Source organism: Pongo abelii, chromosome 10, assembly GCF_028885655.2.
Source record: "Pongo abelii isolate AG06213 chromosome 10, NHGRI_mPonAbe1-v2.0_pri, whole genome shotgun sequence".
Lineage (NCBI taxonomy): Eukaryota > Metazoa > Chordata > Mammalia > Primates > Hominidae > Pongo > Pongo abelii.
The window spans coordinates 50,710,001-50,770,948 of NC_071995.2; the positions used below are offsets into that span (position 1 = coordinate 50,710,001).

At 49.4% G+C, this 60,948-nt stretch overlaps 1 protein-coding gene and 1 long non-coding RNA gene across 3 annotated transcripts; one reads left to right on the forward strand and one right to left on the reverse strand.

Moving 5' to 3' along the window:
- The first annotated feature begins 31,995 nt into the window (after positions 1-31,995).
- On the forward strand, positions 31,996-36,103 carry KRT18 (keratin 18). Of its 2 annotated transcripts, XM_024256480.2 has the most exons (8): positions 31,996-32,133; positions 32,368-32,789; positions 33,528-33,610; positions 33,950-34,106; positions 34,681-34,845; positions 34,933-35,058; positions 35,321-35,544; positions 35,924-36,103. In XM_024256480.2, the coding sequence occupies exons 2-8, from the start codon at positions 32,373-32,375 to the stop codon at positions 36,042-36,044; spliced, it is 1,293 nt and encodes a 430-aa protein (XP_024112248.1). In that variant the 5' UTR covers positions 31,996-32,133; positions 32,368-32,372; the 3' UTR covers positions 36,045-36,103. The 2 variants fall into 2 exon arrangements, with proteins under 2 accessions (XP_024112248.1, XP_002823344.1); XM_002823298.6 differs by lacking the exon at positions 31,996-32,133 and having other exon boundaries at positions 32,219-32,789.
- Positions 36,104-55,014: 18,911 nt separating this feature from the next.
- On the reverse strand, positions 55,015-60,296 carry LOC134759503 (uncharacterized). The gene is made up of 3 exons (XR_010135770.1): positions 60,150-60,296; positions 59,894-60,052; positions 55,015-55,089 (listed from the first exon to the last, which is right to left on the reverse strand). It is a non-coding gene; the product is annotated as an uncharacterized LOC134759503 (long non-coding RNA).
- Positions 60,297-60,948: the final 652 nt, after the last annotated feature.

The window sequence follows — 60,948 nt, forward strand, 5'->3', positions numbered from 1 at the left end:
GCTGGGAGTGCCAGCCCTGGAGAAGAGGTTCCCAATGTGTATAGAACCTCAGGACTGCCTGGAGGAAGAGGGGACATTCATCGGTGTGGCCCAAGGGATATAACCAGCACCAATAGGAAGGATTCCCCCAGAGAGAGACTTCTGCTCCCTGTAATCAAGGACTTCCCAAAAGTTGGAGCTTAGTGAAAAGAGTCTGCGGCCAGGCATAGTGGCTCATGCCTGTAATCCCAGCACTTTGGGAGGCTGAGGCAGGTGGATCACTTGAGGTCAGGCTTTCAAGACCAGCCTGACCAACATGGTGAAACCCAGTCTCTAGTAAAAAAAAAAAAAATACAAAATTAGCCAGGTGTGGTGGTGGTGCACACCTGTAATCTCAGCTACTTGGGAGGCTGAGGCAGGAGAATTACTTGAACCCAGGAGATGGAGGTTGCAGTGAGCCAAGATCACACCATTGCACTCCAACCTGGGCAACAAGAGTGAAACTCCATCTCAAAAAAAAAAAAAGAAAAGAAAAGAAAAGAAAACAAAAGACCGAGTATGGTGGCTCACACCTGTAATTCCAGCACTCTGGGAGGCCGAGGGGGGCGGATCACCTGAGGTCAGGAGTTCAAGACCAGCCTGGCCAATATGGCGAAACCCTGTCTCTACTAAAAGTATAAAAAATTAGCTGGGCATGGTGGCACACGCCTGTAATCCCAGCTACTTGGGAGGCTGAGGCAGGAGAATTGCTTGAACTCGGGAGGTGAAGGTTGCAGTGAGACAAGATTGTGCCATTGCACTCCAGCCTGGGTGATAGGGCGAGACTCTGTCTCAAAAAAAAAAAAAAAAATTAGCCGGGCGTTGCGGCAGGCACCTGTAGTCCCAGCTACTCAGGAGGCGGAGGCAGGGAGAATTGCTTGAACCTGGGAGGCATAGGTTGCAGTGAGCCGAGATCGCGCCACTGTACTCAGCCTGGATGACAAAGCAAGACTTCATCTCAAAAGAAGAAGAAGAAGGAGAAGGAGGAGGAGGAGAAGGAGAAGGAGAAGAAGAGGAAGAAGAGGAAGAGGAAGAGGAAGAAGAAGAAGAAGAGGAAGAAGAGGAAGAAGAGGAAGAAGAGGAAGAGGAAGAGGAAGAGGAGGAAGAGGAAGAAGAGGAAGAAGAAGAAGAAGAAGAAGAGGAAGAAGAAAATAGAGTCTGCGTCAACTGGGAAGTTCATGAGGTGGGTTCAGGCAGAAGGTCAAGGGGCCTCTACTGTATCAGCTGGGTTGTTGGAGCCTCAGAAACAGGCGGGCCTACTGTATGCGCTGCATGCATCACCTCACTTAAATTCATAAAGACCCCGCCAGGCTGAGATGGAAAAGTGCCTACATTCACACAGCTGTGAAGGGAAGAACTGGCATCTGAGCCCTGCCAGACACCGCGCAGGTGGAGCTGCCCCAAGCCTGCCCATGCACGTTCTGCTGCCCCACAGCCATGTGTGACCAAAACCCAAAGGACAGAGGGTGCAACCAAAAGAATTTCGCAGCCACTTCCTAATGGTGTAAAGAGTTACTTCACCAGCTGAAAATGCAGATAGTAACAACTACTTCAGAAGACTGATATGATCATCAGGTAAGGAACAGTGCCTAAAATAGCAGGTTTTCAAGACATGTTAGTTTGACTCTCACCAACCCTCCCTGCTTGTCCCCCAGCCTTTCCCAAAGCCTTTCTCCACACAATTTTCCCCATTCCCTCACCACCTTCAGCCCACCCTCCCCCATGGAACTTGTGTTCACATCACTTTGATACATTTGCCTTGTGAGAGTTTAAGCCTTGTGTTTCCCTGCATGAAATAACCTCCTTGCAGAACAGAATAGTGTCTGATGCCTCTTCCCAGGGTAGGTGGTCAGGTGGGAGAAAGTGCTAGCTCAGCAGGGTGGAGGATAACTAAGAGGTGGCAGTTGGGTCTATAAGGAGGAGCTTATAGGATAGTAATAAAGAAATGGCACGTAAAAATCCGCCATTATGCAAAACAGAAGCTTGCAAATCCAATTCCCAGGGAGCTAGCCATGCAAACAGAGCCCTGCCTACTGACGCCCACTTGCTTTCCCCAACTCTCAACCCAGGGCTCCTTTCCCTGCCAATGATGGTGGCAGTGGTAGTGATTAGGGTTGGAAACCATGGTGATCATGATGGCTTTCTTTTTTTTTTTTTTTTTTTTTTTTTGGAGACAGAGTCTCACTCTGTCACCCAGTCTGGAGTGCATGTAGTGGCACTACCTCAGCTCACTGCAACCTTTGCCTCCCGGGTTCAAGCAATTCTCCTGCCTCAGCCTCCCAAGTAGCTGGGACTACAGGCATGTACCACCACTCTCTGCTAAGTTTTTGTATTTTTAGTAGAGACAGGGTTTCACCATGTTGACCAGGCTGGTCTCAAACTGCTGGCCTCAAGTGATCTGCCTGCCTCAGCCTCTCAAAGTGCTGGGATTAAAGGCGTGAGCCACCGCGCTCAGCCATGGCTTTCATTTTCAGGGTTCCTACCAAGTGTCAAAGTGTCAGATCTCTTACATATATTATATTATGTTTTATTTTATTTTATTTTATTTTGAGACAGAGTCTTGCTCTGTTGCCCAGGTTAGAGTGCAGTGGCACGATCTTGGCTCACCGCAACCTCCACCTCCTGGGTTCTCAAGCTATTCTCCTGTCTCAGCCTCCCAAGCAGCTGGGACTACAGACCTGCACCACCATGCCCGGCTAATTTTAGTATTTTTAGTAGAGACAGGGTTTCACCATGTTGGCCAGGCTAGTCTCGAACTCCTGACCTCAGGGGATCTGCCTGCCTTGGCCTCCCAAGGTGCTGGGATTACAGGCGTGAGCCACCACATCTATTATTTATAATCCTAAACTAATCCATGAGGAAGGTAACATTGTTCCCATTTTACAGACAAGGAAACTAAAGCCCAAGGTCCTTTGGTTAGTGTGACAGAGACAGGAATTGAACCCAAGTCTGGAGTAATTTTAGAGCTTGAACATTCTCTTTTCAATTATGCTGTTTTATAATCAGGATCCAATTTTCTCCATTAAGAGATGCAATAATGTCAATAACTCAAAAGGGAGGATTCAAAACATGTTTATTATTTTATTTAGCAATCCAAAAGAGCTATATTACATTTATTTATTGAGCATCTGTACTACCTCTCCTACAGTAGGGATTCTGGCAGACTTGGGGGACCTCTCCCAATCAAAATGGACAGCCCCAGCCCAGGCACAGTGGCTCACGCCTGTAATCCCAGCACTTTGGGAGGCCAAGGCAGGTAGATCACCTGAGGTCGAGAGTTCGAGACCAGCCTGACCAACATGGAGAAACCCTATCTCTACTAAAAATACAAAATTAGCCGGGCGTGGTGGCGCATGCCTGTAATCCCAGCTACTTAAGAGGCTGAGGCAGGCGAATTGCTTGAACTCAGGGGGCAGAGGTTGGGGTGAGCTGAGATCGTGCCATTGCACTCCAGCCTGGGCAACAAGAGCGAAACTCCACCTGAAAAAAAATTAAAAATGGACAGCCCCATGAGGGCAGAGACCTTGACTATGTTGTTGGCCGTCACATCCACAGCATTAGAAAGACATCTAACAGGCACTCCACCAATATATAATGAACGAATTCACAAATGGCTGAACCAGCCTGCCACGTCAGCTTGTGCCCAGCCAGGCACAGTGGCTCACACCTGTAATCCCAGTACTTTGGAAGGCCAAGGGAGGATCACTTGAGGCCAGGAGTTCAAGACCAGCCTGGACAACCAGCGATGTAGCAAGACCCTGCATGTGTGCATATATATGTCTGTAAGAGAAAAAAATGAGACAGAGAGACTCTAGAGAGCACGCAGCTCAGCTAAAGGAAAGACCTGCTACCCACCGCTCTATAACCAACCTGCCCCCACCCCATTCCCTGGTCTCTAAGGACTAAGATAACCCCAACCCAGATACAATGACCCATTCATAGGCCTTAAGGAAAATCTGTTGACCTGGATGGTGGGAATGGGCTAAGCCCGGGCTAGCCCAGGCCAGTTTACCCTCAGGGACCTGTTAGTCAAGCTCCCATGGCAACACAACTAATTGTGTGTTTATGCATTCCCATACAGAACTCCAGGCAGAGGCCATCTATTCCCCAAGGCCACATTCTACCTTCTCTCTCCTTCCTTGCCTCCCCAAGTTTCCTGGGTGACCATCCAGGGAACATTAAGAGAAGCTTAAGTAGCAAAAGCAGCCTCCAGAACATGGAAGGCAAAGGAGGGAAAGCCTCTCTGAGGGAGAGGACCAGTACTTCTTGCTCACAATTGTCCAGCTGCAAAAGTCAAACTCCCTAGTCTTCCTCCTGGACCCACAGTTCTATGGCTTCGATGGCTCCTCCATGTCACCACACTAACCCTCCACCCCCAGGCCCCCATGGCCTGACCCTATCCTACTTGACTGCCAGCTCCTGCACAAACTCCCTCTTCACTTATGCAATTCACAGGCCCAGGGCCCCTCCTTCCTCTCTCTTTGTGTCCCTCTAGCCTGGCTCTACCCCCAAAGACTTCCTTCAGGAAGCCCTCCCAGATGGACTATTCCTCCCAGGCTTCTCTCTCCAGCCCTCCAGCCTGGAGCCTCTGATTGTGCATCCCCAGCTCTGGCCTGATCTCCCAGAGCTGGGCATGGATTCAGCTATTCCCCCATGGCCTAGGAGTTTCCTTAAGGTGGTAAAGCTTTTAATTCTTACAGAAACTATAAAATAAGCATTATCTGCATTTTAGAGTGGAGAACACTGAGCCTCAGGATTAAAAGCAATGTGTGCTGCTTGGCACAGTGGCTCACACCTATAATCCCAACACTTTGGAAGGCCAAAGTGGGAGGATGGCTTGAGGCTAGGAGTTCAAGACCAGCCTGGACAACACAGCAAGACCCTGTCTATACCCCCCTCCCCCTCAAAAAAATTGTTCTAATTATCCAGGCAGAGTGGTGCACACCTGTATTTCCAGCTACTTGGGAGACTAAGCGGGAGGATAACTGGAGCCCAAGAGTTTGAGGCTGTAGTGTACCATAATTGCACCTGTGAGTAACAATGGCACTGGGTGACAGAGTAAGACCCTATCTCTAAAAAAAAAAAAAAAAATGTAGCAAATGGGAGAGCCAGAACTGGACCCTGTCTGCCTCCAAAGCCATGTCTCTCCTCCCCACCTTATATCTCCCTCTCTCCCTGAAGACAGTACCATATGCCAGGCACTCCCTGTACCATAGGTTTTTATAACCGCATTTATTCCTCGCAATTAAATCTATGAGGAGGTCCAGCACGGTAGCTCACGCCTGTAATCCTAACACTTTAGGAGGCTGAGGTGGGTGGATCACTTGAGCTCAGAAGTTCAAGGCCAGTCTGGCCAACATGGCTAAACCCCGTCTCTACTAAAAATACAAAAATTAGCCAGGCGTGGTAGCACATGCCTGTAATTCCAGCTACTCGGGAGGCTGAGGAAGGAGAATCGCTTGAACCCAGGAGGCAGACTTTTCAGTGAGCCGAATTTGCGTCACTGCACTCCAGCCTGGGCGACAGAGCAAGACTGTCTCAAAATAAATAAATAAACAAACCTATAAGTACAAATAGCCTCATTTTACAGACGAGGAGATGAAAGTTCAGAAGCTTTCCATCCACTTCCTAAGTCATGTAGCGTCTAAGTGCTAGGGTCAGAATTCAACCCAGCTCTTCTGGCTCCAAAACCCAAAGTTTAGCTTCCCAGTCCCCTGGATCTAGGCAGACAGTCTGGGAGATGCAGGAGGCAGGAAGGCAGATTCTGCAGCCAGCATGAGAGCTTGAACTGATCGGCCAGCACCTCCAATAAAGGAAGGTGCCTTCCAGAAGACCTCCAGGAGCTTCCCCGCTGATCTGGGGAGGCTCAGGAAGCCCAGGACAGTTGAGTGAGGGTTCAGTAGCCAGGCTCCCAGCTCTCTGCCCTCCCACTCATCCTGTGAACTGACCCCCCCTCACATCACTGCACTTCTGCAAATTCCTACCACTACCTCCAAAGTGCTCTAGGATGTGTGATTAAAATCAAAGTGTTCTAAGGTTTATGATGAAAATTAAATGAAATTAAGTTAAATTTTCGTTTTGAGAATTGTTTTAGACTATTCCTAGAACAATGCGCAGTAGCAGGAAAACATAAGTTTGGAAATCAAATAGCCTGTGTTCTAGTCTCAACTCGGTCTCTAAATTGCTGTGTGACATTGGACAAGTTACTGCTCCTCTCTGAGCTACAGTTGCCTCATCTATATAATGAAGGGGCAGGACCATTTATTTCTAAATTATTTTGTTTTGTTTTGTTTTGTTTTGTTTTGTTTTTGAGATGGAGTCTCGCTCTGTTGCCCAGGCTGGAGTGCAGTGGCTTAATCTCTGCTCACTGCAAGCTCTGCCTCCTGGGTTCACGCCATTCTCCTGACTCAGCCTCCCGAGTAGCTGGGACTACAGGCGCCCACCACCAGGCCTGGCTAATTTTTGTATTTTTAGTAGAGACGGAATTTCACCTTGTTAGCCAGGACGGTCTCAATCTCCTGACCTCGTGATCCACCCGCCTCGGCCTCCCAAAGTGCTGGGGTTACAGGCGTAAGCCACTGCGCCCGGCTCTAAATTATTTTTATTATTAACTATTAATTTTTGAAATTATTAAAATTACCTGTATTATTACATTTAAATTAATATGGATTTTAGAGCTTTGAATTGCCTAAAGTGCTTGCAGTGTAGTGAGATAAGCATTATACTTTTTTTTTTCTTTTGAGACGGAGCTTCGCTCTCACCCAGTCTGGAGTGCAGTGGCATGATCACTGTTCGCTGCAACCTCCGCCTCCCAGGTTCAAGCGATTCTCCTGCCTCAGCCTCCTGAGTAGCTGGGATTACGGGCGCCTGTCACCACGCCTGGCTAATTTTTGTATTTTTTCAGTAGAGACGGGGTTTTACCATGTTGGCCAGGCTGGCCTCAAACTCCTGACCTCAGTTGATCTGCCTGCCTCAGCATGAGCCGAGTTGTGAGCCACCCACCACACCCGGCCAAAAGCATTATACTTAAAATCATACTTTAGGCCAGGCACAGTGGCTCATGCCTATAATCCCAGCACTTTGGGAGGCTGAGGCGGACAGATCAGAAGGTCAGGAAATCGAGACCATCCTGGCTAACACGGTGAAACCCCGTCTCTACTAAAAATACAAAAAAATTAGCCGGGCGTGGTGGCGGGCGCCTGTAGTTCTAGCTACTCGGGAGGCTGAGGCAGGAGAATGGCGTGAACCCGGGAGGTGGAGCTTGCAGTGAGCTGAGATCGCGCCACTGCACTCCAGCCTGGGCGACAGAGGGAGACTCCATCTCAAAAAAAAAAAAAAAAAATCATACTTGATTTGGCCTCTCAGCTTTTGTTCTCTTATATGTAAAATAAATCAGATTGAGGCTGCAGTGAACTATGACAGGCCATTGCATTCCAGCTTGGGCAACAGAGCCAGACCCTGTCTCAAAAAAATAAATAAATGAAAATTTAAAAATAAAATAAATTATATGATGATAATGTTTGTAAAGATAATTGCTTGTATAGGACACTACTGTGATGGGAAAAGACCATGCACTCTTCTCTAAGAATTCACCGTTCCTTCTGTCTTTTGCCTTCCTCCCCTCAGCTAAAGGGCTCCTGGAGTGAAGCGGACCCTCAGCTGTACTCTGTAGTCTGCGGCAACAGCCAACGCACAGAGGAGCATCCTCTCCTTAACTAAGCACCAAAAGGGAGTGAAAGGGTAGACTGAATGAAGGACTTACTAATTCAAGGAGTCATTGGAGCAGAAATGAGTGACCAGGAATGGGGAGGATGCTTCTGTGGAAAAGGAACAGGGCTGGGCCCCCTTCTCACTGGTCCTAGACGGGATCAGGCCTGCCCAGAAGCCAAGAAAAAGATGTTGTATAGACCTCAATGGGGCAAGGCCAGGATGATGGAGGGGATACCTTCAGGGGAGGAGATGCTAGGCAGGTTTCTGAAAATGGTGCATTCAGACAGCTCACTATTTCCTGTAGTAATTCCAGGAAAAGATTGAGTAAGACAAGGTCAGGCCCGGGAGGAATGCAGCTGGAGGAGGTGTGTATGCACAGTCTCCCCAGAGTGAGCCTGTCCAGAGCCATAAATCTTATCTCCTTCCTCTGAAGAGCTGGGATAGCTATCTCTGGCTCCCAGGGACTCAGGCTGAGTCAGGGCTGCAGGCTGGGAGAGATTGTGGGCCCCGAAGCATACCTAAAACTGAGGGACCACTCAGCACTTAGGTATGAATGGTGCCATTTAAGGTCTGAAATGGTCACCATTTTCAGAAACCTGCTCAACACCTCTTCCCCTGCAGGTAACCCCCTCGATTATTCTGGCCTTGCCCCATTGATACCTGAAGTGTGGTACATTCAGGAATGAGACTGGAGCAAAAGGGATCTCTTTGGCGGAGGTGGGGTCAAAGAGATAGATTAGGATGATTCATCTCCACAAAGGCTAAGGCCTTAGATTCCTACCAGCCAGCCCCAGGCCAGAAATTTCCCCTTCCAGGAAAGTTGGGCTCCAGGGCTGGGCAATACTATCACCTCAATTATCCCTCTGTTCCTGAGTTCTAGGGTTTATGCACAGTTCTTAATGGGGCCTAATAGTTTCTTTGTCTCTTCCAACCCTCTATCTTAGAGGACAGGAGGTGGAGCCTACCAACAAAGGGACCCAAGTTCCAGTTCCAGGGCTGCGTTTCTCTCCCCCTCCGGGCCCATTACTCTGAGCTGGGCCCCAGGTAGGGGAGGAAGGAGGAGAAAGGAGGCAGTGTTCTCATGTTCTCTGTGTCCCTGAGAAATTCCCCACCTCCCTGCCAAGCTCCCTCCTAGCAGGCCGGTGAGACCTGCCTTGGAGACAGGCTAGTGCGAGAGGCCCCCTCTGCAGAGTGGAAGGGGGTGACATCATTGCCTGTCCTGAGCCTCCTAGACATGTACACACTCTCCCTCTGCCTGGTGTGTCCCTGCCCTGCCACCACCTCTCCTGCTCACTCAGGTATCCTCTCCAGTGCCCAGCCAGACTGATCTTCTACAAACACTGCTTTGATCCTGTCACTCCCCAGCTCGGAGCTTCCCGTTGCCTTCAGAATAAAGGTCAAATTCCTCATCTGGTGGCTGAGGCTTAGCCTTCCCCACCTGGCACTAGCTGCCCTCCCCACCCCACCCCCAGGACTGTGCCCTCCTCTCCTGAAGCACCTCCTTGTCACCTGCACCTGTTGAAACCTTACCCTTCCTGCAGGCCATGGCTCCAGCTCACCCCATTCATTCCGCAAACATTTGCTGAATGAAAATCATGCATCAGGCACATCCCCACAAAGCCTGCCCCAGTCACCTCTGCCGGAAGTGGCCGCTTCTATAGAGACCCCAAGAATAGGGCTTTGTTACACCCCTGGGCTGGGTTACACTTGCTGTGGGCATGTCTGAGCTCCCCTCCCTAATTGTAAACCTGATCCACAGTCATTTAGCATGCATTGAACATCCACTATTAATGAGGCATTTTCCATATTTGTCTCATTTGACCCTCACAAGGACCTTGGGAGTTCAGTCTTCTTATCCTTATTTACAGATGAGGAATCCAAGGCTCCAAGAAGTAATGCGCCCAGCAAGTAGTAGTCAGAGCTCAAACCGGAGTCCTGTACCCTAAGTCCAGGGCCCGCACATCAGCACCAAGGTATCTTCCTTAAAAGTAGGGGCATGTCTTATATATGTTTCTGCTTCCCTCCACACCCAGCACAGGAACTTGTTTGATTCACTGAATGAATGAATGAATGAATGATTCAATTCTATCCCATGAGTCCTCTTCTCTACTCTGACCCTATCTCCTCTCTCCCACATTGCTTTTTTCCTATCTTCTGTCCCTTACCCTGGACCCCAAGGATTCCCCCCAAGGGAGAAAAGAAGCTGTGATTGTTTCATGGATACCAGAGATGGGAGCTAAGCCTCAGAAGGGTGTCCACAGCCTGGACACAGCCCAGGGAGGAGATTCAGGACAGGAAGACCCCTTCACCTTCACCACCACTCAGTTTGATAGACCCAGGAGAGTTCCAGTCCTTCTCTCCACCCCTCCCCAACTCCAGCAGGAAATAGGTGGGCCCAAGGGAGCAGCCCGGACAAGCCAGAGAACAGTGAGAGGGTGAAAAGGGGCCCAGATTCAGTGACTCACCACCCTTGGGCCTCCCCGGGGGAAAGGGTGGGGAGCCTGGACACTTGGAATTCCTGCCTGTCCCTAGGGAGACACCTGGGTGTTAGGAGGCTGAACAGGAGGAGGAAGAGCTCTGTTTGTCCCAAACTAAGGGGTGGCCATGGCAACAAGGCCAGAGCCATCAGGGCTCGGAGCAAAGGTCCTGGCCAGGGGTGGAGTCGCGAGGGCCCTGCTGCCTGCCTGCCAACTGGGCCACTGTCCACACCATGCCAGCCAGGCCTTCTCTGACTGAGCACCCCCTTGTGGGCAGAACCGAGCCTGAAATCTGGGGAGGGGCAGTCCTGAAGGGGAAGCCACCCACTTTACAGGCACACATGTTCTTGTCCTCTCCCAGTCCCTCCATGTGTCTTCTCAACTGCGACCAGAGACAGACAGACTCTAGAACAGGGAGTGCTCGGCCAGGCGCGATGGCTCACTCCCGTAATCCCAGCACTTTGGGAGGTCAAAACGGGTGTATCACCTGAGGTCAGGAGTTCGAAATCAGCCTGGCCAACATGGTGAAACCCTGTCTCTACTAAAAATACAAAAATTAGCCAGGCTTGGTGGCAGGCACCTGTAATCAAGGAGAATCACTTGAGAGGCGGGAGGCACAGGTTGCAGTGAGCCAAGATTGCGCCATTGCACTTCAGCCTGGGCAACAAAAGCGAGACTCCGTCTCAAAAACAAAAACAAAAACAGGGAGCACTCTTGGCCTCTGTGCTGGGGAAAAGAAGGCATGGAGAACTGAGTCTGCTGCTGGGAAGTGGGTAGATTGGAGGTGTCAGTCTGGGAAGGCTTCCTGAAGGAGAATGTCTCAGGCTAAGGAAAAGACAGCAAAGGCTTCAGAGCAGAAGAGTGTGTCTCCTCTGAGAGACCAAAGCAATGTGGCTGGAGTCACAGATGACACCATCACTCCTTCTCTTCTGCTAGTCACCAGAATCTTGGTGTCCCAAGGAGCCCCCAGTGCTGCCACCACCATCCTTAACAATGCCCCCTACCATTATGCATGTCCATTCCCACCCTTACCTCTCCTTGGAGGTGGAGATGGCACTTCCTCTGCCTAGGGCCAGGCCTCCACCTGTGCTCTGATCCACACACCCCTCCCTTCACACACAGAACCTTGTCTCATCAAATAGTATCTCTCCCTTGCCATACTCCTCCCACCCCCATCCCAGGCTGAATTTTATTCCCCTCTACTTGTAGCCAAGCTCATGTCACTTCCTCCTTTAAAAAACGAAAGAAAGGGGCTGGGTGCAGTGGCTCACACCTGTAATCCCAGCACTTTGGGAGTCCGAGGTGTGTGGATCACCTGACGTCAGGAGTTCGAGACCAGCCTGGCTAACATAGTGAAACCCCATCTCTACTAAAAATACAAAAAATTAGCTGGGCGTGGTGGCAGGTGCCTGTAATCCTAGCTACTTGGGAGGCTGAAGCGAGAGAATCGCTTGACCCTGGGAGGTGGAGGTTGCAGTGAGACAAGATCGTGCCATTGCACTCCAGCCTGGGCAACAAGAGTGAAACTCCATCTCAAAAAACAAAAATAGAAAGGGAATAATCCTTGATCCGTGTCCCACATCCACTACAGCCGTCTCTCCTTGCCTCTACAGCCAAGCTTCCCAAGAGGGGAGACCATACTCATTCTCAATTTTTCACCTCCTCCTACATCCCCAACCCTAGCCACCATCCATGGAAATGGCTAAACCAATGATCAACTCCTAGCCAAATTTGATGGACTCTTTTCAAATCTTTTCTTCCCTGCCTCCCTGGAATAGTGGATACCACTGACCACTCCTCCTTCCTTCCTTTCTTTTTTTTTTCAGATTCCCACTCATTCGCCCAGGCTGGAGTGCAGTGGTACTATCTCGATCTCAGCTCACTGCAATCTCCACCTCCCAGGCTGAAGCCATTCTCTTGCCTCAACCTCCCGAGTAGCTGGGATTACAGGTGCCCACCACCACGCCCGGCTGATTTTTTTGTATTTTTAGTAGAGACAGGGTTTCACCATGTTGGCCAGGCTGGTCTTGAACTCCTGACCTCAGGTGATCCGCCCTCTCCCCCCTCCTCCGCCTCCCAAAGTGCTGGGATTATAGGCTTGAGCCACAGCGTCTGACCCCCTTTCTTAAAAGACAATTCCTTTGGCCTCCTGACATTGCCTTCTGCATTTCTTGCTATCTCTCCGGCCACTCCTTTCCAGTCTTCTTCCTTGAATCCTTTTTATCTACTCACCACTTACACCTGTAATCCTTAATCTTCTTGGTGTGTCATGCTCCCCTTTGAGACTCTAATGCACAATCACAGATTGCTAGCATCTCCCATACAGCTGAAGGGGCACATGCACTTGTGAAAGCCACCAACAGAGGCCAGATTAAGAGCTTTGCTCTTGAGTGTTAGGATTCCCACCTCCCTGCCTCCACCTCTTCAGGCCAATTCCCACTCTCAGGGATGATGACTCCCAGATCAACATCTCCAGACTCTCCTCGGAGCTACAGACCCATGTTTCTAATTGCTGCCTGGATGTCCCACCCAAGCCTCAAACTCACAGCTTCCAAACTCAAGTCATTATCCAACGCCATCCTCCAGGCCTCACTTCCTCTCATAATTCCTCTCTGGTGGACATCACTGCCTCCAAAGCAAGAAGCCTGGAGTCAGCAAAAGTGCTGAGGATGGCACTAGAACCTCTCTCACAGGATTGCTATGTTAAATAATGTGATACATGTAAAGCACATAGAATGGTGCCTGATACATCATAGATGCTCAGTAAGTGTTATTGTTGTTACTATTATTGCTGCTTCTTTCCCTTTACATCCAATTAGACACCAAGTCCTGCCAATTCTATCATCTTTTTTTTTTTTTTTCTTGAGATAGAGTTTCGTTCTTGTTGCCCAGGCTGGAGTGCAATAGCACGATCTAGGCTCACCGCAACCTCTGCCTCCCAGGTTCAAGTGATTCTCCTGCCTCACCCTCCTGAGTAGCTGGGATTATAGGCATGTGCCATCACGCCTAATTTTGTATTTTTGGTAGAGACGGTGTTTCTCCATGTTGGTCAGGCTGGTTTCGAACTTCCGACCTCAGGCGATCCACCCGCCTCGGCCTCCCAAAATGCTGGCATTACAGGCATGAGCCACCGCACCCGGCTGCCAATTCTATCTTCCAAACTTCCCTTTTTTTTTTTTCCTTTTTTCCTTTTTTTGAGACAAAGTCTTACTCTGTCACCCAGGCTGAAGTGCAGTGGCACAATCACAGCTCACTGTGACCTAGACCTCCTGGGCTCAAGCAATCCTCCCACCTCAGCCTCCTGAGTAGCTGAGACTACAGGCATGCACCACCACACCTGGCTAATATTTTTATTTTTTGTAGAGACAGGGTCTTGCTCTGTTGCCAGGCTGGTCTTGAGCTCCTGGGCTCAAGCAATCCTCCCACCTTGGCCTCCCAAACTGCTGGCATTACAGGCATGAACCTCTGTACCCAGCCCCTAAATTTCCTTTGAATCTACTTTCTTCCGTATATTACCACTGATTCTTAGTTTGAGCCATCATTACTACTTATCTAGATGATTGCAGTAATCTCCACTCTCGTCTTTTCAAATCTTTCCAAGACATCTGGCTAGAATGTTCTTGTCAAAATGCAGTTCTGATCATGATGTTTCCCCACTTTTAGCTTCAGTGTCTCCCCAGATTCTTTTTTTTTTTTTTTTGAGATAGAGTCTCGCTCTGTTGCCCAGGCTGGAGTGCAGTGGTGCGATCTCGGCTCACTGCAAGCTCCGCCTCCCGGGTTCAGGCCATTCTCCTGCCTCAGCCTCCCAAGTAGCTGGGACTACAGGCACCCGCCACCAAGCCTGGCTAATTTTTTGCATTTTTAGTAGAGACAGGGTTTCACCGTGTTAGCCAGGATGGTCTCAATCTCCTGACCTCGTGATCCTCCCGCCTCAGCCTCCCAAAGTACTGGGATTATAGGCGTGAGCCACCGTGCCCAGCCAGTGTCTCCCCAGATTCTAAAATAGTTTCCCTCAGTTTTTGGTAATTTCCTAGGGAACTTGTTATAGAGATCCAGCCCCAATCCCAGAGAGTATTGTTCTGCAGGTCTGGGATGATATTGGGCACCTGCATTCATGACATGTTCCCAATCATAGCTGGTATAAAACGAAGTTGAAAAGTAAGGCAGTGCAAACTCTTCAAGGTCTAACAAGGCTCTTCTTGACCTGGTCTTCACTAACCTTTCCCACTTTATCTCCCACCTCTTCCTTTCTCCACTACTCATTGGCTCCCCATATATTATATATATATATATTTGAGACGGAGTTTCGCTCTTGTTGCCCAGGCTGGATTGCCTGGCATCACAAGTGATCACATCACAAGTGATGTGATCTTGGCTCACTGTAAACTCCGCCTTCTAGTTTCAAGCAATTCTCCTGCCTCAGCCTCCCGAGTAGCTGGGATTACAGGTGCCTGCCACCATGTCCGGCTAATTTTTGTAATTTTAATAGAGATGGGGTTTCACCATGTTGGCCAGGCTGGTCTCAAACTCCTGACCTCAAGTAATCCATCTGCCTTGGCCTCCCAAAGTGCTGGGATTACAGGCATGAGCCACCGCGCTTGGCCATATTTTTATTTTTTGTAGAGACAGAGTTTTGCCATGTTGCCCAGGCTGCTCTTGAACTCCTGGACTCAAGCAATCTGCCCGCCTCTGCTTCCCAAATTGTTGGGATTATAGGCACCTGGTAAATCACTCATTTTTGTTTGTTTGTTTGTTTGTTTGAGATGGAGTCTCACTCTGTCACCCAGGCTGCAGTGCAGTGGCTGGAGTGGTTGCACGATCTCAGCTCACTGCAACCTCCGCCCTCTGGGTTCAAGTGCCTGCCTCAGCCTCCCGTGTAGCTGGGATTACAGGTGCCTGCAACCACACCTGGCTAATTTTTGTATTTTTAGTAGAGACAGGGTTCCACCATCTTGACCAGGCTGGTCTTGAACTCCTGACCTCCTGATCCACCCACCTCTGCCTGCCAAAGTGCTGGGATTACAGGCGTGAACCACCACGCCCGGCAAATCATTCTTAATAGTGAAAGAATGATTACTTTGTCCACAAGATCAGGAACAAAGCAAAGACATTTGCTCTCCCCACTTCTTTGTGTTTGTTTTTTTCTTTCTGACCTCTTCCCTGTAGGTATGTTCTCATCACTTTTATTCAACATTGTATTGAACGTGCTAGCCAGTGTAATAAGTCAGGAAGAAGAAATAAAAGGCATACAGATGGGAAAAGAAGAAATAAAACTATCTTTATTCACAGATAAAATGATTATTTATTTAGAAAATCCCAGCCATGGGCAGTATGCACACCTGTACTCCCAGCTACTTGGGAGGCTAAGGCAGGAGGATAACTTGTGCCCAGGAGTTCAAGGCTTCAGTGAGCTATAATCACCACTGCACTCCAGCCTGGGCAGCAGAGTGAGGCTGTGTCTATAGTAAAAAAAACAAAAACAAAAAAATCCTGAAGAACCTACGTACAGAAAAGCCACTAGAACTAATAAGAGAATTTAGCAAGATTGCAGGATAAATGACAAGTGATCAATACACAAAATTACATTTTTTGTGTGTTTTTTGTTTTTGTTTTTGTTTTTGTTTTAGAGATGAAGTCTTGCCCTGTCACCCAGGCTGGAGTGCAGTGGCGCAATCTCAGTTCACGGCAACCTCCGCCTCCCAGGTTCAAGCGATTCTCCTGCCTCAGCCTCCCAAGTAGCTGGGATTACAGGCACTCACCACGACGCCCAGCTAATTTTTTTGTATTTTTAGTAGAGACGGGGTTTGACCATGTTGGCCAGGCTGGTCTTGAACTCCTGACCTCAGGCAATCTGCCCACCTCAGCCTCCCAGAATGCTGGGATTACAGGCATGAGCCACCATGCCAGCCTCACAAAATTACGTTTCTATATACTAGCAATGAGAAATTGGAAATTCAAACTGAAAAAGCAGTATTATTTACAATCAGATTTAAAACATAAAATATCTTCCAATCAAGCTAACAAAATATGTGCAAGATTTGTATGCTGAAAAGTACAAAACATTAATGAGAGAAATTAAAGATGTGTATGAATGGAGAGATATATTAAGTTCATGGATTGGAAGACTCAATGTTGTTAAGATGCTAACTCACTTGGAATTGATCTGCAAGTTTAATGCCATCCCAATAAAAATCTCTGTAGGTTTTTATATAGAAATTAACAAACTGATTCTAATAATGTATACAAAAAAGCAAAGGGCCTAGAATAACCAAAACAATTTTTTTTTTATTTTTTATTTTTTTATTTTCCTGAGATGAAGTTACGCTGAAGCGCAAACTCCGCCTCCCGGGTTCAAGCGATTCTCTTGCCTCAACCTCCTGAGTAGCTGGGATTACAGGTGCCCACGACCATGCCTGGCTGATTTTTGTATTTTTAGTAGAGACGGGGTTTCACCATGTTGGCCAGGCTGGTCTACAAACTCATGACCTCAGGTGATCCACCCATCTCGGCCTCCCAAACTGCTAGGATTTTAGGCGTGAGCCACCTCGCCGAGGCTCAAAACAATTTTTAAAAAGAATAGCCGGGAACAGTGGCTCACGCCTGTAATCCCAGCACTTTGGGAGGCCAAGGCGGGTGGATCATAAGGTCAGGAGTTCAAGACCAGCCTGGCCAATACGGTGAAACCCGGTCTCTAACTCAAAATACAAAAATTAGTTGGGCATGGTGACATGCGCCTGTAGTCCCAGCTGCTCGGGAGGCTGAGGCAGGAGAATCACTTGAACCCAGGAGACGGAGGTTGCAGTGAACCGAGATTGTGCCACTGCACTCCAGCCTGGGTGACAGAGTGAGACTTCATCTCACACAAGAAAAAAAAAAAAAAAAAAAAAGAAAAGGAAGAAGGAGAAGGAGAAGGAGGAGAAGAAGCCGGGCACAGTGGCTTATGCCTCTAATCCCAGCACTTTGGGAGGATGAGGTGGGCGGATCACTTGAGGTCTGAGTTCAAAACCAGCCTGGCCAACATGGTGAAACCCCGTCTCTACTAAAACATACAAAAAATAGCCAGGATGGTAGCACACACCTGTAGTCCCAGCTACTTGGAAGGTTGAGGCAGGAAAATCGCTTGAACCCAGTAGGCAGAGGTTGGAGTGAGTTGAGATCAAGCCATTGCACTCCAATCTGGCGACAGAGCCAGATTCTGTCTCAAAAATAATAATAAACCAAAAGAAAAATGAAAAGAACAAAGTTGGAGAACTCCCATTATCTGGTATCAAGACTTGCCATAAAGCTGCAGTAATCAAGACAGTGAAGTATCAGCATAAAGATAGATAGACGCAGGCCGGGCACGGTGGCTCACGCCTGCCTGTAATCCCAGCACTTTGGGAAGCCAAGGCAGGCGGATCACCTGAGGTCAGGAGTTCGAGACCAGCCTGATCAATATGGAGAAAACGCATCTCTACCAAAAATACAAAAATTAGCCGGGCATGGTGGCATATGCCTGTAATCCCAGCTACTTGGGAGGCTGAGGCAGGAGAATCACTTGAACCTGGGAGGCAGAGGTTGCAGTGAGCCGAGGTCGCGCCATTGCACCCTAGCCTGGGCAACAAGAGTGAAACTCCGTCTCAAAAAAAAAGATAGATACATCTATGGAACATAATAGAGTCCGGAAGACCCCGTCTCTACTCAAAATACAAATACTCCAGCCTGGGCAACAAGAGCAAAACTTCATCTCAAAATAAATAAATAAATAAATAAATAAATAGGCCCAGCATGGTGGCTCATGCCCGTAATCCCAGCACTTTGGAAGGCCAAGGTAGATTGATCACCTGAGGGTAGGAGTTCGAGATCTGCCTGGCCAACATGGCGAAACCCTGTCTCTACTAAAAATACAAAAAATTAGCTGGGGGTGGCCAGGCGCAGTGGCTCACGCCTGTAATCCCAGCACTTTGGGAGGCCAAGGCGGATGGATCACGAGGTCAGGAGATCGAGACCATCCTGGCTAACAAGGTGAAATCCCGCCTCTACTAAAAATACAAAAAAAAAATTAACCGGGCGTGGTGGTGGGCGCCTGTAGTCCCAGCTACTCGGGAGGCTGAGGCAGAAGAATGGCATGAACCCGGGAGGCAGAGCTTGCAGTAAGCCGAGATCGCACCACTGCACTCCAGCCTGGGCGACAGAGCGAGACTCCATCTCAAACAAAGAAACAAAAAAAAAGATTTAAAAAAAAAAATTTGCTGGGGGTGGCAGGTGCCTGTAATCCCAGCTACTCAGGTGACTGAGGCAGGAGAATGAATCGCTTGAACCCGGGAGGCATAGGTTGCAATAAGCCGAGATCGTGCCACTGCACTCCAGCCTGGGCGACAGAGCAAGACTCTGTCTCAAAAAAAAAAAAAAAAAAAAGGCTGGGCACGGTGGCTCACGCCTGTAATCCCAGCACTCTGGGAGGCCGAGGCAGGTGGATCACGAGGTCAGGAGATCGAGACCATCCTGGCTAACACAGTGAAATCCCGTCTCTACTAAAAAAAAAAAAAAAAGAAAAAGAAAAAGGAAAACCGTTCGTGAGTTAGGCAAAGATCTCTGAAATAGGACACAAAAAATGCAAACCATACAAAAAATTTCATAATGTTTTTTTTTTTTTTTTTAGAGACACATTCTTGTTCTGTCACCCAGGCTGGAGTACAGTGGTGTGATCATAGCTCCATATAATCTTCAACTCCTGGCCTCAAGCAATCCTCCTGCCTCTGCTTCCCAACAGCTGGAATTACGGTGTGAACCACCGTGCTCAGCCCGTAATGGAATTTTATCAAAATTAAAAGTTCATCTCTTCTAACAACATTGTTAAGAAAATACAAAGATAAGCCACATATTGGGCAAAAATATTTGCAAAACACATTAACTCAAATGAATCATAGGCCAAAATGTGAAACAAAAAGTCATAAAAATTCTAGATAAGGCCAGGCGCGGTGGCTAATGCCTGTAATCCCAGCACTTTGGGAGGCTGAGGCGGGTGGATCATGAGGTCAGGAGTTCAAGACCAGCCTGGTGAACATGGTGAAACCCCATCTCTACTCAAAATACAAAAATTAGCCGGGCGTGGTGGCACACACCTGTAATCCCAGCTACTCGGGAGGCCGAGGCAGGAGAATGGCTTGAACCCGGGAGGTGGAGGTTGTGGTGAGCTGAGATCACACCACTGCACTCCAGCCTGGGAGATAAAGCAAGATTCCATCTAAAAAAAAGAAAAAAAATTCTAAATAAAAACAGAAAATCTTTGTGACCTTGAGATAGGCAAAGATTTCTTATGACCATAGCTCATTGCAGCCTTTATCTTCTGCGCTCAAGTAATCCCTCTGCCTCAGCCTCCCATGCCTGTAATCCAAGAACTTTTGAAGCTGAGACTACATGTGCATACCATCACACCACACTATTATTTTATGTTTTGTAGAAAAGCGGTCTCACTATGTTGCGGAGCTAGATTTCTTTTGTTGTTGTTTTTATTGTTGTTGTTGTTGAGACAGAGTTTTGCTCTTGTTGCCCAGGCTGGAGTGCAATGGCACAATCTGCACTCACTGCAACCTCTGCCTCCCAGGTTCAAGCGATTCTCCTGCCTCAGCCTCCTGGGTAGCTGGGATTACAAACATGGGCCACCATGCCTGGCTAATTTTTTTTGTATTTTTAGTAGAGACGGGGTTTCTCCATTTTGGTCAGGCTGGTCTTGAACTCCCAACCTCAGGTGATCCGCCCACCTCGGCCTCCCAAAGTGCTGGGATTACAGGCGTGAGGCACTGCGCCCAGCTGCTAGATTTCTTAAATACAGCATCAAAGCATAATCCATAAAATAAAAACTTGATAAACTGGGCTTTGTCACAATTAAGAACTTCTCTTCAAAAGACATTAAGAGAATGAAGATAGCCACAGACTGGGAGAAAATAGTTGCAAATTTCATGAAGAAGAACTTGAATCCAGACATATTTTAAAAACTCTCAACATTCAATAATAAAAAAGAGACAACCAAATTTTTTAAATGGGCAAAAGATCTGAACAGATATTTCATCAAAAAAGAGATACAGGCCAGGCATGGTGGCTCACACCTGTAATCCTAGCACTTTGGGAGGCTGAGGCGGGTGGATTGCCTGAGCTCAGGAGTTTGAGACCAACCTGGGCAACGCCATGAAACCCTGTCTCTACTAAAATACAAAAAACTAGTCTGGTGTGGCAGCATGCACCTGTAATCCCAGCTACTCAGGAGGCTGAGGCAGGAGAATTGCTAGAACTCGGGAGACAGAGGTTGCAGTGAGCTGAGACTGTGCCAGTGCACACTCCAGCCTGGGCAACAGAACGAGACTCGGTCTCTAAAAAAAAAAGAGAGAGAGAGAGATACAGATGGGGCAGGGTGCAGTGGCTCAAGTGTGTAATCCCAGCACTTTGGGAGGCTGAGGCAGGAGTACTGCTTGAGCTCAGGAGTTTGAGACCAGCCTGGGCAACATGGCAAAACCCCGTCTCTACAAAATATACAAAAATTAGCCAGGCATGGTGGCATGTGACTATAATCCCAGCTACTCTGGAGGCTGAGGCTCAAGAATCACTTGAATCCGGGAGGCAAAGGTTGCAGTGAGCCAAGATCCCGCCACTGTACTCCAGCCTGGGTGAGGGAGTGAAACTCTGTCTCAAAAAAAAAAAAAAAAAAAAGAAGAAGAAGAAAACAGGCCGGGCATGGTGGTTCACGCCTGTAATCCCAGCACTTTGGAGGCCAAGGCAAGTGGATCACCTGAGGTCAGGAGTTTGAGACCAGTCTGGCCAACATGGTGAAACCCCGTCTCTACTAAAAAAACAAAAAAATGTAGCCTGGCATGGTGGCACACACCTGTAGTCCCAGCTACTCGGGAGACCGAGGCAAGGGAATTGCTTAAGCCCAGGAGGCAGAGGCTGCAGTGAGCCGAGATCGTGCCATTGCACTCCAGCCTGGGCAAAAGAACAAAACTCCATCTCAAAAAAAAAAAAAAGTTGCAAAAAATAAAGAGATACAGATGGTAAATAAGCACATGAAAAGATGCCCAATATCATTCATTAGTCATTAGGAAAATACACATTAAAACCACAAGATACCACTACACACCCACTAGAAAGCTATATATATATATATATACACATTTTTTTTTTTTTTTTTACAAGGTCTTGCTCTGTCACCCAGGCTGGAGTGCAGAGCCATGATCTTAGCTCACTGCAACCTCTGCCTCCTGGGTTCAAGTGATTCTCATGTCTTGGCCTCCCAAGTAGCTGGGATTACAGGCATGTACCACAATGCCCAGCTAATTTTTTGTATTTTTAGTAGAGCTGGGATTTTGCTGTGTTGCCTAGACTGGTGTTGAACTCCTGGCCTCAAGTGATCCGCTTGCCTCGGCCTCCCAAAGTGCTGGGATTACAAGTGTGAGACTCCACATCCAGCCTAACTTTCGTTTTTTCTTTTTAATAACAGGCCAAGCACAGTTTTCTCTTTTTAATAACAGGCCAAGCTCAGGCATGTAATCCCAGCATTTTGGGGGGCCGAGGCAGAAGGATCACTTGAGCCCAATAGTTCGAGACAAGCCTGGGCAACAAAGGAAGACTCCCCTCTCTACAAAAGAATTTTTTTTTTTTTTTTGAGACGGAGTCTCGCTCTGTCGCCCAGGCTGGGTGCAGTGGTGCGATCTCGGCTCACTGCAAGCTCTGCCTCCCAGGTTCACGCTGTTCTCTTGTGTCAGCCTCCCGAGGACTACAGGTGCCTGCCACCACACCCAGTTAATTTTTTGTGTTTTTAGTAGAGATGGGGTTTCACCATGTTAACCAGGATGGTCTTGATCTCCTGACCTCATGATCCTCCCGCCTTGACCTCCCAAAGTGCTGGGATTACAGGCGTGAGCCACTGCGCCTGGCCTACAAATGAATTTTTAAAACCAGCCAGGTGTAGTGGTACGGGCCTGTAGTCCTAGCTCCTGAGGAGGATGAGGCAGGAGTATCACTTGGGCGCAGGAGTTCCAGGCTATAGTAAGCTATGACAGAACCACTATACTCCAACCTGGGTGACAGAGCAAGACCCTGTATCTAAAAAAGAGTAAAACAAAAATAAAAATAAAAAAAGGACAGACAATACAGAGTGTTGGTGAGGATACAGAGCATGTTACTGAGGGGGTGCAAAATGGTACAGCTACTTTGGCAGTTTCTTAGAAGAATAAACTTGGCCAGGCATGGTGGTTCACACCTGTACTCCCAGCACTTTGGGAGACTGAGGCGGGCAGATCACTTGAGGTCGGGAGTTCGAGACCAGCCTGGCCAACATGGTGAAACTGTCTCTACTAAAAATAGAACAATTAGCCGGGTGTGGTGGCACACACCTTTAGTCCCAGCTACTTGGGAGGCTGAGACAGGAGAATCACTTGAACCTGGGAGGTGGAGGGTGCAGTGAGCCGAGATTACCCCTATAATCCCAGCACTTTGGGAGGCTGAGGCAGGCAGATGGCTTGAGCCCAGGAGTTTGAAACCGGCCTGGCCAACACAGCAAAACCCCATCTCTACTAAAAAATACAAAAATTAGCCAGGCATGGTGGCATATACCCGCGATTCCAGCTACTTGGGAGGCTGAAGCATGAGAATCACTTGAACCCTGGAAGCAGAGGTTGCAGTGAGCCAAAATCAGTCCATAGAACTCCAGCCTGAGTGACAGACAGAGACTCCTTCTCAAAAAAAAGAAAAAAAGGAAGAAAACATACATCCATACAAAGATAAACAGCTTTATTCATAATTGCTAAAAACTGGAGCTGAGCACTGTGGCTCATGCCTGTAATCCTAGCACTTTGGAAGACCAAGGTGGGAGGATCACTTGGGGTCAGGAGCTCAGGCCAGGAATTTAAGACCAGCCTGGGCAACATATTAAGACCCTCATCTCTACCAAAAAAAAAAAAGTTAGAAAAAGAAAAGAAAAAACTAAGAACAAAATAAATATTCATCTACTGGTGAATGGATAAACAAATTATGGTTAACTCTATACAATGGAATATTATGCTGCCATTAAAAGGAAGGATAAATACTGATACTCTGCAACAAAATAGATGAATCACAAAAGCATCATGTTAAGTGAAAGATGCCAGAGACAAAAAGCTACACACTGGACCAGGCGCGGTGGCTCATGCCTGTAATCCCAGCATTTTGGGAGGCCGAGGTGGATGGATTACCAAGCTCAGGTGTTTGACACCAGCCTGGCCAACGTGGTGAAACTCCGTCTCTACTAAAAATACAAAAAAATTAGCCGGACTTGGTAGCTCATGCTTGTAGTCCCAGCTACTCGGGAGGCTAAGGCAGGAGAATCGCTTGAACCTGGGAGGTGGAGGTTGCAGTGAACCAAGATCATGCCACTGCACTCCAGCCTGGGTGACAGAGCAAGACTCAGTCTCAAAAAAAAAAAGAAAAAAAAGAAAAGAAAAAAGCTACACAAAAAGCTACACACTATATAGTTTATTTTATACAACATTATGGAAAAGGAAAAGCTATGAGGACAGAGAACAGATCAGTGGTTACCATAGCTGGGGGTGTCGGGGAGGAGGTGTGGGGGTGAGCAATGATCTTGACTATAAAAGAACATAGTGGATTTTTTTTTTTTTTTTTTTGAGACGAAGTCTCCCTCTGTGGCCCAGGCTGGAGTGCAGTTGCACCATCTCAGCTCACTGCAACCTCCTCCTCCCAGGTTCAAGCAATTCTCTTGCCTCAGCCTCCTGAGTAGCTGGGACTACAGGCACCCACCCCCATGCCCTGCTAATTTTTTTGTATTTTTAGTAGAGACGGGGTTTCACCATCTTGGCCAGGTTGGTCTTGAACTTCTGAACTCGTGAACCACCCGCCTCACCCTCCCAAAGTGCTGGGATTACAGCGTGAGCCACCACGCCCAGCCTGGAGCTTTTTGAAGGGATAAAAATTATGTATTTTGATTATGGTGGCAGTTCCACAGCTGCATCCATTTGTCAAAACCCATCAAACTGTATACCTAAAAAGGGTGAATGTTACTGTAGGCAAATTGTGCATCAATAAATCTAATTTTTTTTTTTTTTTTTTTTTTGAGATGGAGTTTCACTCTTGTTGCCCAGGCTGGAGTGCAATGGCGCAATCTTGGCTCACCACAACCTCCACCTCCTGGGTTCAAGCGAATCTCCTGCCTCAGCCTCCTGAGTAGCTGGGATTACAGGCATGTGCCACTACGCCCATCTATAAATCTAAATATTTTAAAACAAGAAAACCCACAGATGCAGGAAGATCATAGGCTCAGCCTTATATGTGAAAAGCTTAAGGTTTCCTTGAAACCTCCAATTAGGGATAATATCCAGTGACCAGCAGGAGATATGGTTCTGAGTCTCAGAGGAGGGGATTCTGGTGGATGCTATAAAAAGCCACAGTGCCAAGTGTTCTATTTGGAAAATCTTACCCTTAGCCCCCGGGCTCCCCTAGCAAGTTTTTGCTCTTTTTTTTTTTTTTTTTTTTTTTTTGAGACAGTGTTTTGCTCTTGTTACCCAGGCTGGAGTGCAATGGCGTGATCTCAGCTCATCACAACCTCCACCTCCCGGATTCAAGCAATTCTCCTGCCTCAGCCTCTCGAGCAGCTGGAATTACAGGCATGTGCCACTATGCCCAGCTAATTTTGTATTTTTAGCAGAGACAGGGTTTCTCCATGTTGGTCAGGCTGGTCTCGAACTTCCAACCTCAGGTGATCCACCCTCCTCAGCCTCCCAAATACTGGGATTACAGGTGTGAGCCACCGCGCCCGGCCTTTTACTCACTTTTTGAAGCCCTGTCTGAGCATTCATTTGCCCTCCGTGAAGTTCTCCATGACCCCAGTCCTTCAGCACATAGAACGCAAGCTCCATGAAAGCAGCAACCTTGTGGCTTTTCTGTGCTGTATTCTCAGATCCTAGACCATGCTGGCGGCATTAGGTGCCTTACAAAGCGTTAATGAATTAATGAATTCTTCCTTTCTCTGACAGTCCTCTGGAGCTTGTCATAGCACCAATCACACTGTATTTTGTTTGTCCAATGATCTGTTCCCTCTAATAATAATCTCCTTGATTATTATCGTCTAGTTTTATTTATCTTTGTATTCCCAGGTCACTATTGGTGGAAGTGAACCAAACCAACAGCCTTAAACCTCCATGTTGATGATTCTTCCAGGAGGAGGAGGCACAATTAACAAGCACCTGCTCCGCCCCAGGCCCTATCATACACTCTTAATCTGCAACGAACTGATAAGGAAGCTGGAGATCAGAGAAGCTCGCCGACTTCGGCACCCAACTTGGGCACCCAACTTGACCAAGGTCACCTAGCAAGGAAACAAGCAGAGCTGGGATTCAAACTGAGATCTGTCCAACTCCAAAATCATGTTTCTCCATCCTCTCTTTTCCCAAAGATTCTTAACCCCATGATTTTCAGTGCCTTCAGCACCCTGAAATGACATCACCAGCTGCTCTGACCCCAGATTCTGATACCCCGCTCACCTTCCCCATCTCACGCTCCTGTGCTTTCTCTGCAGCTTCCAACTGCCGTGCCACCTCAGTCCCGGGCTTCCTCCTTTTCCACTAAACTCTTCTGTTTGCCTTTGCTTCCCCACCCAAGGCCCAGCCCTTTCAGCCATGTTTTAAGGCTAGACTTCTTTGTCCCTGAGCTTCCATCACTCCTGCCTTCTCATCCCTCAGTGAAGCCCACCATTTTTTCTCTCCCACCCCCAGGATACACAGTGTTTCTTGTGTGGCTGGTCTCATTATGAAGCCATGTTGTGTAACTGCTGTTGGGATCTCAAGACCACTGACTCACCCTCTTATGCCTCATGGTTAGAACACAGAATTCACCTAATGTGCCACGGTGTCCTCCTGCCTCTGCCACGTGCTTCTGATTGGAGAGGCAGGAGCCTAGAGAGATTACACACAACACATCCCAGCTCTGCCACCTACTAGGATATCACTTTTCAGGTTGCAGCTTAAATGTCACTCCACTCCCCCAGAATCTCAAGCAGGATTAGTGTTTACTGATTTGGGCTTCCATTGTTCCCTGGACTCACCCAGGCATAGCACCAACCACACTTTACTGCTATTGCTTGTTTAATTGTTGATCAGCCTTATTAAACTGTCTCATCCTAAGGCAACTGTCCATCAACTCTGCGACCTAACAACCACTTAGCCTCCCAATTTCTCCTGTCCTTCGCTGATAAACTGCCTGAAAGAAAAGTCTACATTTTGCCTCCACTTAGTCCTCTCACTCCTCCCTCTCAGTCCACACCCCCGGCTCCAGGCTCCATCCCTCTACTGAAAAGTGCTCTTTTTGTCCTCAGCCTCCTTGATCCCTTTGTACACCTGGCCCTGTGGACTGCCCTTCCTTGAACCTCATTCTTCTTGGCTTTCATGACCTCCTCTCTCCTGGTCTCTTCCTGGGAGCTTAGAGATCTAGGCCTTCTCCTCTTTCTCTTCTTCTCCCTCTGTCTCTTCCTCTTCTTCTTGCCTCAAGTCCCTCTGTGCTGACTCTGCTCCTTCTTTTCCCTGATCCTTTTCCTTAGGCCACCTCACCCACAACTGGGTTTCACCCAAATCCTTGAGGGGGATGCTCCACGTGGGCCCGCTGCACGTGGCCGTGCAGGGTGTTCAGTGCACAGGCACACCCTGCCAGGAGACAAGGAGGAGGCTCCCTCTCTGCAATTTGTGTAAAGGCCCTGCAGGTTAGCTGTGACCCTGGCATCCATACCTCCTGCCCCATGCCTCTCCCAAGCTCCAGCCCTGGTCTCCTAGCTGCTCACAGGATAGTTCCCCAAACACTGCTGGCAGAACCTGCCCAGCCTAGGCCAGGAAAGAGGCTGACAGAGACAGAGCTGGTTGACTGGATGATCTGGAGGTAGGTTCTTGGCCACTCTGCTCTTCCATTTTACCCCCCTTTTCAAAGACTCGGTCTTAGCCACCCTGCCCTGAGCCCAGGTTAGATGGAAAAAATAGTGGTGAGCAGGGAGCAGGTGGCTAGAGAGTAGTGAGGGCAAAAGAACAAGGGGGCTGGGAAGAAAAGGAGCAAATGGGGCAAAGCAGACAGGAGGGGAGGTCAGCTGGCTTCTCAGCTGCCAAAGCTCTTCCAGGCATGTCATCTCATTTGGTCCTCATGAAAACTCTCTAAGTGGATGTTACTACTATTCTCATTCTACAGCTAAGGAGAGACCAAGCTAGTAAAGGCTGCTCAAGATCACTAAGCCAGCAGTAGGGAATATTGTGAAATATTGAAATATTTTATTATTTCATAGAGACAGGGTCTTGTTATACTGCCCAGGCTGGTCTCAAATTCCTGGCCATAAGCGATTCTCCCACCTCAGCCTCCCAAAGTGCTGGGATTACAGGCATGAGCCACCTGGCCGAATCTGGGTCTTTTGACACCAAGTGCCCTATTCATCCCTTTGCCCTCCCCTAATCTCTGGGCAGATTTGAGTGAGGTGATAGGCTGGGGGATATGGCATTGGGATACTGGGGTTGCACCTGAGGAGAAGCCAACAGCACTAGGGTCAGAAGGGGCAAAGGACATAAGCACAGGCCAGGCCATTCCTGGTGGGGCTGGGCCAGGGAGCTGAGGGGCTCCTAGAAGGGCCAGGTTCCCCGACTTCTCTGAGCTTCAGCGCCTGGAGGTTTCTGGGCAGCCACACGCTTCTCAGTGCTGACCCTTCCTCTTCTTTTATCCTTGGAAAATAACCTCTAGGGCACAAACCCAACCGAAGCAATGATACTAAGTGTCAGAGCATTCCTCGACTCTCCCACCCCTGGGGGAGAGGGCCTGGCCCAAGCCCTGAGAACCCATCCCCACCTCCACAGGCAGTGCCAGGGACTCCAAATAGGGTGCTGAAATTCCGGAAGTCTTGATATCAGACTGGGTCCTGCACCCAGCTGCCACCCGCATCCTCCTCCTGCTCCACAGCTGCCTCTGAAGCCTGTACCCTTGCCCCCACCTCTTGTCTCTCTGCAGTCTACCTGACTGCACTTTCTGATGACCCCCACCGACCTCTCCTAGCACCCCATGTTTATTAATTACTTAAACCTGAAGTATTTACAGAGCTCCACCTATGTGCCAGATGCAGGGCTGGGCACAAGGATTCCCATTCCGCTCCAGATTCCTTTTCCTTTGAATTCCACCCCAGATCTCCCTCTGTCTCAACAGCTCTGCCCCTAACTCAGCAGCCCTGGGATTTCTCCTGTGGGAGGCCCCCCTGCATGGGTACATCCTCCACTGAGAGTAGCTGAAGGGAGCCCAGGGGAGCCTCCCAGGCGATCACTTCCTCCCTCCAGCCCACCCCACCACAGGGCCTTCTCACTGTCTCCAACACACTGGAGTCACCCTCAGTCTTTGAAGAAGAGGGATGCAAATCAGTCTCTCCCTGTTTTGTGTATAGACCCCATCCTTACACCTCACCTGCTGTTCCAAACACCTCCCTCCTCCAGGCTGAGCAAGGAATTTCCAGCCTAAATGTTAAAGCAAAGGCGGAAGGACTGCAGGCCTTCCAATCCTCCCTAATCCTCTCATCTCTCCACCACCTAGTTTCCCCAGAGCCATCAGCTCTAGCCCTTTGTGGGAGAATGTGGAGGGGGCGGGAAGAGCTGACCCACCCCTATCGGGTCATCTCTGAGTCTACTCTGAAGTTAAACCTGTCTCGCAGGTTCCCACTCCCCTTCTGCTGGACGCTGGAATGCAGGACTGATGGTGGGTGGAGAACCATTTCCCCTCTTTCCGGATTCCCCCCTGCCGAGGCTCATTACTCTTCGTGTCTGTTCTGGGAGCTTCTCACCAGGGCCCCTCCTGCTCCACCCTCTCCCGGGACTGTCCTCATAATCACGCCATCCCCCTTTCCACCTTGCTTCCCACCCCCACCCTAGAACCCTAGTGCTGGGAATCTGGAGGCCGAGACCTTCACCCCAGCTCTCCGAGAGGCTCTCTGACAAAGTGAAAAAGCCCTGAGCCACAGAGGAATCTGGAAGTGGTGGAAAGGGGCAGGCTGGTGCTGGAAGCCCGAGGTCGGTATTCACCCCATGCTGCAAGAAGTCAGGAATGTGGTCGTCGACATCAGTAGGAGAGATAAGGTCTAGCTGGCAGCTCTCCCTCTCCAGCCCCCACGCTGCACCTCCACAGGTCCCAGAAGGTTCCTAGCAGTTGGGGTGGGGCAGGAATCAGACAAGGACCTGGGAATGAGCTTGGAGAAAAATTCTAGAATCTGTTTTGATTGCTGGTAGATTTCAAAGTGCCCCAGGGTTTTTAAGTGACTCAGAGAGACAGACTTCAAACCCCTTGAGCCCATCTTTCGAATTAAATTGACCCCCTTTATCTGCCCTCCTGGATATATTGAAGCCTTCCTTACTTTGAAGGAAGGCTCTAGTACAAATAATTAGTATTTGTTTGATGAATAAGTGAGTGATAATTTACACTCACATTCACTGCCACCCGAGGAAATAGACTGGACAGGTCTTATTATTTTCCCTGTACAAGTGAAGAAACTGAAGTTCAGAGTTAGGTGACTTCCCCAAGGTTACACAGCTAGCAAAGTATCCAGGCTGGCTGATTTAAAGCTTAGCAATAACAGTAAAAGGCAATACATTGCTTGTTGACTCCACATACTTTATTATAAAATTCTGCCCAACTTGACAGTTCTGGAATCCAGTGGGGGAATATAAAGGTGAAAGCAGGAGAGACCCCTCTGACTGGAACCTCTTACCTCCCAGAAGCCTTGTATGCAAAACCAGTGGGCATTCATTTGTATGTTATTTTGCATCCCGTTTGCCTCCCAGCCTTCAGCAGGCCTCGACCCTCCCCTGGCCAGCTTCCACCCTGACCGCCCCCTGGCTGGCTCCCATTGAGCACTGTGGGGCTCTCCCCACCATTAGGTGACAGATCGGGAACAATCCACGGTCAGGCTCTTTATCTGTGCTGCACCTCCCACCTGGCAGGTCCACTGGCCAGGCTCTGCCGGGGTCCCTTCTCTCCCAGGCCTACCCTACTGTTTGTCCTCCCCTTCCCCCTCAGCTCTCAGCTCGATAAGAATCAATAGGTCCACTCCAGAGCAAAGAACACAGTCAAATGTGTCATACCAGGCCCTGCCAGAAAAACGAGCTGCTGGAGCTGACAAACTCGAAGGCACAACACCTAGGGGTTCCCCCTAACACTTCATTCAACAGGGATGGTCATTCAGCTTTAGGGGGCAGGCAGCATGAAAGCCTCCCTACCTCCATCCTTCTCACACAGAGGCTGGGGACAGGGTCCTGGAGGATGCAGTCCCCTGGGGACAGGCTTCTAATCCAGACAGCCTTTACAACGGGGGACAGTGGAAGGACTGGCCGGGAGAAAAGTCCTAGTAAAGAGGGGAGGGGCACCGGCCACCAGGGCTGGGTCGCTGCTATGATGGTCCTAGGAGTGCCTGCCTGTCCTCTCAGGCCCCGTGCGATGTGGGACACATTACTTTTATTGATTTATTTACTTATCTTGAGTCAGAGTTTCTCTCTGGTTGCCCAGGCTGGAGCGCAATGGCACGATCTTGGCTCACTGCAACCTCTGCCTCCCGGGTTCAAGCGATTCTCCTGCCTCAGCCTCCTGAGTAGCTGGGATTACAGGCACACACCACTGTGCCTGGCTAATTTTTGTATTTTTAGTAGAGAAGGGGTGGCACCATGTTGGCCAGGCTGGTCTCAATTTTTTTTTTTTTTTTCTTTGAGACAGAGTCTCGCTCTGTTGTCTAGGCTGGAGTGCAGTGGCATCGAACTCTTGACCTCAAGTGATCCACCCGCCTCGGCCTCCCAAAGTGCTTGGATTACAGGCATGAGCCACCATGCCCGGCGATGTGGGACACATTATCATCTCTGTGAGAGATTTTTGGTCTCTTTTGTCACCGCCCTTCTCTCCCAGCTCCTAGAACTGGGCCTGGCTCACAGTAGGTGCTGAATGCATACTGGTTGAATTGTAAATGCTCAGGATTTGTTTAACTAAGGATGCAGGAAAGGTGATATACTGGTGTGCAGAAGTCAGGATGCATTCCCTGTCCAAATCACAGTGTTCCACTGAGGCAAGGCCCTTGGGAGTGAGGTCGGGAGAGGGGAGGGTGGTGGAGGGGGCTCAGAGACTGGGTTTGTTTGGGGGAGTCTGCACCTATTTACTGAGTGAATGTATGTGTGTGTGCATTTGAGAGCACACCTCTGTATGATTCAGGTGTGAGTGTGTGTGAGGAAACGTGGGCAGGCGGGGAGTGTTTGGGAGCCAGGTGCAGCTGGGGTGTGAGTGTGTAAACAAGCAGCTGTGAGGCTCGGCATTGCTTCTCCTCCTCTTCTCCAGCTCCCAGCCTTTCTTCCCCGGGACTCCTGGGACTCCAGGATGCCCCCAAGATCCCCTCCGCAAGTGGATAATTTGGGCTGCAGGTTGAGGACAGCTAGAGGGACTCACAGGCCATTCCACCCGCACACCACCAGACCCCCAAATTTCTTTTTTCTTTTTTTTTTGAGACGGAGTCTCACTCTGTCGCCAGGCTGCAGTGGCGCGATCTCGGCTCATTGCAACCTCCGCCTCCTGGGTTCAAGCGATTCCCCTTCCTCAGCCTCCCAAGTAGCTGAGACTACAGGCGTGCATCACCACGTCCGGCTAATTTTTTGTATTTTAGTAGAGAGGGGGTTTCACCATGTTGGCTAGGATGGTCTCGATCACCTGACCTCGTGATCCGCCCGCCTAGGCCTCCCAAAGTGCTAGGATTGCAGGCGTGAGCCACTGCGCCCGGCCAAGACTCCCAAATTTCAAACTCGCCAGCACCTCCTCCCCTGGGGGAGAAGGTTATAATAACGTCATTTCCTGCCCTGAAAGCAGCCTCGAGGGCCAACAACACCTGCTGCCCGTGTCCATGCCCGGTTGGCCACCCCGTTTCTGGGGGGTGAGTGGGCTTGGCAGGGCTGCGCGGAGGGCGCGGGGGTGGGGCCCGGGGCGGGGCGGGGCGGCCCGGGGCGGAGGGCGCGGGCTCCGAGCAGTCCACCTGTGGCTCTGGCTTCCGAAGCGGCTCCGGGGCGGGGGCGGGGCCTCAATCTGCGATATAACTCGGGTCGCGCGGGTCGCGCCGGCCGCCACCGTCGTCGGCAAAGCCTGAGTCCTGTGCTTTCTCTCTCCCCAGACAGCATGAACTTCACCACTCGCTCCACCTTCTCCACCAACTACCGGTCCCTGGGCTCTGTCCAGGCGCCCAGCTACGGCGCCCGGCCGGTCAGCAGCGCTGCCAGCGTCTATGCAGGCGCTGGGGGCTCTGGTTCCCGGATCTCCGTGTCCCGCTCCACCAGCTTCAGGGGCGGCATGGGGTCCGGGGGCCTGGCCACGGGGATAGCCGGGGGTCTGGCAGGAATGGGAGGCATCCAGAACGAGAAGGAGACCATGCAAAGCCTGAACGACCGCCTGGCCTCTTATCTGGACAGAGTGAGGAGCCTGGAGACCGAGAACCGGAGGCTGGAGAGCAAAATCCGGGAGCACTTGGAGAAGAAGGGACCCCAGGTCAGAGACTGGAGCCATTACTTCAAGATCATCGAGGACCTGAGGGCTCAGGTAAGGGGTGGGAGGGACCTCAACTCCCAGCCTTGTCTGACCCTCCAATTATACACTCCTTTGCCTCTTTCCCTCATTCCATATCCACCCCAACCCCTACTCCACCGGGAGAGGGTTGGGCATACCTGGATTTCCATCCGCGCACCTAGCCACAGGGTCCCTAAGAGCAGCAGCTAGGCATGGGAGGGCTCTTTCCCAGGAGAGAGGGGGAAGGGGACAGGGTTGAGAGCTTTACAGAGGAAGTGGACAGCATGGAGGGAGGTGAGGAAAGGCCTGTAAAGAGGAGGAGACACTGGCTCTGGCGGAGTGCGGACTATTGGAGAGTTAAGCGGATGTGGCTAAGGCTGAGTCATCTAGGAGTAAACAAGAGGCCTTCCTTTGGGAGGAGCCAATCCAGGGTGTAGGGGGCCCAGAGTGACCAGGTGCACTAGGCAAAAAATGCCAGGAGAGGGCCAGGAAGAGGCCTTGTTAGTAGCGACTCACTTCTGGGCAGGCAGGCCAGCCAGCTAGCCAGCCTACTGAGGCTTCCCAAGAGGGGCAGAGTGCTGGGATCTGGGAATCCAGGAAAGGAGGGAATGGGGTGGGGCTAGATGAAAAGGGATAGGTGTCCAGGGAGAGCCTCTGGCTATTCCTGGGACCAGGAAGTTTTCACTAGGATACATAGCACTTTTTACACACTCACCCCACCCATCCCTGACTTTCTATTCATGGAGCAACCTCTCTCTACAATCCCCCCAGATCTTCGCAAATACTGTGGACAATGCCCGCATCGTTCTGCAGATTGACAATGCCCGTCTTGCTGCTGATGACTTTAGAGTCAAGTAAGTTTGGGGGCTAAAGAGCTGGGGGTCCAGGGGTGGAGCTAAGAAGGATCTGCTCCCCAGGCAGGGTCAGTTAGGGGCTCACAGTGGGATCCTGTTAGGTGTGGGTGGGTGAGAGTCAGGGTCCATCAGTGTATTCATTTAACTGTTCATTTGTATAACCCCGTTTAAGAATACTGTCCTCCAAGTGCCAAGAATGGTGCTCAGGGGATTACCACCTAATTGCTGACTCAAGTTGCTGGTTTGCAATGGGCACAGAACTTCTCTTAGTAGGTGGCATGAGTTGAGAAGGTTCTGGATCAGAGATAGGGGCCCCTCTGATCACCTCCACTCCTACAGGTATGAGACAGAGCTGGCCATGCGCCAGTCTGTGGAGAACGACATCCACGGGCTCCGCAAGGTCATTGATGACACCAATGTCACTCGACTGCAGCTGGAGACAGAGATCGAGGCTCTCAAGGAGGAGCTGCTCTTTATGAAGAAGAACCACGAAGAGGCAAGCAGGGGCCACTGGCCAGGCCAGGGATTGAGGGGCCAAGACAAGTCTGGGTGGGAGAATAGACAAGACAAGCCACCTGCAAGTAGCCTTGCTAAGAAGTTTAGAAATAGCAGCCTGGGCTCTTCTTAAATAAGACCGTTCTGATGAAGAGCATTCTCAGGGGGTCAGGTACACCCTGGCTCACCTGAATTACAGGTCAAAATGATAAGGGTTAGAAAATGAGATGAGAACACAAGTAGAAGCAGATAACACTAGGAGCTGAGAGTGATAGAGGAATGACAGCAGATGGAGTTGGCAGGACTTCCTAAAAGATAGTAGAAGGAGCAGGTTTGTGAAGGGGAGGGTGGATAAAGGAACAGGGTGAAGTTAGAGAGAAACCATCAGTGAGTGGGTGGCATTTCTACCCACTGGAGTAGAAAGGCCAGAACTGGCATTGCCCTGAGTGCAAGCCAAGGGGTTCCTCCTGTCTCTTCTCCAACTGTAGGCCTCCTAGAAGAGGCAATCACAGAAGAAAGGCCTTGTTGGAGCTCTGACCCTGAACCCTCCTCACTTTTGCCCCTGTCACCTTTAGGAAGTAAAAGGCCTTCAAGCCCAGATTGCCAGCTCTGGGTTGACCGTGGAGGTAGATGCCCCCAAATCTCAGGACCTCGCCAAGATCATGGCAGACATCCGGGCCCAATATGACGAGCTGGCTCGGAAGAACCGAGAGGAGCTAGACAAGTACTGGTCTCAGCAGGTGGGTGAGGGGAGGGGATGGCTGCCAAGGTGTGGGAGGGAGGCAGACAGGGAATGAGGGGCCTGATGGACTGTCCCCACCCTGCAGATTGAGGAGAGCACCACAGTGGTCACCACACAGTCTGCCGAGGTTGGAGCTGCTGAGACGACGCTCACAGAGCTGAGACGTACAGTCCAGTCCTTGGAGATCGACCTGGACTCCATGAGAAATCTGGTGAGTGCCTTCACATCACCTGCCCAGCTCCTCCTTCACTTGGCCTCAGGCCCAACCCTGTCTCAACCCAAATCCTATCCCTCGCATCATGAGTTCCTTTAGCTCAGAAAAAGTCAGTTTCCTCTTTGCATTTCCCTCCACTCCTATCCCTTACCCCAGTACTTGGCACACAGCAGGTGCCCAAAAAAGTTTCCAAAAGTGAAGGGATGAGCAGTCCTGGGACTCTGGGCTCACCCTGCCCCTCCTCGCTGTGCCCCTGCAGAAGGCCAGCTTGGAGAACAGCCTGAGGGAGGTGGAGGCCCGCTACGCCCTACAGATGGAGCAGCTCAACGGGATCCTGCTGCACCTTGAGTCAGAGCTGGCACAGACCCGGGCAGAGGGACAGCGCCAGGCCCAGGAGTATGAGGCCCTGCTGAACATCAAGGTCAAGCTGGAGGCTGAGATCGCCACCTACCGCCGCCTGCTGGAAGATGGCGAAGACTTTAAGTGAGTGGGGCTCTCCTACCCACACGTGCTGGGATCAGGAGATCACTTCTCCCCAAAGTCTGAGCTTTTGGAAGCACCCCATGTGTCTGTTCATTGGTATCCACTGAGCACTGGGACATTGCTCCGTGGGTGCTCCTGTGTCTTCAAGGGAGTAACAGTTACAGAGGTTTCCCCCTTGAAGAAAGCAAACTAAGTATTGTCCCTAGCTGTACTTAGTATGCAAATGAAGTTTGGCCTTGGGTTTCCCTTTTCTGGAGGAAGAGGCTGAGGGAGATTTGGAGATAAAGGTAGAGGTCAGGAGGCTTTTTCCCTCTACCTTTCTTGTCTCCCTTCTACTCCACGGGGCTGTTTATAACTTGGGCTTGGTCTTCTGTTACAGTCTTGGTGATGCCTTGGACAGCAGCAACTCCATGCAAACCATCCAAAAGACCACCACCCGCCGGATAGTGGATGGCAAAGTGGTGTCTGAGACCAATGACACCAAAGTTCTGAGGCATTAAGCCAGCAGAAGCAGGGTGCCCTTTGGGGAGCAGGAGGCCAATAAAAAGTTCAGAGTTCATTGGATGTCACTTTGTCTTCTTTTGGCTGTTTTCATTGTGCACAAATGCCCTAACCCAACAGTCCCATCCCTGATCCAGCAGAAACCACCTCTGACCCCTGAGGGTTTCATATAGATTGGGGTGTAGAACGAAGAGGGATCTGTATTCTTGGAAACACTTCTCAGAGACAGAGGAGGGAGCAGTAGATGTGATGGGTCACAGGCAGTGGGGATCCCTACAAGGGAATTGTGGAATCTTTGCCTTGAAGAGATCTGGTGTTCAAAAGGTCCCTGACTGATCATTAGCAGAAATCTGAACCAGAGGAGGAAATTAGGCCAAAGACAGAGGACAGGAGACGGGGAGACACATCTGGCCCTCCCCTACCCTGCTGCTTTATGCCCTTGGCCTACTGCCAGGGCTTCCCACCCACAGTTTTTTCCTCCAACCCCAGGCCACACTCATCCTCCAAACCTATGGTGCCCTCAACTATGTTCATTCACTCAACAGAGATAAGATTTTTAGGGTGGTAGAGGTCTGGCTAGAAGTTGAGTAAATGATCATGGAAGTTCCCATCTAGGAAAGAGGTGCCCCTGAGTAAGCACCCATATAGGTAAGGATGGGCATCTTAAAACTAACCGAGGCTGGGCACGGTGGCTCACATCGGTAATCCCAGCAGTGCCACCACACCCGGCTAATTTTTGAATTTTTCATAGGGTTGGGATTTCACTGTGTTGCCCAGGCTGGTCTGGAACTCCTGGCCTCAAGTGATCCTCCCGCTTGTACCCTTTGGAGTGATTGGATGCCACTTTGTGTCTTCCCTGGCTGTTTTCATACTTGTGTGAAAATGCCCTAACCCAACATGGTTACATGTAGATATTCATTGCAGCAGTTTTGCCAAAACAAAACTACTAAAGATCAAGGCATCCATCACTCAAAGACCTAGGTTAGGTTAATTTTTTTTTTTTTTTTTTGAGGCAGAGTCTTGCTCTGTCACCCAGGCTGGAGTGCAGCGCGATCTGGGCTCACTGCAACTGCCTCCTGGGTTTGAGGGATTCTCCTGCCTCAGCCTCCCGAGTAGCTGGGATTTCAGGGGCCTGCCACCATGCCTGGCTAATTTTTGTATTTTTAGTAGAGACAGGGTGTCACCTTGTTGGCCAGGCTGGTCTGGAACTCCTGACTTTGTGATCTGCCCACCTCGGCCTCCCAAAATGCTGGATTACAGGCCTGAGTCACCGCGCCCGGCCTAGGTTAATTTTTAAAATGTTGGGTTAAGGCAAAAAAATTTTTTTTAATTTAAAAATCAGCCGGGCATGGTGGCATGTACCTGTAGTCCCACTTACTCAGAAGGCTGAGATGGAAGGATTGCTTGAGTCCAGGAAGTCGAGGTTGCAGTGAGCTGTGATCATGCCACTGCATTTCAGCCTAGGTAACAGAGTATGACTCTGCTTCAAAAAAAAAAGCTGGCCAGGCACGGTGGCTCACACCTGTAATCCCAGCACTTTGGGAGGCCAAGGCAGGCAGATCACAATGTCAGGAGATTGAGGCCATCCTGGCTAACATGGTGAAACTCTGTCCCTATTAAAAGTACAAAAAATTAGCCAGGCAGCTGGGTGTGGTGGCTCATGCCTGTGACCCCAGCACTTTGGGAGGCCAAGGCGGGCGGATCACTTGAGGTCCGGAGTTCGAGACCAGCCTGGCCAACATGGTGAAACCCTGTCTCTACTAAAAATACAAAATTAGCTGGGTGTGGTGGCACATGCCTATAATCCCAGCTACTTGGGAAGCTGAGGCAGGAGAATCACTTGAACCCAGGAGGTGGAGGTTGCAATAAGCCGAGATCAAGCCATTGCACTCCAGCCTGGGCAACAAGAGTGAAACTCTGTCTCAAAATATATATATATATAAAAAATATATATATGTGTGTGTATATATATATGTGTACATATGTGTGTATATATGTATATATGTATATATGTGTGCATATATGTATATAAGTGTATATGTGTATATATGTGCATATATATGTGTATATATATTATATATGTGTGTATATATGTGTATATATGTGTGTGTGTGTATATATATATATATATATGAAATAAAATTTAAAATCTTGCTGGGCATGGTGACTCATGCCTGTAATCCCAGCACTTTGGGAGGCCCAGGTGGGCGGATCACCTGAGGTCGGGAGTGGAGAAACCCTGTCTCTACTAAAAATACAAAATTAGCCAGGCGTGGTGGCGCATGATTGTAATCCCATCTACTTGGGAGCCTGAGGCAGGAGAATTGCTTGAACCAGGGAGTTGGAGGTTGCAGTGAGACGAGATAGTGCCACTGCACTCCAGCCTGGCAACAGAGCAAGACTCTGTCTCAAAAAAAAAAACAAAAAATAGCCAGGCGTAGTGGCATACACCTGTAGTCCCAGCTACTTGGGAGGCTGAGGCAGGAGATTTGCTTGAACCCAGCAGGCAGAGGTTGCAGTGAGTCAAGATCGCGCCACTGTACTTCAGCCTGGGTGACAGAACAAGACTCCATCTCAAATAAATAAATAAATAAAACAAAACAAAATAAAATAAAATCTCCCCTCTCCACTCCCTAGAAGTAACCACTGTTAAATACCTTTTAAAATTAGACATGTACAAGCATATTTCATTGTTTTATATATGTAAAATTATCCAGCTCTGCATCTTGATTTCTTTTCTTTTTTTTTTTAATTGAGACAGAGTCTCACTCTGTCGCCCAGGCTGGAGAGCAATGGTGCGATCTTGGCTCACTGCAACCTCTGCCTCCTGGGTTCAAGTGGTTCTCCTGCCTCAGCCACCCAAGTAGCTGGGATTACAGGTGCCCACCACCATGCCCAGCTAATTTTTTTCTATTTTTAGTAGAGATGGGGTTTCACCATGTTGGCCAGGCTGGTCCAAGCTCCTGATCTCAGGTGATCCGCCTGCCTTGGCCTCCCAAAGTGCTGGGATTACAGGCGTGAGCCACCCACCATGCTTGGCTTTGATTTCTTAAATTCTACTTTCTTCATTTAACAATAGGTCTTGGGGCCGGGCACGGTGGCTCACGCCTGTAATCCCAGCACTTTGGGAGGCCAAGGTGGACGGATCACGAGATCAGGAGATTGAGACTATCCCGGCTAACACAGTGGAACCCCATCTCTACTAAAAATGCAAAAAAATTAGCTGGGCGTGGTGGCGGGCGCCTGTAGTCCCAGCTACTCTGGAGGCTGAGGCAGGAGAATGGAGTGAACCTGGGAGGCGGAGCTTGCAGTGAGCCAAGATCGTGCCACTGCACTCCAGCCTGGGTAACACAGCAAGACTCCGTCTCAAAAAAAAAAAAATACATCTTGGACGCCTTTCTGAATCAGTATACATAGACCTGCCCCATTCATTTGAATAGCTGCTTAGTACTCTACTGCGTGGAGTACAAATTAATTAACCTAACCTAGGTCTTCAAGTAATGGATGTCTTGATCTTTTTTTTTTTTTTTTTTTTGAGACAGAATCTCACTCTGTTGCCCAGGCTGGAGTACAGTACTATGATCTCAGCTCACTGCAACCTCTCCCTCCTGGGTTCAAGTAATTCTCCTGGCTCAGCCTCCCAAGTAGCTGGGACTACAGGTGCATGCCACCGTGCCCAGCTGATTTTTAATATTTTAGTAGAGACAGGGTTTCACCGTGTTGCCAAGGCTGGCCTCGAACTCCTGAGCTCAGGCAATCCACCAGCCTTGGCCTCCCAAAGTGCTGGGATTACAGGCATGAGCAACCACGCCCAGCCTAAAATCTTTTTCTTTTCTTTTTTTTTTTTTGACAGAGTCTCGCCCTGTCGCTCAGGCTGGAGTACAATGGCACCATCTTGGCTCACTGCAACCTCTGCCTCCCAGGTTCAAGCGATTCTCCTGCCTCAGCCTCCTGAGTATCTGGGATTACAGGCACCCTCCACCATGCCCAGCTAATTTTTTGTATCTTTTAGTAGAGACGGGGTTTCACCATGTTGATCAGGCTGGCCTTGAATTCCTGACCTCGTGATCCACCTGCCTTGGCCTCCCAAAGTGCTCGGATTAGAGGTGTGAGCCACCGTGCCCGGCCATCTTGATCTTTAGTAGTTTTGTTTTTGCAAAAAACAGACACCAGCCAACGTTATAGGATGCGCAGCTGACTGAAGGTAAAACAGGAAGTCCCTGGGGAGCCTGAGCAGTACTTGCAGCTGAGTCAAGCTGATCAGAGTAATCCAAGACGATGCACCTGATATGATTAGCCCTCCCATTAGACAATGTCTCACAGTTCCCAGGGTGCTTATGCATTTGATCCTCATTCCAATCCTGTGAGGTATGCAAGGCAGTGCGTGTTATTGGCTCTGGCTCTGAGAGTTGGATACTGAGGTCCACAGGCATCATGCGACTTCTCTGAGGTCACAGAGCTGGAAGCTTAAAGCAGGAACCGTATCTCCAGGTTCCCAGTCCGCAGGTCTTTCCTCTGTGTGTTATAACTTAACTGCGCGGGCTGCACATTAGACTCCCTGGGAAGCTTTACAAACAATACTGAGGCCCAGGTCCCAGCACCAGAGATTCTGATTCAGGTGTTTGGAGGGCAGGACTCACGGCAAATGTTTGAAAAGCCCCCTAGGTGACTCCAATAGGCAGGCAAGGTTGGGGGCCAGACTCAAGCTGTACCTGGGGTTTGCAGCATGACATTCCTTCCTGATTCAGGTTATGGTTGTGTCTGATTTATTTATTTATTTATTTATTTATTTATTTATTTATGAGACAGAGTCTCGCTCTGTCACCCAGGCTGGAATGCAGTGGCGCAATCTTGGCTCACTGCAACCTCCGCCTCCTGGGTTCAAGTGATTCTCCTGCCTCAGCCTCCCAAGTAGCTGGGATTACAGGTGCACGCCACCACGCCTGGCTAATTTTTGTATTTTTAGTAGAGACAGGGTTTCACCATGTTGGTCAGGCTGGTCTCGAACTCCTGACCTCATGATCCGCTCGCCTCGGCCTCCCAAAGTGCTGAGATTACAGGTGTAAGCCACTGTGCCAGGCTGGCTGTGCCTGTTTTAAACAGCGCACTGCTGGAAAATCCTGAGGCCTCTGGAACAATCCTACTCATTCCCCAGCATGGGAAGATGACTGAGGGGCAGCCTATTTTGTCCCCCAAGCACCAAAGGGAAAAATTATCAATCCCAAGGTTATAATATGGAGTCATCTGTTCCATATTATATCAGTCCTATTTTATCCATTCCCTATCTAAGTGCAACCCAACCCAGATGATAAAATTAATATATGGTACTGGAAGATACAGAATGGCATATAGTGCTATTTGCGGGAAAAAAGCAACTCATGTGTATATACCCTTGTACATGCAAAGATTTCTACAAGGAGACAGGAAATTGGAATTCGTGATCACCTCCGGGGAGAGAAATTGGTAGGGGGGAAACAAGGGGGAAAGGGAGACTTACTTTACATTGTGTGTCCTTTTATACCTTCTGAATTACTTATTACTAATTACAAAGAAAGCAGGGAAGGATTGTTAACCTTTTTTTTTTTTTTTTTTTGAGACAGAGTCTCGCTCTCGCCCAGGCTGGAGTGCAGTGGCGCAATCTCGGCTCACTGCAAGTTCCGCCTCCCAGGTTCACGCCAGTCACCTGCCTCAGCTTCCCAAGTAGCTGTGACTACAGGCGCCCACTACCATGCCCAGCTAATTTTTTTGTATTTTTAGTAGAGACAGGGTTTCACTGTGTTAGCCAGGATGGTCTCGATCTCCTGAGCCCGTGATCCGCCCGCCTCGGCCTCCCAAAGTGCTGGGATTACAGGTGTGAGCCACCTCGCCCGGCCGATTATTAACTTTTCAATGGTACAGGAATCTACAGCCTTTCAGGGAAGGAAATGTTGCTGCTGTCTTTGTTCCATTCTTTTTTATTTATTTTTTTTCTTTTTTTTTTTTTTTTGAGACAAGTCTTGCTCTGTCACCCAGGCTGGAGTACAATAGCACGATCTCAGCTCACTGCAACCTCCACCTCCCAATTCTCATGCCTCAGCCTCCCAAGTAGCTGGGATTGCAGGTGCACGCTACGCCTGGCTAATTTTTTGTATTTTTAGTAGAGGCGCCATGCCTGGCTCCACCATATTCTTTCAATCAGTCATTCGATAAGTATTTATTGAGCACCTACTGTGTACTAAGACCTGTTCTAAGTCCAGAGAATACAGAGGTGAATAAAACAGACCAAAAAAATCCCTGTTCTTGTGGAGTTTACATTCTAGCAGATAGAGACATAATAAACGATAATTTAGCAAGTAAATTATAGAGTATGTTAGAAACAGTATGTGTTATGGGAAAAGATAGAGCAAGGTATGAGGACTCAGCAGTTGGTGGGGTGGGAGTATATTAGTTTCCTATTACTGCTCTAACAAATTACCATAAACTTAGTGACTTAAAACAATATACATGTTATCGGCGTGGTGGCTCACACCTGTAATCCCAGCACTTTGGGAGGCTGAGGTGGGAGGATCACAAGATCAGGAGATCGAGACCATCCTGGCTAACACGGTGAAACCCCATCTCTACTAAAAATACAAAAAAATTAGCCGAGCGTGGTGGCGGGCACCTGTAGTCCCAGCTACTCGGGAGGCTGAGGCAGGAGAATGGAGTGAACCTGGGAGGCGGAGCTTGCAGTGAGTGGAGATTGCACCACTGCACTCCAGCCTGGGCGACAAAGCGAGACTCAAAAAACAACAACAACAACAACAAAAACAATGTACACGTTATCTTACAGTTTGTTATCTTACAGTTTGGTATATCAGAAGCCCTATCAGGTTGTCTGCAGAGCTATTTTCCTTCTACAGGTTGTAGGTGGAACTGGTTTCCTTGACTTTTCCAGCTTCTAGAGGTCACCTGCATTCCTTGACTTGGTCCCATCTGCCATCTTTAAAGCCAGCATCTTCAAATCTCTCCCCACTTCCCTCTCTCCCGACTTCTGCTTCCATCATCCTCACATCTCCTTTCTCAACCCTTCTGCCTCCTTCTTATAAGGATCCTTTGATGACATTAGATTTACCCAGACAAGGAGCATAATCTCCCCAACTTAAGATCCTTGATTTACATGGCAAGGTCCCTGTTGCTGTGTAAGGAAACTCACAGGTAAAGAGAGGGGCGGTTAGGATATGGACATCTTGGGATGGGAGGGGACCATTATTCAGCCTACCATAGGAAGGGGGCAGCAGATTGCAGGATTTTTTGTTTTTGTTTTTGTTTTGAGACAGAGTTTCATTCTTGTTGCCCAGGCTGGAGTGCAATGGCTCAATCTCGGCTCACTGCAACCTCCGCCTCCCGGGTTCAAGCGATTCTCATGCCTCAGCCTCCCGAGTAGCTGGGATTACAGGCACGTGCCACCACACCCTGCTAATTTTGTATTTTTAGTAGAGATGGGGGTTTCTCCATGTTGATCAGGCTGGTCTCAAAATCCCGACCTCAGGTGATCCGCCTGCCTCAGCCTCCCAAAGTGCTGGGATTACAGGCGTGAGCCACCACGCCTGGCCAGCAGATTGCAGTTTTAAGTAGGGCAGCCTGGGCAGGAAGTGACATTGGGCCAAGACTGAAGGAGATGAGGGACTTAGCCTGGCATATCTTGGGGATCAGCAGCGAGGCCGACTCCTGGGTGTATGAGCAGCACCTCTCAGCCTCCCACCTGCACATTCAGGTTTGCCCTTGTATGTGCCCTTAGGTCTCCTCGGGGCCCACAGGGCATTGGGAAAGGGTAGACTGCCAACGTACCTTACCCCAAAGCTCCTCCTCATCCCCCCTGCACCCTGCCACTGAAGACCCTCACAGGCCACCAGTCCGAGTCCAGCAGCCTCCCCTATCTCCTCATCTTTTTCAGCCTCTGCAGCACTTGACCCTGATGCCCTTCTGCTCTTGACCTGCACACCACTGCACTCCGCAGTCCTCTCACCTCTGCCTGCTGCGCGTCATCCATTTGCCCTTTAAACACAGGCCTTGCAGGCTGTCCTCAGCTTTTTCTCTTCCTGGGCCTTTTTTTTTTTTTTTTTTTTGGAGTTGGAGTCTCACTCTGTCGCCCAGGCTGGAGTGCAATGGCACAACCTTGGCTCACTGCAAGTAGCTGGCATTACAGGCGCCCACCACTAAGCCCAGCTAATTTTTTGTATTTTTAGTAGAGATGAGGATTCATCATGTTGGCCAGGCTGGTCTTGGACTCTTGACCTCAAGTGATCCACCCACCTCAGCCTCCCAAAGGGCTGGGATTACAAGTGTGAGCCACCGTGCCTGGCCATGGACAATCTTATTTTTATTCCCTGACTCTATTGCTACCTCTGAGCTGGTATCTCAATGTTTATCTCCAGCCCTAGCCTCTCTTGAGCTTCAGAACGGTGCCATATTTTCCAACTGCCTTTGTTTCATTTCATCATGTGGCATACTTAGCTATTTATGTCATCTTCCCCATGAGACTGGAAATGCCATGAAGACAGGTACCCTATTTTTTTGTTTGTTTGGTTTGTGTTATTGTTTTTTGTTTGTTTGTTTTGTTTTGTTTTGAGACAGTTTCACTCTTGTTGCCAAGGCTGGAGTGCAATGGCGTGATCTCAGCTCACTGCAACCTCCACCTACTGGGTTCAAGTGATTCCCCTGCCTCAGCCTCCCAAGTAGCTGGGACTACAGGCATGCACTACCACGCCCAACCATTTTTGTATGTTTAGTAGAGATGGGGGTTTCACCATGTTGGCCAGGCTGGTCTCAAACTACTGACCTCAGGTGATCCGCCCACCTCAGCCTCTGAAAGTGTTGGGATTCCAGGCGTGAGCCACCACATCCAGCCTACCCTGTTTTATTCATTCTGGTGTCATCCCGGATTGGTCATATAACAATGGCAATTATCATAATAACCAGGTTTTTTTTTGTTTTTTTTTTTTTGAGACAGAGTTTCACTCTTGTCACCCAGGCTGGAGTGCAATGGCACGAACTCGGCTCACTGCAACCTCTGCCTCCCAGGTTCAAGCAATTCTCCAGCTCCAGCCTCCCAAGTAGCTGGGATTACAGGCATGCACCACCATGCCTGGCTAATTTTTGTATTTTTAGCAGAGATGGGGTTTCACCATGTTGGCCAAGCTAGTCTCAAACTCCTGACCTCAGGTGATCCACCCGCCTTGGCCTCCCAAAGTGCTGGGATTACAGGCATGAGCCACTGCGCCCGGCCAGTAACCAGTATTTACTGACACTGTGCTAAGCACATTACATATATTAATTCACTTAATCCTAACAACAACCCTATGAGACGGATAGTATTACAATCCTCATTTTACAGGTGAAGAAACTGAGGCTCAGAAAGGTAAACTACCTTCCTTAAGGTCTCACAGCTAAATAAATGGCAAAGCCAGAATTCAAACCCAGGCAGTCTGGCTGCAAAATCCAAAGGCAGTAGTTGGAATGGATTGGCATTCAGCTCCATTCCAAATTGCTACCTTTCTGCTTCAGAAACCAAAGAGCTAAAAAGTGCATTTCCCAGATGTCCTTGCAGCTAGGAAGTGAATTATGTTGCACTAATTAGATGCAGATGAATACAATTTGGAAAGTGGAAGTGAGGTGAAGACCATCCTCTGCTGCTTTGATTGTTCCTGCTAGCACGTGTGGTCATGAGGCTGTGGGATTTTTCTGGAGCAGTGTCCAGTGTCCAGTCATTTGCTTTGTAGGTATTGAGTATTGTGAGACAGTTGAACCACGAGGAGCAGTAGTGGTTTCCTGATCCATGGATCACAGTTGCAATTTGTGTTCATGGGTTCAGTCAGCTTCAGGATCCCCACCAGCTAGAGTAGTTTATTTCCTGCAACTAGAATTCAGGATGATACCTTCAAGGAAGGGATCTGAGAGTGGATATCTGAAGTCCCAGTTATCATATGTAATGACAAAATGAATAAATTAATTTACTACCTGGGGTCACCAGGAATGACTGGCCTATTGACGGTAAGGCTTTGGCAGGCTACGCACTGTTGAGATTAAATCATTACGGTGGGGAAAGGAAATCAAAGGCCCTGGTGTGGTCTGGCTGTTTAACTGCACTGGTGAGCTTAAAGAAGAAAAAAAAAAGGCCGAGCGTGGTGGCTCACATCTGTAATCCCAGCACTTTGGGAGGCAGAGGTGGGCGGATCACCAGGTCAAGAGTTTGAGACCAGCCTGGCCAACATGGTGAAACTCCGTCTCTACTAAAAATACAAAAATTAGCTGGGTATGGTGGCGCATGCTTGTAGTCCCAGCTACTCGGGAAGCTGAGGCAGGAGGATCACTTGAACCCGGGAGGCAGAGGTATCAGTGAGCTGAGATCGTGCCACTGCACTCCAGCCTGGGCAACAGAGTGAGACTCTGTCTCAAAAAAAAAAAACAAAAACAAGAAAAAAAAGAAGAAAAAAATGGCCAGGTGAGGTGGCTCACGCCTGTAATCCCAGCACTTTAGGAGACCAAGGTGGGCAGATCACGAGGTCAGGAGTTCGAGACCAGCCTGGCCAACATAGTGAAACCCCATCTCTACTAAAAATACAAAAATTAGCCAGGCGTGGTGGTGCGCACCTATAATCCCAGCTACTTAAGAAGCTGAGGCAGGAGAATCACTTGAACCCAGGAGGTGGAGGTTAGAGTGAGTTGAGATCATGCCATTGCGCTCCAGCCTGAGCAACAGAGAGAACTCCGTCTCAAAAAAACAAAAAGAAAAAAAAAATTCATTTAAGTTGGCCCAGGAATTTGGGTGGCCGAGGCAAGTGGATCACTGGAGGGCAGTTCGAGACCAGCCTGGCCAACATGGCAAAACCCTGTCTCTCCTAAGAATACAATAAATGAGCCAGAAGAGGTGGTGCACCCCTGTAATTTCAGCTACTCAGGAGGCTGAGGCACGAGAATCATTTGAACCTGGGAGGCAGAGGTTACAGTGAGTGGAGATGGTGCCACTGCACTCCAGCCTGGGTGACTGAGTGAGACCCTGTCTCCAAAAGCAAATAAATAAATAAACAAAGATTCATCTGTGTTGTTGCATGTAACAGTAGTTCCTTCCTTTTTTTGTTGTTATATTCCATTGTGTGCATGTACCGCCACCTGTTTATCTAATCACCAGCTGAAAAATGTTTAGACTGTTTCCGATTTGAGGCATTTATGAATAAATTTGCCATAAACACTCAATGTATGGATTTTTGTGTTTTCATTTCATTTTTCTTGAGTCGTTTTCATTTCTCTTGGGTACCTAGGAGTGAGATTGCTGGGTCATGTGGTAAGTGGTTGTTTTTTGTTTGTTTGTTTGTTTGTTTGTTTGAGATGGAGTCTCGCTCTGTCACCCAGGCTGGAGTACAGTGGCATGGTCTCGGCTCACTGCAATCTCCGCCTCCCGTGTTCAGGCAATTCTCCCGCCTCAGCCTCCCGAGTAGCTGGGATTACAGGCATGCACCACCATGCCTGGCTAATTTTTTAGTGTTGGGATTACAGGCGTGAGCCACTGCGTCCGGCCAAGAGTGTCTTTTATGTACAACTATTATGTACCCATAAAAATATTTTTAAAGGAATATATTTATTTTACTCATTAAAAAAACTGAGGCCCAGAGGGTGACTGACTCAAGGTCACAGAGATAGTGACAGGGCTGGGACAAGGATTCAGACTGTAGAGCTTCTCAGCTTTTCTCACTCTGGTGGGTGACCCAGACCAGGTGCGATGGGAATGTTCCTGACTTCACCTTCCTTCATCAAGAGTTGCTGGGGCTTCCCCAAGGGCTGGGAGTGGAGAGAGGCCGCAGGCCAGGGCCAGGGACTGGGTGGAGCCGGGAGTGAGTGTCTGTGCACGACCCTTCTCATCTCTGGTGAGCATAACCAGATTGGGACAGGCCATCAGAGAAGGAAGGGGCAGGGGCAGTCGTGGCACCTGGGAAGAGGACACTGGAATTCTGTGCTCAGCTTAAAATAACATCAAATAGGGTCCTAAAAGCTTGACATATATTAATTCATTTAATCCTCCCAACAATCCCAAGAATGCACTCTCTTTAGCCCTATTTTAGGAGCGAGGAAATGAAGGAGCTGAGAGGTTAAGGGACTTGCCCAGGAACTCCAGTTCGCCAGTGGCTTGCCAGGGATTTGAGCCTGGAGAGTCTCACTCCCCGTCCGCATCTCAGACGCGTTGGTCTCGGCCACACGTGGGTCCATAGGCTGGTCTTCCCTCACGAGTGGCCTCCGCGAGCCCCTAGCCCCTGGAGCGCCCTCCTTCCAGCCACCAGACCCTCTGAGGCCTGACTCCTGGCTAGGCGGGGCTAAGGGGCGAGGAGAGCTGGGGGAGAAAGCCCCTTCCTGTCGGGGTTGGATTCCCCTTAAAGCCACTGCCAAGGTGGAACAGGATGGGAGGCAGAGAGGGACTGGGGGAAGGCGCCAAAGCCCGGGACCGAGGGGGAGCGGGGAGGAGCTGGACTCCACTCGAGGGAGGATCCGAGGGCGGGCAGGCGGGACCCTCCTCCTTAAAGAACTTGCAGTGCGGTTAGGGAGCTGCTCCCCGGCTCTGGGAAGCCGCTATCCTTCCCGTACCCTCCTTTCTCTCCACTGCTGCCCCTGCCTCGCTCCCGCGCGCTCCCAGTGGGTGGTGCCTGGGTGTCCCCGGCTGGGCAGCTGCGGCTGCTTCCCAGCCCTGGGGTCTCAGGGCCGTCCCGCCGGTCCCAGGGCACCGCTCCTGTGCCCCCCGCCGCTGCTTTCCCAGTTGACCCCTGACTGCAAGAGTCTCCTGGTTTTCGGCTTGTCCTGGGACTCCTGGGAGAGCCCACCGAGAGTTCTGGGGCACCCGCAACCTCCCTCGTCTCCTAAGAGGGTGGGGGAGTTCTTTTCTAAATATCATAAACCTCAAGGGGAAAAACCAAGGGGTGTATGCGTGCACGTTTGGGGTAATATTTGAGTATTAAAAAACAACCTTCCTACCAAAATAAATAAATGAATAATAAAAAATTAGCCTGCCTTGGCCGGGCGCAGTGGCTCACGCCTGTAATCCCAGCACTTTGGGAGGCCGAGGTGGGCGGATCACGAGGTCAGGAGATCGAGACCATCCTGGCTAACACGGTGAAGCCCCGTCTCTACTACAAATATAAAAAATTAGCCGGGCGTGGTGGCGGGCGCCTGTAGTCCCAGCTACTCAGGAGGCTGAGGCAGGAGAATGGCGTGAACCCGGGAGGCGGAGCTTGCAGTGAGCCGAGATCGCGCCACTGCACTCCAGCCTGGGCGACAGAGAGAGACTCCGTCTCAAAATTAATTAATTAATTAATTAATTAATTAAATTAAAAAATTTTTAAAAATAGCCTGCCTTGGTGGTGCACACCTGTTATCCCAGCAACTCGGGAGGCTGAGGCAGGAGGACTGCTTGAGACCAGGGGTTGAAGAACAGCCTGGGCAACAGAGTGAGACTCCATCTCTACAAAAAATTTTAAAATTCACCTGGCGAGGTCGCACGTGCCTTTGGTCCCAGCTACACAAGAGGCCCAGACGGGAGGATTGCCTGAGCCCCGGAGGTTGAGTCTGCAGTGAGCCATGTTTGCACCACTGCACTCCAGCCTGGGTGACAAAGTGAGATCCTGTCACAAATATAAATAAATAAATAAGTAGAATGCAGAGCAATGAAACCCTCATATGTTGCTGGTGGGAATACAAAACGTGTACAACTACTTTGGAAAACAGTTGGGCCGTTTTTTCTAAGCTCAAAAATACACCTCCCAGCGCTGTGGCTCACGCCTGTAATTCCAACACTTTGGGAGGCTGAGGCGGGCGGATCACGAGGTCACGAGTTCAAGACCAGCCTGGCCAATATGGTGAAACCCTGTCTCTACTAAAAATACAAAAAAAAAAAAAAAAAAAAAGCCAGGCGTGGTGGCATGCGCCTGTATTCCCAGCTACTTGGGAGGTTGAGGCAGAAGAATCGCTTGAACCCGGGAGGCAGAGTTTGCAGTGAGCCAAAATCATGCCATTGCACTCCAGCCTTGGGCAACAGAGCAAGACTCTGTCTCAAAAAAAAAATAGTAATAAGAATAAAAATACACTTACTAGTTGGGTGTGGTGGCTCACACCTGTGATCCCAGCACTTTGGGAGACCGAGGTGGGTGGATCACCTGAGGTCAAGAGTTCCAGACCAGCCTGACCAACACAGAGAAACCCCGTCTCTACTAAAAATACAGAATTAGCTAGACGTGGTGGTGCATGCCTGTAATCCTAGCTACTTGGGAGGCTGAGGCAAAAGAATCACTTGAACCCAGGAGGCAGAGGTTGCAGTGAGCCAAGTTTGTGCCATTGCACTCCAGCCTGGGTGACAACAGTGAAACTCCGTTCTCAAAAAAATAAATAAATAAAATAAAATAAATAAACAAATGGTTCAAGTTTGGCCTCTCCCAGTAGGAATCCTCTTTGTGGCCTTCCTAACATCTGGCCTCTGTATGAAGAATTTATGACAGTATAGCCCCTGTTGGATAATAATTGTATAGGTACTGGAACATTATTGTTCCTTCTGCCTCCTACTAACCTTCTAAACTCAGCTCTGCCCACTAGAGTTACACAGAACTCCCTCTTCCATTAGATTTCAGGCATAAGTGATTATTCTTCCCCTAACCTGTATAAAAGCAGCTCCAGTCACGGTGTAAGGATTTAGCTGCACTGCTGGCCTCAACCTCTCCTGCCTGAATGAGCTGGAAAATAATTATCTACACAGAAACAGCCCAAGGAATTAGAATGATAGTGATGCTCAGATCCGGGGAGGCTGTGTGCCCTTGAAGGCCCTGGTCAGATCCTGGTGAGGTGGATGGTACTGCCCCAGGAGAGATGTAGGGTAAACTCAGAGATTCAGGGCACTCCAATGATTTGGGCCCAAAGCACACAGTTCCTTTTCCTCTCCCCACAATCCACGCTGGAGCAGCAGGCTCTAGTGGGCCCCTCCCAGGCTGGCAGAACTTTCCCTATCACCCACTCCTCAGAAGCAAAAAAAGTTTAAAAAGCACCAGCCTAAGGCCGGGCGCAGTGGCTCATGCCTGTAATCCCAGCACTTTGGGAGGCTGAGGCGGGCAGATCACAAGGTCAGGAGTTCAAGATGGGCCTGACCAACATGGTAAAACCCCGTCTCTACTAAAAATACAAAAATTAGCCAGGCATGGTGGTGCATGCCTGTAATCCCAGCTACTCGGGAGGCTGAGGCAGGGGAATTGCTTGAACCCGAGAAGCAGAAGTTGCAGTGAGCCAAGATCATGCCATTGCACTCCAGCCTGGGCAACAGAGCAAGACTCTGTCTCAAAAAAAATAAATTATTGTACATTTAAAAATAACTAAAAGAGTATAATTGGATTGTTTGTAACATAAAGGATAAATGCTTGAGGTGATGGATGCCCTGATGAGATTACTATGCATTGTATGCCTGTATCAAAATATCTCATGTACCCTAAAATAGATACACATACTATGTACCCACAAAAATTAAAAACTTTTTTTTTTTTTTTGAGACGGAGTTTCACTCTTGTTGCCCAGGCTGGAGTGCACTCGATCTCGGCTCACTGCAACCTCCGCCTCCCAGGTTCAAGTGATTCTCCTGCCTCAGCCTTCTGAGTAGTTGGGATTACAGGAGCCCACCACCACACCTGGCTAATTTTTTTTTTTTTTTTTTTTTTTTTTTAGTAGAGATGGGGTTTCGCCATGTTGGCCAGGCTGGTCTCGAACTCCTAACCTCAGGTGATCCACCTGCTTCGGCCTCCCAAAGTGCTGGGATTACAGGCGTGAACCACCAGACTCAGCCAAAATTAAAAACTTTAAAAAATAAATTAATAACCACAGCAGTAGCTAGTAGCTAATGGCTACCAGATTGGACAGGACAGTGCAGCACCAGACTGTAAGCTCCCTTTGGGCAGAGACTGGACTATCTTGTTCACTCTTATGCCCTGATACATAACACAATTCCAACACATAAACAGCAGCTTGTTATTTTCTTTTTTAAAGACAAAAAATTGAAATTGTAATTTTTATTAAATTGTAAATAAAATGTTATTTTATTTTATTTAATAACCTATAGCATTTGCCAACATCCAAGGTGTAACTACTGCCACCATGGTTGATTTAAAATGGTTTAATTCTGGGAAGCAAAATTTTCAAATTTAACAATCTTCTCTTACTAGCTTTTGAATGAATAAGCAAATGAATGAACAAATAAATGAGCAAATAACCGACCAAGAGGAGTCTCTGCATGCCTCACCCAAGGAAAAGAGGACAAAGGAGAGTAGAAGAATATTTCAAGATGCCAGCAGTCCTCTCACTCTCTTTGCAGGTCCTCTTTGTTCCAGGAAAGAGAACCTAGTGGGAGAACGATTGAACTTCCTCAGCCTCGCTTCACACACACCCCCAGCTTTAAGAAAGCCCGTGGAGAATTTTTTTTTTTTTTTTTTTTTTTTGAGACGGAGTCTCGCTCTGTCGCCCAGGCTGGAGTGTAGTGGCGTGGTCTCAGCTTCTCAGCTCTCTGCAACCTCCACCTCCCAGATTCAAGCGATTTTCCTGCCTCAGCCTCTCCAGTAGCTGGGATTACAGGTGTGCACCACCACGCCCAGCTAATTTTCATATTTTTAGTAGAAACAAGGATTTCACCACGTTGGCCAGGCTGGTCTCGAACGCCTGACCTCAAATGATCCACCCACCTCGGCCTCCCAAAGTTCTGGGATTACAGACATGAGCCAACTAGCCTAGCCTTTTTTTTCTTTTTAAGGAAAAAAAGAAAAATAAAATCTCATCTTGATCTGCTCCACTTTTTTTTTCTTTTTAAAGAAACTTTCCCAAGTCACTTAAACAGTCTTCGTAATGGGAAGGCACTCAAACTATAAATCTCCCTGTCATTTAGGAATGCTCAGTGCAAATGTTTATAGAACCCAGGCACCACTTTCAACCTCTTCTTTGAAGAAGGGCTTTGTAATCCTCCTCTGGGGTCACTCCTACATTCCAAAAATGTTCAGGAAAGGAGGGGCAGGTGCCCACTAGTGGGACAGCTTAGACCCAGGTCCCCACCCTCAGGTTCAGCCCTAAGTGATTCAAAACACAGAGCATTCAAATAGCAATTCAAGCAACAAAACATAAAGATACAAGAAAGGTCACGAGGTTAATTCAAAGCCAAGGAATGTCATGGCAGTAAATGCTGCAGGTGTTCACGGGGAGGATGATGGCCATGATTTGTGACAGAAGTGAAACCTGAGGGATGCTAAGACTTGTGCAGTGGGAAAGGTGAGAAAATAATGAGAACAAAGTCCCCAAGTCTTGGATGCATGCCTGGCAGCTGGTAGGTACTGCATAAATACAAGTTCATTGGCTTTCCTTGAGTTGTCTGGCTGGGGTCCCAGAGACTGAACCTTTGCTCTTGGCTGCAGCAGGGGCAAGATCGCAGGGGTGGGTATGTGCCAAGCCCCAGGCAGCACATCACCAGGGAGATAACCTTGAGCTGGTGGGAGCAGCCAGGCATGCAGTGGGGCTGAGGTGAGCCAAAGCATAAAACAGAAAGGTCTCATCCCTGTGGCTATAATCAAGGATGCCAACCCTCCAGCTGCCCCAAGACCCCAAGCCTAGATAAGGAGATAGCATCCTGCCTGAAGAGTGTGGCTCTGTCCAGCCAGGGTCTCAAAGGCCTACTGCCCACTTTGGTGCTGCCTTTAGCCCTGTCTAGCACCAGACCCAGCCACAAGGAGTGCCTCAGGACTATGGCATCCTTCTGTTGACCAGATGGTCACAGCCCTGGTCAAATCAAAGCCTTCTTGGGGTTCCCTGGAGCTGTCACTCATCTGCCACCACTTTCAGGCCTCTGTCACCCTAACCCAGCCCTTCAACACAGGTTCTCTGGCTTCTTCAAGCTCCTATCAAGTAATACAAAATCACCCTTAAAAGGCTGTATAGTATTGTTCAATTCCTTATCTAATACTTTCAAACCCCAAAAAACTCTGAAAACCAAAAGTTCTTCATAACTCACTTACATGCAAAACCTAACATGAAGTTATTTATACTTTTTTTTTCTTTGAGATGAAGTTTCGCTCTTGTTGCCCAGGCCAGAGCGCAATGGCACGATCTCGGCTCACCGCAACCTCCGCCTCCTGGATTCAAGCAATTCCCCTGCCTCAGCCTCCCAAGTAGCTGGGATTACAGGCATGCACCACTGTGCCTAGCTAATTTTGTATTTTTAGTAGAGATGGGGTTTCTCCATGTTGGTCAGGCTGGTCTTGAACTCCTGACCTTAGGTGATCCGCCCACCTGGGCCTCCCAAAGTGCTGGGATTACAGGCGTGAGCCACCACGCTCAGCCAATTTATACTTTTTATATATTCCATTTAGTGTGAATATTCATACTTTTCACTGCAGCAATATTAATAAGACTGAGTCCATGATTACACATGCCACAGATCCCCCCTCCCCACTGTGGTTTTCCTTAGTATACATTTTATGTACCACATTTCCTTTGTAAAATCTGAAAGATTCTGAATCCTGAGAGTCATCTGGACCTACAGGTTAGGTTAAGTGATTGTGGGCCTGCAGCATAAGCCCAAGTTTAGAGTGAAAGAATTCCAAGCTGAAATGCCTACTCCCCCAAGAGATGCACAGGCCCCTGCCACGAAGAACAGACAGGGCCTTAGAGCTGATGGTGGGAGGGCTCCCAGGAAGACAAGGCAGGGTAGGGGACTTGGATAGCTCAGGGCAGTGCCTCTTCGTCAGCTGGTGCGCAAGCGCAGTGTTTCTAGGCTTTCACAACCACGCAGCAGCCCAGGATGTGCCTGCTGCTCACCGGGGTGACTCCACCTCTTCCATCAGCCAGAGCTTGAGCAACAACTTATCTCCCCACCTGGGTTTCTTCATCATTGCAAGGAACCCACCTGGGAGCCCTGGGTGGGGAGAAAAAGAACTAAGGCATGCAGCACACTTAAGGAATTCAGTGGGGGTCGGCTACTTTGATTGTTTCTTTATTCAGTGTTTCTTGACCAACTTGTACCATGGTAGACCCCTGTGGGCAAGACAATGTATAAATTACCGTGTTAACTCAAGGATGGACAGAAAGTACACAAATAATTAAAAGCAAAATTGAACGGAGCAGATTAAAGTGAGATTTCAGAAGAGAGTTTGGCCTGGAGAAAAGAAGCTTGAGAGGAAAGAATGCTGCCTGGGGCGTCAGGAGCCCTGGGTTAGGTCAGGCTGACTCATTTCGGTGACTTTCACAAGGTTCTTCTTCTCTGGGCTCAGTTTTCCTCATCAGCAAAATATAGATTTAGCCTTAGATCTCCTCTAAGATTCCTTCCATTTTCTTTCTTTCTTTCTTTCTTTGAGACAGAGTTTCGCTCTTGTTGCCCAGGCTGGAGTGCAGTGGCGCAATCTAGGCTCACCGAAACCTCTGCCTCCTGGGTTCAAGTGATTCTCCTGCCTCAGCCTCCTGAGTAGCTGGGATTACAGGCGCACGCCACCACGCCCAGTTAATTTTTGCATTTTTAGTAGAGACGGGGTTTCTCCATGTTGGTCAGGTTAGTCTCAAACTCCTGACCTCAGGTGATCCACCCGCCTAGACCTCCCAAAGTGCTGGGATTACAGGGGTGAGCCACTGCGCCCAGCACCTTTTTTTTTTTTTTTTGAGACAGAGTCTTGCTTGATCACGGCTCATTGCAACCTTCACCTCCCATGCTCAAGCATTCTTCTGCTTCAACTTCCCAAATAGCTGGGACTACAGACACGCACCACCACGCCCAGCCAAATTTTTTTTTATTTTTAGTAGAGACGAGGTCTCACCATGTGGCCCAGGCTGATCTCAAACTCTTGAGCTCAAGCGATCCTCCTGCCTTGACCTCTCAAAATGCTGGGATTACAGGCGTGAGCCACCGAACCTGGCCTCCCTTCCATGATGCCAAACATCGGAAGGTCTGTCATTTAGGAGAAGAGAAATTATACCTACTCTCTGTGATTCCCAGGGGTACAACCAGACAGAAGTGTGGAAGCCAAAGGAGGCAGGCTTGCTGAGATGAAGGACTTTCTGAGGTGCTCTCCCGCACTCAGGAGGCCACCTCCTCCTCAACCCAGTGCAGCAGCCTGGGGTTTGTAAATTAGGTAGAGAGTCAGAGTTGGGGGCCACACAGTCCCCTCCCTCCACAAGTCCATAAACTCAACCTCAAGAATGGCTTTGGGTTTGCAGAGCATTTGCCAATTCACCAAGCAAGTCTGATTTCATCCTGGGAGCAGATAGATCTAAAAGACAGCAGGGCAGGAACTCAAGGAGTCTTCAAGGAGGCATGGGGGACGAGGACCCTGGGAATGGGCAAGGAAATAGCACCTGGATATGATGTGAGTTACACATTAAAGGAGATGTTGGCTTATGCCTGCAATCCCAGCACTTTGGGAGGCCTAAGTGGGCAGATCACCTAAGGTCAGGAGTTCAGCCTGGCCAACATGGTGAAACCCCATCTCTAGGCTGGACGCGGTGGCTCACGCCTGTAATCCCAGCATTTTGGGAGGCCCAGGAGGGCGGATCAAGAGGTCAGGAGTTCAAGACCAGTCTGGCCAACATAGTGAAACGCCGTCTCTATTAAAAATACCAAAAATTAGCCGGGTGTGGTGGTATGTGCCTGTAATCCCAGCTACTCGGGAGGCTGAAGCAGGAGAATTCCATGAATTCAGGAGGTGGAGATTGCAGTGAGCCGAGATCGTGCCATTGCACTCCAGCCCGGGTGACATTACGAGACTCCATCTCCATCTCAAAAAAGGAAGGAAGGGAGGGAGGGAGGGAGGGAGGCAGGAAGGAAGGAAGGAAGGAAGGAAGGAAGGAAGGAAGGAAGGAAGGAAGGAAGAAAGAAAGAAACCCCATCTCTACTAAAAATACAAAAAATTAGCCAGGCATGGTTGCAGCCACCTATAGTCTCAGCTACCAGGGAGGCTGAGGCAGGAACCCGGGAGGCAGAGGTTGCAATGAGCCAAGATCGAGCCACTGCACTCCAGCCTGGGCAACAGAGCAAGACTCTGTCTCAAAAAAAAAAAAAATTTGTTTTTAATTTTAAAAATTTAAAAGGGAGGGGAAGGCCGGGCACGGTGGCTCATGCCTGTACTTTGGGAGGCCAAGGTGGGTGGATCACCTGAGGTCAGGAGTTCGAGACCAGCCTGGCCAACATGGTGAAACCCCATCTCTACTAAAAATACAAAAAAATAGCTGGGTGTGGTGGCAGGTGCCTGTAATCCCAGCTACTCAGGAGGCTGAGAATCGCTTGAACCCGGGAGGCAGAGGTTGCAGTGAGCCGAGATAGCGCCACTGCACTCCAACCTGGGTGATAGAGCAAGACTCTATCTCAAAGAAAAGCGGGTGGGGGGAACTTATAGTCATCTATGCATATAATACACAAAATGCAAATTATACACCAAATAGCAGAATATAATCAGTATGGGGTTAGTGGCAACAAGGGCTGGCAGGGGCTGTGGGAGGAGTTTGTGTCCTCACTCTGCCCTCCCCTGTCCAGCTGGGTATTTCTGGCCCCTGCCCCTGTTCTCTCTGTTTTCTCTCTCTCTCTCTCTCTGTGTGTGTGTGTGTGTGTGTGTGTGTGTGTTTCTCTGTTTCTCTCTCTCTCTCTTTCTCTCTCTCTTCCTCTTTCTCACTCCTCACACTGGCTCCCACCCTCCTCAACCATGGCCAGATGGCACCGAGGAGGAGACGCAGCCCCTGTCCTTGAAAGGTGTAAGGTGCGGCTGGGCAAACACCAGGCCAACCCATCCACAGGAAACCCGGCGGGGCCAAGGCCCAGCAGAGTCCTCTCTGTTTTGGCACTAGAGACAAAGGATTGTTCCAAGGATTACAGAGAAGGAGCCAGGCTGGCTGGCTGGGAGGAGAAGGAGCAGGGAGAGGGGCTTCCTGGAGGGGTGGGCGTCACACTGATAGACAAGAATGAGTGGACTGTTCCTGAGCTGCAGAGGGGCCAGATGACCCCCCTCAAGACTGAAGGGCTTCAGACAGCACTCCTACAGCAAGCTCAGAGACACGTCCAGCATCCTCCACCTTTCCAGTCCTGTCCAGGAGAAATGGGGTGGGCGGGGATCCAGGACATGAAGAAAGGCACGTAGCCTGCCTGCAGGCAGAGAGGGGTGAAGAAAGCTCCAGGGGCTGGGATCCTAACACTCCTGCTGAATTTTATCTCCTTCCTGTAATAGCCGCTCCAATGGCCCCGTCCCAGCTGCACAGAGAGATATCCCTGGACAGAAGTCAAACAGCCACAGTGGAATAATCCCAGAGAGGTCACTGCCTCCATCCTTTTGTCTGCATTCTCTGAGACCCCCAGGAAGCAGTGCAGGACTGCACTCTGGTGCTTTTATCTTCCCAGGACATGACTTCTGTGGGGGAGAGGGACCAAGGCAGTGAGGCCTGGGACTGGGGGTCACAGGAAAGAAAGGAGACACTCTGGGGAACCTCTGTGAGTGGACTGAACCTCTGGGATGTCCCCATGGGCCCATAAGCTTCAGACCAGCTCCCTTGCTCTCAAATTATGGCCCACCCACTTCTCCATTCCTCACACCTACTGTCCCAGGTTGGCCTGAGGTGCCAGCATGGAGAAGCCACATGGCACGCAGTGTACGGAATCCTTCCCTGGACTGTGCCAGGCCCTCTGGCCCAGAAAGGTTCATCCTGTCCTGTGCTACCTGGGAGGCAGGGAGGGACTGAGGTCCAAGCTCCACTGTGGACAGAGCCCCTGGCCAAGCATAGACACAGGGCGTCAAGAATCCAGGAGAGGGAGGGTCTCATGGCTCCCCCATCCCACCCATCCTGCATCTTCATCAAGGTACTTCTGGGCCCCTTGGGAGAGTGGCAGCAGCTGAAGGTGAGGAGTCGGGGGATAAGAGAGCATGAGACCTTCACCTCTCCACCCCGCACCTCTCTAATTTGCTTCCAGAATTATCTTTAAATCCACATTGTTCCCCTATCACAACTCCCCCCTGAAACACCTGTGATGGCCTCTCATTGTTGAAAGCATAAAATCTGATCTTCCCCCTGCATTCCATCTCCCTACTCAAGTGCCCCGTCTCCCCTTCGCTAAACCTACTCTTCCACCTGAACTAATCTCAAACAACATTTCCCAAACTGCCTCCTGCCAGGAGTTCTCCCCACCCTTCCATGTCCTGCATCCCATGCTTTCCTCAAGGCTCAGTGCAAATCACACCTCCTCCCTGAAGCCTTCCCGGTAACTTGGCTGCCACCCTCTGGCTGCCTGCCAATGCTGTCTCCTCCTCTGACACCTCTTATGAGCACCACTCATCAAGATGGTCCCTTTAGTACTTGGGGTGCCTGGCCCCACATGTTGGCTGGCATTGTTTATTTGAATGAACATTGCCTTGGTACAATGATGGAGCCTGCTCTGCCCTCCTAGAAGAGACAGGAGAGAGAAGCCCATAGCAAGGGTCAAAAACTCCCAGCCTGAACCTGGGAGATGTCCATATACTGATGAAATGAGAGGTTCCCCTCCGGGTTCCGATGCACAGGCCCTGTACCAGATGAGGGAGCCATAAGGGATGCAGAGAGAGACCCAAAGACAGAGACAAGGGCTGAGGGAGGGGGGATGGAAAGGACTGGGGAGCCAAAGACTGCAGTGGGGAAAGAATGCAGTGTCCATCCTAAAAGAAGGAAAATGGAAGCTTCCCGGGGAGGAGGGTGCCTGATCTTATCTGCTGTTTACATTCCAGAGAGCCCCTGCTTCTGCTTCTTATCTTAATTAGAGAATACCTGAGAAGCCCTGCACCGTGCAGAGAGAAAGGAATGCAGGCCCCCCCAAACCCCAGCCTGCCCTCCTCACCCGTGACCTCCTGCTGGCTATGTGGTGGGACTGATGGGAGCCTGGGTTCTGGATCCATTTTCTGTTTTCTGTTTTTTTTGTCTACAGTGGGCTGATCCATTAAGCTGGATTCCTTGAGAGATTATGTGAGAGGGTCTGGGAACTCTCAGGGCTCCACTCCTGCAGGAAACAAACAAACAAACAAACAAATTTAAAAGTATTAGAAAGAGCCACTGAGAGGAACAGCTGAGATTCTCTCAGTCAGTTTGCCACTCACCCCCACAAACATCGCCCTCATTCCACCACCATAATGTCCAGGCAGGGTGCTGACACTTCACCATTCACCGCCCACCCTGCCCTGGGCTGTCCTCCAAATGTGTGTCAGACACAGTGCTGGGGGACTTATACTTCTGTCATAGTCTCTGTCTTCAGTAGTATATGGTAAGAGCCAGGATCCGCTATTAAACATGCTGTGAGTGGGTAGAGACAAAGTCTTGTCTTGTAGGGTGAGCAGGCAGTGAGGTCAGGAAGGGCATCACAGGTAGAGGAAAAAGCATGGGCAGAGGTCTGGACCCCAGCCCCTCTTCATACCACCCGCTGACCCTTTCCCCTCCCCTCCACATGAGATTTCTCTCCCTTTCTTCTCTCTTCTCTCCCTCAACAATTCCAGGGTTGCCCACCTGAAAACAAGCTCCCTGGACTACCTTCCCTTGCAGCTCTCTGTTCCTTCTTTTTTTTTTTTTTTGAGACGGAGTCTCACTCTGTCACCGAGGCTGGAGTGCAATGGTGTGATCTCAGCTCACTGCAGCCTCTGCCTCCCAGGTTCGAGTGATTCTCCTACCTCAGCCTCACAAGTAGCTGGGATTACAGGCGCCCACCACCACACCCAGCTAATTTTTGTATTTTTACTAGAGATGGGGTTTCACCACATTGGCCAGGCTGGTCTCGAACTCCTGACCTCAGGTGATCCACCCGCCTCAGCCTTCCAAACTGCTGGGATTACAGGCGTGAGCCACTGCGCCTCGCCAGCTCTCTGTTCCTTCTCACAGCTAAGCATCTTACATCATTCTTTCTCG

Coding starts and splice junctions, on each gene's coding strand:
- KRT18 (XM_024256480.2), top strand. CDS start 32,373: ATGAACTTCACCACTCGCTCCACCTTCTCCACCAACTACCGGTCCCTG. Junction 32,790..33,527: donor TCGAGGACCTGAGGGCTCAG/GTAAGGGGTGGG, acceptor CAATCCCCCCAG/ATCTTCGCAAATACTGTGGA. Junction 34,107..34,680: donor TGAAGAAGAACCACGAAGAG/GCAAGCAGGGGC, acceptor TGTCACCTTTAG/GAAGTAAAAGGCCTTCAAGC.